The 50,880-nt window shown below is 43.6% G+C and overlaps 2 protein-coding genes across 3 annotated transcripts in view; one reads left to right on the top strand and one right to left on the bottom strand.

The window, feature by feature from the left end:
- LOC311598910 (selection and upkeep of intraepithelial T-cells protein 7-like) overlaps positions 1–8,084 on the bottom strand; it is a 10,183-nt gene extending 2,099 nt beyond the window's left edge. Inside the window, exons 1-4 of one of the 2 annotated variants that reach the window (XM_084784455.1) lie at positions 7,771–8,084; positions 5,255–5,345; positions 3,602–3,949; positions 318–596 (exon numbers count right to left, since the gene is read on the bottom strand). In XM_084784455.1, coding sequence (XP_084640581.1) covers positions 318–596; positions 3,602–3,949; positions 5,255–5,330 — 703 coding nt within the window. In that variant the 5' untranslated portion in view covers positions 5,331–5,345; positions 7,771–8,084. The remainder of the gene's footprint in view (positions 1–317; positions 597–3,601; positions 3,950–5,254; positions 5,346–7,770) is intronic. The other variant, XM_084784456.1, reaches the window with a different exon arrangement.
- Positions 8,085–21,862: 13,778 nt separating this feature from the next.
- On the top strand, positions 21,863–49,962 carry SLC5A9 (solute carrier family 5 member 9). The gene is made up of 16 exons (XM_084785238.1): positions 21,863–22,105; positions 22,281–22,358; positions 26,522–26,733; positions 29,346–29,417; positions 31,982–32,086; positions 32,357–32,521; positions 33,677–33,782; positions 34,579–34,659; positions 34,906–35,111; positions 35,298–35,433; positions 35,845–35,952; positions 38,004–38,154; positions 40,038–40,206; positions 41,628–41,843; positions 44,886–45,069; positions 47,760–49,962. The coding sequence occupies exons 3-16, from the start codon at positions 26,572–26,574 to the stop codon at positions 47,966–47,968; spliced, it is 2,070 nt and encodes a 689-aa protein (XP_084641364.1). The 5' UTR covers positions 21,863–22,105; positions 22,281–22,358; positions 26,522–26,571; the 3' UTR covers positions 47,969–49,962.
- The last annotated feature ends 918 nt before the right edge of the window (positions 49,963–50,880 follow it).

The following is a 50,880-nucleotide window of genomic DNA, read 5'->3' as shown; positions in this document are numbered from 1 at the left end:
ACCTAGATAAAAATATAGATCAAAACATCAACAGAATTTTTAAAGTTACAAAAATATATATCTTATTAAACTTACATGAAAATATCATGTCTAATGAAATAATATTCAATGCAAGTAAGGCTGTGATATGTATTTTTATTACATATTATCATTGTCAATTTGTCCTCTAATATTTTTATCATAGCACTTGACAATACTTGACTTATTGAAACACAAAGGGAACTCTATAACATATTAATTGTTTTTAACATTAATGACTTCCATAATTTTGTCTTTATGTTTTTAGATTAGTAGCAAAATCTCATGACAATACTTGCCTGCTAGGATGATACTGGTCTGCTTCTCTTCACCAGTTACAGGATTGAAAATACAGCATATGATGGTGCCCTGTGACCGGTTTGTAAGGAGAGTCATCCTCGTGTGGAAAAGTCTGGCTTCATCCTGTGAATACGATTTTGATGAGTGTGGAAGTGCTTTTCCCCTATTGTCTCTCCACTCCATTTGGGGCTTTGGGAACCATCCTCCTGAGTTACACTCCATCATGATTCCAGCTGCTTGAGGAGCCTTAACATGGATCTCTATCTCCAAACCAACTGCTGGAGAAAACGAGGAAAAGAGAATCAGGATATTGTGTCAAAGCTGAACCGGCAGTTTCAAAGACAAAAGAGTCACAGTAGTTTGTTCAAAAATCTCAGAAGATTTGTGAATCAACACCACATTGGATTGACAAGTTAGATTAACCAGGTGGTATTTTATGTCTATTCAGGGCATAAGGTATTTTTGAGGCAGCTGCATGATTTTTACACATTACTTGGACATTTTAATATTTTCTGAAGACAGCCTTTTCAACAAATCAATCTGAGAAAACTGGATGTTCACATGCAGAAGAATGAAACTGGACCAGAATATATCACTTTGCCCAAAACTAACTTCAAATGAACCAGAGAAATAAACATGAAACCTAAAACTACTAGAAAGATATAGGCAGTATGCTGTATGATGTAGGTTTAGAAAACATTTCTTTAGTACTACACCATTTGCCCAAGAAATAAGATTAACTACTGATCAGTGGAAATTTATGAAAACTTCTGCACAGCTAAAGAAAACAATAAAGCAGGTAAAGAGAAAGAAGGGGAGAGAATCTTTGTTAACTCTATCTCTGACAGATACTAACATCCAAAATAAATAAAGAACTCACAAAAGGAAGAAAAAGAAAGAAATGGCCCATTCAAAACAGTGAGCCTGGAACCTGAACAAATGTTCTCAAAATAAAAAAAAAATAATGAATGGCAAATATTAGCTCAAAAATGTTTATCATCCTTGGCAATTTAGGAAATGCAATTGAAACAGCTTTGATATTTCATCTTGTTCCGTGTAAATGGCAAAGATTAACAGAACAACTACCAACAAATGCTGAAGGGGGTGTGGGGAAAAGGTAACCCTCAGTCACTGCTGGTATGACTGGAACTGGAGCAGCCATTTTGGAAACCAGTGTGAGAATCCTTAAAAGATAAAAATGTAAGTCTACCTTATGTCCCAGGTATATCACTGCTTAGCATGTGCTAAAAAAGACTTGACTTGCTAATCGACAGATCCTTCCACAGCTGTGGTTATTGCTGCTCTCCTCGCAATGACTAGAAAAATAGAAATAACTTAAATGCCCTTCAATGTATGAGTGGGTCATGAAAATTGTAGTACAAATACATCATGGGATAATATTCAGCTGTGAAGAAAATCAGATTATGAACTCTGCAAAGGAATGAATGGATGGAACTAGAAAAGGTCATATTGAGTGAGGTACAGCAGGCCCAGAAGGATAAATGTCATATGTCCTCTTTCGTCAGAGGCTGCTAGTTCCAAATCTTCAGATGGATGTTCATATTTCGAAATAATTGCAGAAACCAGAAAAGTAAAATGAGACTAGAGCTAGGAGAGGAGGATGGAGGGGTGATAGAGCGGGGGAAAAGTGTGGTAGAACATCTCTGATTGCAGAAATGAAGAAAGGGAGAATCTAATACAGAGAGGGAAAGAGATAAGTACACAAGAAGGAGAAAGGAGGATAAAATAATAGTAAGGATGTATGAAAAAGTTGTAAGAAATCATATTATACTATTCACCTAAAATCTATAATATACAAAATTATGCATAAATAAGCATATGTGGCTTACATGAAATTTTCTCATCTGGACTGACATTGCTTCCTCCAAGAAACAATGACCTCCTAATACTGGACATGACAAGTCATATTTTGCGTGGTTGGTCAGAGTTGTCCAAGAACTTTCCAAAATATTAAGGATATTGCAATAGTCTTTGGTTGCCCACAGAGGTGGAAGGTAAGTCCTCATCACTGTAGACACCCTGTACTTCAGATACAGGACCTAGATGACTTGGAGCCAAATCTAAAATGAAAGCCTTTTCCCTGACACTAGCTTTTATGCTACCAGAACCTTCCAAAGGAGGAAAGCAAACAACTGTCCTCCCCAGCTAGAATGCCTACAACCCACATCAATGACCAGCACAACACATTATAACCTTAAGGTGCAGTAGTAGCACATATATACATTGGTAGTAATGAACAGCTCTCTAAATGAACTTAAAACCCGCTCAACAAGAGATAAATCATTCCTGGTCCTAGAAATCTAACCAGCTACCCAGGGCTAGTGATATTGGAGCTGTGGCTCTTTGAGGAGAACCAATAACTACCACTTTTAAAAACAGCACAATCCCTAACTGCATTCTAAATATCTGTCTTTATACCCACACCTAAATGTAGTCCTTGCCTCTCATCAAGGAAACCTCTATCCACAATATAAAGAGACCATTACATAAAACCACAACCAACCAAAATGCAGAGCTTTGGATCCCAGTCCAAATGGATACATCTACAAAATAAGTCTCATAGCCTAAAGCTCAAGGAACATTAGAGAAGACAGACTATAGAGACTGTAAGAGTCAGAGGATCAGGAAGTTTACTATGGAACTGTATCCCTAATAATATAAGAAGCTACATGCATTAAGCCCCACTAGTATGACTGCCTACATATGAGGTGAACAAACCCAACAATAGCCATGCCAGAGTATTCTGGGTTGGGGGTGGAAGCTCAAAAGTCCTCAACACTACACAAAGAAAGCTACTCAAAGAAATATTGAGAACTGGAGAAGCAGTCTACTTCTAGGAAAGAGCACACCAATTGGTTGCCCAATACCAAATGGTCAGCCACCAAAACATGCATAAAAATAAGATACAGACTGAAAATGTAATAGTTACATATTTAGAAATATATATTTCTGTGTATACATGTATGCATGTATGTATTTGTGTGTTAACAGCACTAAATGTGAAAGGAGATCATTAATTTGAAAGAGAATTATTAGAAGTAAAAAAAAATAAAATAATAATGTCAAAAATAACTATTATATCATTGGGGTAGATGACAGTGATTAGTTTATGTAGATGCTATTATCTTAAAATAAATATATATTAGTTATCTTAAACAATAAAATATGAGGAAAAAACTTAAAAACTACTAAGACAATTTCCATATAGTTTAGTTTATTAGACACAAGGACATTGGTTTACCATGTTCCACAGGCAACTTACCTGCCACACTGAGGTTCATGGTGGTCACATCATGGAAACCACTATCGTTAAATGAACATTGGTAAGGCCCGTCATCCAAAATGGTGATGTTATGAATTCTGAGGGCCAATTTGCCCCTCCTAATGGCACTTCTCACAAATTCTGTACGATTCGCATATTCAGGTGCAGCTTCTCCATTCAGTTCATGGCCGCCTCTGTATAGGTAAACAGGTTGGGAATGGCCACTCCTGAACCAGCGCACCTCCATATACTCCACACTGCGTGGTGGGGTCACCTGGCAGCTGAGCTCAGCCTGGCCTCCTACTCTAGCCCACACGTGTCCCCTGGGAGTAGTTACCATCTGTTTCTCTGTGGAAGAATAAAGAATATCAAAGTAAGTCTGAAGCCAAGACCACCCCATCTCTTGATTTTGTTAAAAGAAAGTACTAAATATTGCCCATTACATTTAGGTGATCCAAATGCTAGCCCCTGGTTATACTCTCTGTAGCCCATCAATATTTTATTTTTGAAAACACAATATTATTTCATTGTACTTTAAGTATACATTAGAGAACATGATAGAGCAGGAAGCACAGAAATTTGTTTTCTCTCCTTAAAAAAGAGTCATATGGAGAAAAAAAATCTGCCTGATGCTACTATTTTGGAACTTCACAGGGTAGCTGAGGCCTCACAATTAGTCAGTTTTTCGGAACGTGATGGAGTCCCTCAGAAAAACAACCTAAAGCAAGAGAGGTTTACTTTGGCTCCTGGTCTCCCAGTCATCTCACTTTTATGAGCTACAGTGAATTTCTGATTTCTAGGGGTTTTTTTCCAATATTTACTTGTTGTATCAACAGAGTGATTACTTTCTGCTCCTTAGATGCAGGATGGACCACTGGAAGTGCATCTTAGATTCCACACACAGAAAAAAAAAACTGATTAGAAAAAAGTAAACAGGTCATCTTCAAGTCCCTTCCTCCATCTGAGTTTAGTCCTGAGCTCTGCCTTCATCAAAGAAGCTCTATGTTGCAGGGGGAGGTGACTAATGCAGAAACTCATAACTGGCCAGGATGCTGGGAATGAGGGATGCTCTCCAATAAATGAGACATCTATATCATCCCATTCAAGGCTCTGGGCAACAGTGAAAGAGAGGGGCAGACAGAACAAACAGGCAGGAGATGAGGAGATGTGCATGAAAAATCCTCCTGGATATGATAGATGTTTTATTCATGCAGGCATGGGAGCTGTGGTCATAGACACAATCTTTGCACTTTACCAAGTCCAGCAATATTTCATCATGGGTGGGGAAGGGGATCACGAGCCCCACTTGTGCCAGAGGGCCTGTTGAAACTTAATGGTTTCTGGGACAGGGAACATCATTTCTTCAGTGGTGTAGCAGTGATAAGCTGTCTATGCCCTAGTAAACAACCTTCTACCCAATCTCCTGCAAGCAATACAGTTAAACTCAGAGGAACATACTGGAAAAAAAGGGTTAAAGTAGGGGTGAGCCTTGATGGGAAGAAGGGCTTAAGCAGGGAAGGATGAAGAGGTGAACAGAGAATGAAAGTGCACACAAGTTAAATTCATTACACATGTGTATAAAATGGTCATAAAATTTTTTGAAAAGATTTTGAAAGGGAAAGGTAAATGAAAATTAAGAAATAAATGTCTTACCTGAAGACATCACCATTTGCAGAAAAAGAAAGTACATAGAGTATCCAGAAATGTAAGAAAATTCAGGTTTCATCATATCTAGAAATGAGACCTGAAAGAAGTCATAGACCGTAGACCATGAGACATGAGGCTAACATTGTCTAGACAGACTGATGTTCTTCATAACTATAAAAAGGGCCAAGCTTATGACTTTTCCATTTAAAAAGTAAGGCGTGTTGATGCCTAAAAGAATGCCTCTGTCCTCACACACTACTCTTATAAGAAAGGTTGTCTCTGTATTTTTACCTCACTGTTACAAATTCTTCTGTTTCATCATGTTCTATGACTCAAATATGCTAGACAGGCTGTAGACCCTAGGAGAAACCTACTTGATTATCCTGCTAAATTGACATAATATTAAACTGACTCTTAATGACTTCTCCTTGTACCCATCGAACAGAATATCTCCCGATTATCATCTCAGAAGCTTCTATTTTCAGTAGATAGTGATTAATACAGATAACTACAACTGGCCAAGGTGCAGAAAATATTAAGGATGACTTTCACTAAATGAACTCCTCACTGCTCTGCCTCACATGGCTCAGGGATCATTGCTCAAGAGGAGCCAGAAACAGTATAATAGCCAGAGATGGTAGATGACTAAAACTCCATATTCTAGACACCCTAGGACAGTTGCATCTCTGACAGTGTGCCAAAAACCTGTACAAATCCAAACCATGCCAAAAGAAGAAAAAAAGGCATCAAACAATTGACAATCAATAGGTTCTGGGAAAGGAAGGGTTAGATCTCAGAGTATAAGCATTGGAAACTTGCCATACTCCAGGGAAAGGCTAAACATTAAAAAATATCTGGGCAGCATAAAATTTGTCTTGGAGCATTTAAAAATGAATACAACCTTGGATAAATAAAGAAGGCATAGATATGGGATTATTTATGGGGGTGAATATGATCAAAACTCATTGTACAAAACTGGTATATCTCAAAGTTCTAACAAATGCAAATAATAAATACATCTGTACATATATACATACATACATACATACATCAACTAATCAATCAATAAATAGAAAAGTTTTGTCATTACTTTAAGTTTTACTGTAAATTAGCCATTTATGTGAAAACATGATATACACTCTAACTTTAATTTTAAAGAAATGATGAATTTTTATATAAATATAACAAAATCATTGGATATGGCATATTTAGACAAATAAATTACTGAAAATGTAACTGGGTATCCTGTATTTTATGAAGTAAAGACACATCACCTTAAAGTCATAGACATGAGTTGATTCGCTGTGTTATCATGCCAAGTCAGCCTGCCAGCTAACGACAATGAAGAGTTTCAAACAATACATATACTAAAGAGAAACACAGGACTTTGTTAAAGCCCTAGCCATATGCTCTACAGGCAAGTCAAGATCAGGAGCATAAAATCCCTCTGGTCATGGAGATCAGCAAAATCCATCTACTACTAAAGGAAAGTGGGGGGGTCTACCTGGCCTTTGTGAGGTCAATGCGCAAACATCTAAAGTGAATGACATATTTTCTATTTATCTGACAAATAACACAAATTATATAATGCAGTTTCATTATATGGTTTGCACACGTGATGTGGATAGGTAATTGACTGTCTTATTATCTGAAAGAGCAGATTACAGTCAACAAGGAAGCATAATAAGAAATGTAATCTCTAAGTGACTGGTGGGATTCTGGTTATCTCCCTCTATTACCACCCAGGATTATCATAATAATTAACCTAATGTTTGAATTTATTAAAGATATTTATTCTTAAAAGCAATTGGTTCATATGTTATAATTGGACTACATAAGCTTCTAGAAATGCAAATAATCATTATAAAAGCATATCAGTGGTTTCCTAGGAACAAAGAAAAAGGACAGGAAAGAATGATTCAAAAAGCTTACCAAGACAGTTTTGAGGTCATGGCTATTTGTTATATAAACTGTAGTGACAATTTCTTGATTTTATATATATATATATATATATATGTTTAAAACCTTACAAATTATTTATCTTAAATATAATATGGGCTACATTGTATCTCAATTAAAGCTGAATACCTTTCTTTATACAGAGTACTGTTTAAATAAACAAAGTATTAGTGATGATCGTTTGGTAAATATTTATGTGGACACTTTATGATATATGTCTTAATATATAACTTAAGTTAGCAAGCAGATCTTACTAACTGGAAACACCTGTATTAGTGATCATCAATCTAAACACTGGCTCCACTATTTTCTCTCAGGATTCTTTATTTTTAAAAATGAGACTGAAGAAATAGTATAATTTCTAAAATTCAGGGCACACTGGACACTATCAACCATATTAATAATGAAATTTGAAGGATTTTACTGCCATTCAGATTACTAAGCCCCACATATAATGAAGAATTGTCTAGCTATTAGGAAATTAGATTAAAGCCCTAAGGCTAGACTTACAGAGGCAGGAAATACCCTTATCTCCCACCATTATCCATATGCAGATCACTTACTTGAGCTGCAGAACCCAGAATTTCTTTTCTGGTCCTTCAAAAATCCTCAGTGCACGCAGGTAGATGGTCAAAGCTCCTTTACCATTATTCAATGACACCTCCCCCAGCTTCAAGTTGGTACTCTCACCAGGTCCAACCAGTTTCCTCCAGGGTGACGCTTATCACTAGCGATTCTCAAATACATATCTGTTCCCTGAGAAAACTAGAAGAGTTTTTTCTTATTTCTGTAAAAATCCTGTGAGCTCACACACAGATGCATCACTCCCTGTGAGTTTAAACACACACACACACACACACACACACACACACACACACACACAGTACCACTCCTGTGCTCTGTGTGGCTTACAGTAGACCTGTTCCAACATGACTCACTTCTCCTGTGATGATATCTGAGACAAGACTTTTTTCCCACATCATTTCCCCCTAAATTTTGCTTTAGAACATTGGAAAGGTTGGAATCAATCTTGTTTGTATTAGCACTCACATGCTCTTGAAATTACCATTATAGATATAAATGGTTTATAGTTTTTCCATGCCAATACTTACCAAATACTTTTGGTACTTCTGGATATCAGTTATGTTTCCTTTCTGAGTATTTTCAATATTCAGTTTAGTGGAGGGCACAGTAATGTTTCCTTTCTGGGTATTTTCAATATTCAGTTTAGTGGAGGGCACAGAACAGGACTTGTAACAATTGACAAGGGCTCTTAAATAAAGAAGGTAATAGGATATTTTATTGAAAATAAAATTTTACACAAAATATTCTGATCAAAGTTCCCCTCCCCCAACTTCTCACAAATCCTCCCCACAGCCCTGTAACTTCTCTCTCTCTCTCTCTCTCTCTCTCTCTCTCTCTCTCTCTCTCTCTCTCTCTCTCTCTCTCTCTCTCTCTCTCTCTCTCTCTCTCTCTCTCTCTCTCTCTCTCTCTCTCTCTCTCTTTTCTCTTTCTCTCTCTCCCTCCCTCCCTCTCTCTGTCTGTCTTTAGAAAACAAACAGGCAAAAATCAAGAAGCAAATGAGCCAGATTTAATATATATAATAATATATATATAACAACAGAAATAATGTACAGAAACTACAGAAAACACATGCTCATCACAAAAACAAAAAAATCAGAGACCATAATATAAAGGAAAGTAAGAAAAAAGTGCCCAAAGTGATATGAGACAAAAAGCCTACACGAATACCATTTAGTTCATTTTGTGTTGGCCATCTACTTCTAGGTATGGTGTCTAACATTAACTGTGGTACTCCATTGTTGAAAATTAATTTTTCCACTGTGAGCAGATCTCTACTGGAGATACATTATTCGTTAAGGATGGGAGCTTGTGTCGACTTCCTATGTCCAACACTGAGGCCCCATCTGGCTTGAACCTGTGCAAGCCCTATGAAGCTGCCACTGGATCTTTGACTCATATGTGCATCAGTCCTGGTGTGTCTGGAAGATACAATTTCAGTGGTATCATCCATCCCCACTGGCTCCTACAATGTTACTGCCATCACTTCCACGTAGTTCCCTGAGCCCTGATTGGAAGGGTTTAATGAGAACATTCCATTTAGGACTCACTGTTTCAAAGTATTTCACTCTCTGCATATAGTACAGTTGTGAGGCTCTGTGTTCATTCCTAGCTACTGAGGAAAAAAAAAAAGGTTCTCTGGAGATGGCTGAGCAAGACACTAGTTTTGGGGATAGAAGAATGTTATTAGGAGTCTTTTTAATTACTGCTACTTTAGCAGATTGATAGGAGTTAGTTTTCCCCTAAGCCCATGGCACATCTAATCTAAGGCTCCTGGTAATGTGGGCAGTCTCAGGCATGGTTTTCATCTTGTGCAGTAGGCTTTAAGTCCAACCATATATGGTAGGTTACTCCCATAGTATTTGTGCCACTATTGCATTGGCATATCATAAAGTCATGTCACCACTGAAGATCGCAGGATTTGTGACTAGGTTGGTGTTTACTTTCCTCCTTTGGTAGTATGTAGAGTATCTTCTCGGATATGAGACATTCAATTATTTATATGTGCTTTAAATTTTTATAGTGTGTATTTAACGTATGTGTGGCGCCCGTGCCACCGCGGTACCGAGTCGAGGGCGAGGGCCTGCGGATTTAACTCACGCACACACACGCACACACACAGTAACATAGTGGGTCCTTCGTGTCAAGAGAGCAGCAGCCGCAGCAGCAGCCATGGCAGCAGTTTATTATTCTCTTTCCGAGTTCCAAAGAGCCTTCTTATAGGCAGCAAAACAGGAACCCTCCTCCCAGGTGAAATCCCTCAAGAGGTGATTGCACACAGGAGGACAAGTCTCTAGGAAGGGAGGGGCGCGTTCTCAGAGCAGTAAACATTTTTAGCTAACCAAGATAAACACAGATGTGGAAGCTGCTAGAAACAGGACATGAAACAGCAAGACAGGCAGGCAGCCCAGTCGGGCCTGGTTCCTACACGTATGTAGTGATATGTTTCATTGTTCCATTTTTATTCATGTATATGATGTAGTTTGATCAAATTCAACTCTTCCTGTGTCTTCCTCCACTATTTCTGTGGTCCCCTATACTTTCCAAATACTCCCCCTTATAACTTAACATGCTTTTAAAAGTGTACATTCTGTGGGGGAAATTATTTTCTAGATATATAGATAATACAGAAAAGCTCAAGAAGCTATATGACAAAATACCTTGCAAACCAATTAATAATGGGATAATAAAATAAACATGAAGTTCTCCAGAGATGAAGGACATTTTGCTATCAATGAGATGCAAATTAAACCTACACAAGATGTCACCTGTTTCCAGTTAGAGTGGCCATCACTACGAAAACAAATAATAACAAATGCTAGCCTACAAAGATGTCATTCCTCTTCACTGCCGAAGATCTAGCTGCACAGTTTCTCATGAGAAAGGCAACCACCACACTTCATAATGGCAACGCCCTATCATTGGTAATTGATGTTGAAATGGAGCAGCACAAATGTGCTCACTGTAATAACCTTTGTCTTCTAGCTAAATCTCACCTCTCCCGTGAACACACATGTCTTTCCGTAACTTTGTCACCATTGGCTGCCCAACTCAAATCACTTTGATAACTTCTTCACAAATGTGTTGTTTCCTCATTTTAATTTAATTGTTTGTTTTTTGAAAATTTCATACATAGGTGTCACATTTACATCATTTCCACCCCTTATTCTCCCTGCTTCACGTTCTCCCATGTACAACCTACTAAGTTTGTTTACTGTTGCATATATATGTGTGTGAGTGTATACACACATGCATACATAATGTTTAGGGATGACTCCTTGAGATCAGATGACTTATTATGAGGCTAGTTTCTGGTGAACTAGCTCATTCTTGCTCTCTCAGTAGCTTCTCACCCTAGGGTAGAGCCTTGTGAGGTTTTACATAGCCACTCTTGCATGTTAACTGATCTTCTCATTATGCAGGTCTTGTTTAGATTATTGAGATTTTCTTGGTATATCTTTGCTGTCATGTATAAATGCTAATCTTTTACATCAGACTTCCTAGTTCTGATTCTTACAACCTTATTGCTATCCTCCTCCTCAACGTTCCTTGAGTCTTAGGTGTAAGGGTTGCCTTGTTGATGTATCAGTTGTGGGTTGAACAGCCATGGTCTGTTGTTCTCTCTATTTGTTGTGGATTTTTGTAGTGGTCTCCATGTACTGAGCATGGGCGGGGGTCACTGATGAGGAGTAAGGGTTGGTCTAAGAGTAGATATTTATAACTCAGCTAGAGAGTATTCTGGTTTAGGAAAGTGGTTTCATGGCACTGCCTTCCTCAAGTATATAGCTAGTCTTAAAGTATCGGGCACAAATTCCTTTCCATTAAGTGGGTCTTAAGTCCAACTATATGGCTGTTATCACTCCCAAAGTACACAGTGGCACTATTGCACTGTTGGATATATCTTGCTGAGCTTATCATTGCTGTGACTCATAGATTTTGCAACTGGGTAGGAATATTGATTGCTTTTTCTCACTTGGCAACTAATACTGAATCTTCAGGAACTGTGAGAACTAGTTAGTCCTCAGTGAGGAGGTTTCCAGGTCAGTTTCAGTTCAGTTTCTTCAAGTCCTGTGTCCAAAGCCTGTGATGTCTTCAATAGTCTTCCCTTCAACCTCCCAGAGGCAACTAGTGGCAACAGCAAGGGCCTATGTTGCTTCAGATGATGACATATAAAAAGGTTTTCCATACTTGCCATTGGGGCCACATAGTCTATGGCTCTTGGAAAGAATAACATCACCACACATGGCATAACTCCATGTAATACTTATTGCAAGTAATCACAGAATAATGTTCACCTGTGGCTTTTTCAAACATCTTTAGTGTTATTTACCCACCACCAGCCCTGGCCAGTTGAAGTCCCTCCTAGTTTTTTCCATTTCCCCTTTGACAGTCCCTGAAAGTCCTACTATCCTACTCTCTAAAGCCCCCTCTCTCTAAGGTCCCTTTCTGATTTCCTGGTTTCTGTATTTACTCCAGGGTATATACTCAAATCAAAAGATTCAGAGCTAGGGTCCACAAGTAAGAGAGAACATGCACCTTTGTCTCACTGGGTCTGAGTTACTTCACCCAGGATGTATTAGTTTCATCTGTTTACCTGAAATTTTCACTCTTCTTTACAGCAGAATAGAATTCCAAATGGACCAAAGACCTCAATGTGAAACCTGAAACTGATAGAAAAAAAACACAGGCAGCACCTTATAAGATATAAGTTTAGAAAAGGACTTTCTGTATATCCAGAATATACAAAAAGCCTATCCATTCAGAATATAAACACAAAGAATCAAGAAAACATGGCCCAATTTAAAAAATAAAATAAGAGGAAGAACAGAGAATTTCCAAAAGAAATAAAAGTGGCTAAGAACACATGTTAAAAGTGTTCACCATTCTTAGCAACTGAGGAATTAAAATTACTTTGAGATTCCTTCTTGTTTCAGAGAGAATGGCTAAGATCAAGAAAACAACTGACAATTAGTGTGAAAAAATATGGGGAAAGGGGCAAATTCTCACTCACTGTTGATGGGACTACAAACTAGTACAGCCATTCTGGAAATCAGTGTGCAGAGTTCTCAGAAACCTAAGAGGAGGTGTATCTAGCTATACCACTCCTTGGCATATGCCCAGAGGACTTGACATCCCACTCCATAGATAATTGCTCATCCAGGTTCTTTGCTGCTCACTCACAAGAGTTAGAAAAGGGAAACAACCTTCAACTGATGGATGGATGATTTAAAAAAAAATGTAGTAGATATGCACGATGGAAATTTATTCAGCAGGAAAGAATAACAAAATCATAAACTTGGCCATTGTTTCCTTTTTCAACTATAAAGGATTTTTACTCTGAACATACAAATGTTTAATGAAATTTATATACTCTTCCTTTTATAAATAAATGAAAATTATATGCACACAAATTTACATGTTAATCTATTTTCTGTCACTTGAATTATTTTATCAAGTTTGAAGAAGTTTTTTTTTAATTGTTTAAGTTTTAATATATGCACTTTGCATCTCAATTTTAGCCTTGTAGCCTTTCAGTCCCATCCTCCCTCCCTCATGCCCACCTCTACCAATCTTCAGAAAGGGGAGGACTCCTCTCCTATCATCTGACCCCAGCCTATCAATTCTCATCTGGACTGCCTGCACCCTCTTCCTCTTTGGCCTTGCAAGGCCACCCCACTAGGCTGAAGTGGTCAATGAGTGAGCACCAAAGTATGCTATATACTCTCTTACAGGATAACCACACTATAATACACCAACCTAAAGATGCTAAATAACAGGGAGGGCCCTGGGTAGAATGCTTAATTCTCACCCAAAAGGGCAAACAGAATACACCCCAGAAGCAGCTGAAGAGAAGGAACAGGACAGGAGCCTACCATAGGGGTCCTCTGAAAGGCTCAACCCAGTGGGGGAATCAAAGCATATGCTGAGACTAACAGCCAAACTTTGGGGTGGAGCACAGGGAGTCTTATGGAAGAGTTGGGGGGTATAAGAACGAGGAGGGGACAGGAGCTCCACAAGGAGACCAGTGGAGCTTAAAGAAGTTTTAACAAACTGGTTTGACAGGTACCCTGCCTCTCAAGCTGGAGTCTCCCCCGGCCCTTCATAACTCTCTCTGTGGGTGTGCTCTCTGTGTATACCCCATCTATTATAATTAGCTTCTTGGAACCCACAGCAGGTCTGGCATGAAAGAACATAGTCACTGCCAAAACAGGTGGTGCCTTTGGAAAGAAAACATAACCCTTCTAAGATCGACGTAATATATATCTAGTATGTGCAAGGAATAATATAACAAGCAAGCTCTGGATCATCCTTGCTGACTGGGGATTATGGGAAGACCACAAATAGTGAGAGGCAAAAGCGAAGGAACAAGAGTGGGGAAGCTCACTGGGCAAAGGCAATGGCAGCAGGATAAAGCCCAACACAGTGCCTGAGAACAAAGCTCCCAGTGGATGGAGCATGGAAAGCACAAAGAAGTGAAGGCTGAGATGAAATGCTGCTGCAGAGCACACCACTGTGGGGCTAGTAGGCCCCACTCAGGACTTCTAGGCTGGTTTGAGCAGTACCGGGACACCACCGAATGACTTTGCCAGAGTGTGCATTTTTGGAGTGACATATATGAAGATACATATCTCTTTTGCAAAGGTCTCAGTTTTAGTAAGGACTAATTGAATCAAGGACAGATCAGCAAGACCCTGTCTGGCTTGCTCCATGCCAGACCCTAACACAGTAGAGAGCAGAGGGAGGAAGGCCTGGTCTACCCACCAGCAGCTGGCTGTCTTTTCTTGTCCATGTTTGACATTAGCTTCTCTCCTCCCGTCAAACTTGCTCAAGTGGAAACCTGGTGAAGAGAAAGCCTGGCTTTGAAGTCAGGGATGTGCACTTAGAAAGAAACGCATACACAAGAAACAGACTCTTTTTTCCCAGAGAGGGCAGGAGATCACAGAGTTTCTTTACAGCCATCCTCCACGATTCACACTAGCTCTCTAGCACCCTGCATGTCTGAGCCCCTATTGCACCAGCATATCATGCAGGCAGGTCAGTATTGTAGACCTCAGAGTCGGAGCCGGATTGGTGATTACCTTTCTTCTTTAGCAGTGTGCAGAATACCTTCTAGTATCATGAACACCAGTCAGGTGGGGAAGAAGACTCTAGTTAGGCACCAACTTGATTTCAACAAGGTATGTTAGTGTTGCCTTCAGCAATGGGCAGTGCCATCAACTTCTGGAGGGCAGTCAATGGCCTTGTCAATAGCCTGAATTGTTTGGGGGTTTGCATGACTGCTTTCACCAATGACTCAATAGGATGTAACCCATTCCTGGAATTGGTGGCAAAATATGTCTATTTGAGACATTATCTCTCCTGTTATTTGGTGATTCCATTTAGATTTCTCTCATATTTTTGAGTAGGGAAGCAGCAGACATGGATGAGTTAAGCGTTTCTGTAGTAAGATGTAGAGTCTTTTGTGTGTGTGCCCAAGAGCTGAATCTTGAAATAGATCTATTGCCAGCTTCCTAAAGAAGCACCACACTGATTTCCATGGCGTAAACTGCACAGGTTTGCACTCTCACAAGCAATCAATAAGTGTTCCTATTTTCCCACATCCTCACCAGCATGTACTGTCGTTTAATTTATTGATCTTGGTCACTATGACTGGAGTAAAATGAAGTCTCAAAGTAAATTTTATTTGTATGATCTTATGACTTAGGATATTGAGCATTTTTCTAAGTGTTTTTCAACTACTTGCTTTATATCTTTTGAGAACTCTCTAGTTTTGTACCCCATTTTTAATTGTCATTTGTTTTCTTGATTTAGTTCTTTATGTATTTCAGATAATAGCCCTCTATCACTTGTGTAATTGATAAAGATCTTTTCCCATTCTGTAGCCTGCCCTATTGTTTGAATGGTGATACTCTTTGCCGTGCAGAAGCTTTCAGTTTCATGATGTGCCATTTATTAATGGTTGGTTTTAGTGCCTGTGCTATCAGTGTGCTGTTCATTAAGCTTTTTCCTGTGTCAATGAGTAAACGACTATTCCCTATTTTTTTACTCTATAAGATTCAGGGGATGTGGCCTTGTGATTAGCTGTTTTATTCATTGGAGTTAAGTTTTGTGCAGAGTGATAAATATGTACCTGTTTGTGTTCTTTTACATGTGGCCATCCAGTTTCCCCAATTGCTTTTATGAACCCACAATTAACTCAATGCATAAACTGTATAAAGACACAACAAAGAAAGAAAAGGTTCACTGTGGTCCAACAGATAACTCTCCATCGAAGGATTTGTTTTGATGACTCAGTATATTTGTTAAGAAACATCTGCCAAAAACACTGCTAAATCATTAGGTGGGTGGAGGGCTGTCTCCAGATTGCCATGGTAGCATAAGCCAGTACAATTTTATCAAACATTTCCCAAACAATTCTGGGGTTCCCCTTTCTGTCTTCTCTCCTCTCTGGGCTGCCAAGACCTCCACCTCCTGTGGAAACCCCCGTTTTCTCTCCCACACCAGTAGCCTGAGCTTACGTTCTTCATAGAGTATGCTTTGTCTGTTTTCTTATAAGACAGGAACACTTCTTTTTTTTTTTTTTTGAATTTGCTTAACCTGTTTCAAGCCAGATGAGTAAAGCTTTCTCTAATACTGATTAATAGTGTCAATGTGCTGAACTTACCCAGGGCATTAGCCATTCAGTGCCCCATGCTAGCCATCCACTTGGTACCTAAGCATCGACAAAGCTTTACTACATTGTTCCTGCCCATCTCTAAGCCAACCCCCTGCAGAAGCCTTCCTGTGGCAGCTCTGTAGGGTGTGATTTGTTTCTACTCTTAACTTTAATCAGCAATAGATGGAGAGAGGCCTGGCTCACTCACTTAGATAGGCTGTTAAATTCCATGCCACAAATAAAAAATACCGGGCTGTATTGAACCATGGCTTCTCACTTTCAAAGCATCATAGGACCGCTGTCGTGTTAGGCCCCCTTGAAAGCATTTTTCGCCTAGTTAGCGCTCAGAGAAAAAGACAGCAGTCATTGCTAGCGCTTACTGAAATTAGGCTCATTTTGCTTATAGTGCTGGGAATTCATCTTTGCATCCTCCACCAGTGATCCTCCCTCACCAACCCCTCACCACCATAAGAAACAGAGGATGAAAACTGAGTTTAAAAGTCCAAATGCAAAGATGTTGCCTATAGAGTACTTGTTTATCATTAGAAAACCTGAAGCAGTTTCTATGCTGTACAGTTCAGAAACTATTAATTATGAAAGGTTATTTATATCTCAAATTAGTTAAAATTTGCACTCTTCTGTCACAGTAGTCAAACTCCAAGTACTCACATGTAGTTAATGGCTATCATTTCAGACAACACATTCACAGAACTTTTCTGTCATTTCAGGGGTTTATTGAATGACACCGGTCTACATGCTAAACACAATGCTGTGTTATCACAGGATAGCTCAGACTTCCAGCTATCCAGCCAGTACTAACTGATGCTGAACTCTACAGACTCATGGGCTCCCTCGTAATATACACAACACCTAAATGCTTTGCTTTGCTTCTTTTCTCTCAATACAAACCAGGTAGAAGGTGCTGAAGCCTTACTCATGTCGCCACCTTGTGGGCAATTGTTGGTATTTCACGTTCAAAGTCAATACTGAGAAATCAAGTTTCAATAATGTACACAGAAGGGATATGCTATGAACTTATACAAAGCACCTTCTAAAATTCAAGGGACTTTCCAAGTTGTTCCATCGTCCTACAAATGACACACAAAAAAATAAACACAAGCTCTTAGTTTCCTTATTTCTTATCTCATGGGGAATCATGAGTGGCAGGTGTTCACCCAGGCATTTGGCACTTAGCCACCTGTTCCAAATCACAACCACAGAGCTGAGGCATGCAATTGGTTGCTCTAATATTCACAAAACTCCCATAATATACACTGTTTCTTTCTCTAGATCACAAAAAATATCTTGGAAGAAAACAAGTAATTTTCCAAAAGCTTCACAAACAATATCATAAAATATATATATATATAATCAAACCTCAGATACACTAATTCCAAGTGCCAGGCTTTTTTCTGGTTCTAACTTGAACATATTTGGAAAGTACAAGTGCTCATGATTGGAGAGTTTTGTGAAATCAACAGGTTTCTTTGACTACATAAGCATATCCCAAGGGACTTAGAGCAAACTTTTTTTTTCATTTTTAAGCGCTTTAAAATGTTATGCATGAGAATGAGATTTACATCATTTCTTCCTTCCAATTCCTCTTCCAATTACAATTCCTTCTGCATTTCCATACTCCCGTTCAAATTCATGGCCTATTCTTTAATTATTGTTTTACACACACACACACACACACACACACACACACACACACACACACACACCACACACACACACACACACACACACACTGGGGGGGGGGAGAGAGAGAGAGAGAGAGAGAGAGAGAGAGAGAGAGAGAGAGAGAGAGAGAGAGAGAGAGAGAATTGAGGTCATTTAGTATGCTGTGTATGCATATGTATGTAGCCATGACCACGTGGGATTAAGTAACTTATCAGGGGGCTCATCCCTCGAGAAGGCTGACTTTCTCTTTCTCAGCACCCAACACTTGATTGTCACTCTTCATCTAAGAGTAGAATCTCCTATGATTTTCCACATTCTTGTTGGAATGTCAAGGGAGGTATCATTGCTCAGGCTTTGTTTAGGCAGCCATATTATTGACATTTCGTTTATGCAGTTTCCTTGTCATATATGGAAGACACTATCTCACAGCTGACACGTGATCCTCTTGTTCTTAAAATCTAACCCACTCTTCTCCTCTAATGTTCCCTGAGCCTTAGGTATATGTGGTGTGTTGGGTACCCCATTTTGATGACTTGTGAGCTTCTAGTGGTTTGTGTTTGCTGCATCTTAGATGAGGCACAATAGCCTCACTTATGTATGTGTATAGGGATAACCATTTTGAATGCAGTTTAGGAAAAGAGCAGAAAAATAGGTTTTCAAGGGTTCATGACCTTACCAGTCATGGATGTTGGTTAGGTTTACAGAATCAGGCATAAATACCTTCTAATTGGGCAGCCCTTCAGCCCAACGATATGACTATTGATAACCCTTTAAACGTTTTTGCCTGCTTGGTCATTATTGTGGTTCACAGGCCTTACCACTAGGCAGGATTATTGACTACTTTTCTCCCTTGATAGTTTGCATAGAAACTTCAGAATCTAGGAGAGTTATTCCTTAAGGAGGAGTTCCAACTCTGTTTCTCCAAGTCTTGTGTCCAAAGTGTACAGTGCCTTCAGCAATGGGGTCTTACCTCCAAGTTCTGGCAGGTGATGAGGAGGAAAGGCAATGGCCTATGATGGTTTGGAGTCTCTTGAATTCTACTTCCTGGTGGGATCAGGTGAGACAGGAAAGGTCCCATTTTAGCACCTTGTTCATTATTTATCAACTATCGCATTTAATGTTTCCAACAGATTAGGAAGCATGTGTTATCATCCCATTTTACAAACTCAAAGTCTTGGACATTGTCTCAGCTAGAGTATCTATTGCTGTGAAGAGACACCATGGCCAAGACAACTCTTATGAAGGAAAACATGTCATTGGGGCTGGCTTACAGTTTCAGAGGTTTAGTCCATTATTGTCATAGAGGAAAGCATGGCAGCAGCTTGAAGGCAAACATGGTGCTGGAGAAGGAGTTGAGTCTTCAACATCTTGATCCTCAGGCAGCACTGAGACTGCCTCACTGAGCATGGCTTGAGCATCTGAGACCTCAAAGCCCAATCTCTAGTGACACATTGTCTCCAACAAAGCCACACCTACTCCAGAAAGATCACACCTCCTAATAGTGCCAATCTCTTTGGACCTATGGGGCCATTTTTATTCAAACCACCACAGGAAATAGGCACTAGATAACTCCTCCAAGTACTACCTAGGACTCAGTTTTCTGCTTCTCTGAGCTGCAATAACATGCCATAAAAATTGTTTTATGTAATATGAATAAATTGTGTAATATGAATAAATTAATAAAATATTAATTTTTAGAAAACACAGGCTATCACACTCCTTCCTGAAATTCTGCTGGGACCTCAGGAAAGAGCCATGAGTTCCAAGGGAAAAACACTTTCTCTACCACTTTTATGCTCTTAGTCAGCTTGTGAGATAGCAATATCTTCTTCTAAAGGACAAAAAGGGGAAAGAAATGCAAAGTGCTTTGTGCCCTGGTCCTGCTAGTGAGTGAAGGAACGTAAATGAATCTGTGCTTGTTCTACTTTAGAGGCAGCATCTTCATTATTACCCCTCAGATTCCCGGAACAAGCTGCCAAAAGATGGGGGAAGGGAGTTCTGGTGGGAGAGCCTTTCACACCTGTGCCTGAGCTGCGGTCCAATGCCAACACCACTCCAAATATCCTAACTGGCTCTAGTTCCTCTTTCAGCTATCACTTCCTCTTGTGATATACAGGGAAGACATGGAAGAATTTCATTTTAGTTTCTGCAGGCTTATTAAAATGCAGCTCCATGGTTGGAGGTAGGAGAGTGGGCCCCACCCTTGCTGGCCCAATGGAAGCCCAGGCTGACCAACTCAGCTACCACCCAGGACCAGAGCCATGGCTTTGAGTTAGTCCGCCACAACATCTACTCCATCTATGAGCTCCTGGTGTGCCTCAGGATCTCCATGTTCACTTCAACAGCAGGATATCTGAGAGGAGTCTCAGGTAAAGTCCTGTACTGGTGGTGGAACAGAAGCCTTAAAACAGACCAATGACTCCTCATTGCAATGAACATTTGTACGTGAAGCTGACTGGGCAAAAGGGTATGCTGTGTGCCACACTGCAGCTTCCAGTGCCACTACAATGAACAAATATGTGGTGAAAAGGTGGGAAAGATAGAAGAGCAGTGATACATGCTTGGTGGACAGAGGTGGAACTGTAGACACAACAGCTGTGATGGGTGTGAGAGAGGGCTGCAGCTGATGGAGGAACAGGTTGTTACCCAGTAGGGTCAGCAGGATGGTGTGAAACAGCAGCCTGGGACTTGCACACACTTGACCCTTGAAGAAGTTGTCCAGCCATACCATCTCCCTGACTCTGAAAAGCAAAAGGGTGTTTGAGACGAAGAATGGTCCACTCACTGGTTTGCACCTCCTTGAAAGACCTCCATGGTCTGTAGTACTTCTTCTGGAGGCCACGCTAGTGCATGGCCCATGCTTCAGCAGATGGCCATGTTGATGTATGTGGAGGTCCTTAGTACAAGCTGGCGGCACTCAGAGGAAGGATAGCAGGCTATCAACAAGAGACTTGATACCCTATGAGCATATACATGGGGAAAAGATCTCCCCCCCCCCGTCACAGTCATAGGGGAAGGGAGTAGGGGATAAGTGGGAGGGAGGGAAGAATGGGAGGATACAAGGGATGGGCTAACAACTGAGATGTAATATGAATGGATTAATTTTTTAAATTGTGCTAAAGATGCTGAAGTGTAGTTCTCCACAGTTGAAGGCTTCTGGCAGGGGTGCAGATGGAGGAGATCTCAATTTTCTTTAGTGGGCTGGCCCCTGGGATTTTGACCGTGCTCCAGCGAGTATATGACCAATATAAAATGGACTTTTTCTTCCTCTTCTTTTTTTTTCTTTCTTTCTTTTTTTTTTCTTCTTTTGTGGGAAGGTCACAAGTGTGAGGGAACAGACATGGGAAGATTGAGAAGTTTGTGTGACTGGGTGCATGATGTGAAATTCTCAAGTAATCAGTAAAAATATTATGTTGGGAACAAACACATAGTTAACAGAAAGAAACTATACAACATGTGATAGCTTGATGTAATCATTTAACATTTAACATTTTACATTGTAAAATGATTAGCTCCATCAAGCTCACATTTGAAGCATGAAGTGAGAATGTTCTACCTGTGCTTCCTTATTATGTGTCAAGCAAAGATGTCACGGTACACATTAGAGGCCAAGATGTGTTCTTGTGGAAACTGAAATGCTGCCTTCCTGCCTTGAGAAACCAGTTTGCCCGGGTGTGAGGAAACCCTGTGACCATAACACTGACAGAGCCTCATACTGAGCTGTGTCTCTCTTTCCACCTCCCCTGGGGGCCTGGGCAACTCTGAACCCAGGCAGAGTGTGCTCGCTTTACTCCAGGACCACACCTTGCTACAAGAGGCCAAGAAGCCAAGGCCCAGGGACTGGAGTAAGATTTGGGGCCAGGCCTGCCACCTGCCAGTCTTATGTGACTAAGAGAAGCTGTTAAAGACCATGCTGTGCCACTGAGGAGAGGCTCAGACACTGAGCCCAGGAGATTTGACCAGCTTAGGTTGTGCAGGTATGTTTTTGGTGACTAGAATATGTCTTCCTCTTTTCCTTCCTACCCTTTTCTCCATGCCCGGTATTCTCCATGCCCATATTTCACAGACTTACATGGCTATGAAATTTTCCTTTCCTCTTAGAACTAAGCATCTATCCTATCTTGTGCACATAGGGTTTCATTTCTTCCTCAGGTGCCATCTGGACAGAGGAGACTTCCAGAAACTTGGCCTTTAGCAGCTGGAGAGAGGGACCCATGAAGAAGACAGCAGGTAGCCACTCTGTCCTCACAGACCGTGTGATTCCCTTGCCGGGATCCAGTCTCAACTCCTCCCTCTCTGCCATGAGAGCACCTTGCTCTATGGTGGAGTGCTGCTGGTGTGGTGCTCCCACGGGAAGTGTAGTGCCTCTGCAGTTGCTAATGGCACAGCCTGACATGGGCCTGGCCCAGATGTACTGGAGAGTGAATGAGCTTTGGGTTTGAATTAAACCATATGGGCCTGTGAAAACAGCATCTTTGGGCCTGCGGGTCTGAGAAGTGAAAAGGGCAGGGAGGAGGAGTGAGTGAAGACTGCAGTGAAAAATCACAGACATGTACCCAAGACCCAGGCGGGGTGTGGGGACGACCTCCTGTACCCAGTTTGTTTCCCTTGGCACCCTGCTCAGAGCTCACATTGGAACGGACAACTCAGAGCTGATCTCTGTCCTACCACAAGGAGAAATAGTCATTCTCTCTGCTCTCTTTGGAGTCATGGGGCTAGGAGAAAAGCACAGTGGTGCTGAGCACTTTTAGAGTCATCCAAGCCCACGTCCAAAACCCAAACAAGCCGCAGAAGTTAACGAATATTTTTTTCCACCTAAAAGTAGGACTAATAAAGCCAACTGAGACGTCCGTATGCTACTATTTGTGACTTCAGTGATCCAGTAATCTAAGCAGTAATCTTAAACCTTAGTCTCCTGCCCTTCATTGTTGTGGATGAGGAAGCTGTCAGCAGGGATCCTGGCAAAGAGTAGTTTTACAGGAAGGACTTGTACGGAGCCTGGGTGCCGGCCAGCAGGAGGTACACAGGGCCTGCCCAGAATCACTGAGATAAGGAACCCAGCAAGGAGACAGGAAACTTGTAGGCAGCTGCAGAAAGGGCCTTCCCTTTTATGAAAGGACTGGTTGTATACACATGGAGAAGGGAAGGGCTGGGTACTACTCTGTATGCTCAAGCATCTGAGGCCATGTTCTCAAGGCTTCTCCATCAGCATTTCCTTCACTTGGTCAAGAGCTCCCAACTGACCTTTTCTGGGGGCAATGCCAGTCCTTTGGAATGAATCAAAATGGAGGGCCACCCTCGTGGCCCTGGGAACTAAGAAGGACTCCTGAGTGGTAGGGAGTCAAAGGAAGAGAACCATATCCTGGTTCGGTAGAGAACAGGTAGATAGGACCTCTCAGTCTCCACCTTGCTCCATGGCATCTTCTGTCTTCACTATAGCACCAGGTGTTTCGTTCTTGCCCCTCACCAACCCTGGCCTGAAGAGGTATTTCTAAAAGGCCAGTCTCATTACATCCCCCTCAATGGCTTTGATCTAGTCAGAGAGACATGAATAAAAATAAGACAGTTTAAACCTCTAGGATCTCGTGTTTAAGGCAGCTGGGTCCCAAATCAGCGTTTTCACTTGGAGAAATAAGCAGGAGTGTTCTGGACCTCAGGATGTTCCCAGACAGGGGTCCAGAGGATGCCTCCGAGAAAAGGTGATGATGGAGAACACTGCACTCACAAAAATCCCAGAGATGAGAGCGAGCATGCTTCATTCCAAACCCCCACTTCCCCACCCCCATCATACAGCCCAGAACCAAGAAAGCAGAGGAAGGATTCTGATCCTGACTCTGAGGAGTGTGGGGCAGAGGAGAGGCCCCCGTAAGATGCCCAAAGGACAATGCCTTGTGACTGCTCGGAGGGCTACCTTCCACCTGTACCCTGCAGAATGACCAAAGGGAAAATAACATGTTCCAGACATATCAGGAACAGCTAGGAGTATGGGAGGTATGAGCTGTCTGAAAGGATGGAAACGACAGCTGGCGATCGAGAAAGATGAGGCTGAGAAGTTAGGGGGATCCACTGGGCAGGATTCCAGGAAAAATTCCAAACTCTTCAATAAGGACCCAGTAGAAAGCCTAAAGGGTACCCAGATAAGATGCTAGATATGGGTCTGATCTCCCATGTACTGTGAGCTGTAGGTGGAATAGGCTAGACTTAGGGTGATCCTAAGAGCAATTTTTCTTAAGTCTGTTGTTCATTGGGACATTCCTCTCACATTCCTATGTTAAAATTCAGGCCATTTTCTGGTTACAATTACATGGGAATTCTGACATTCTAAGTCTGAACAGAGAGCCTCAATTGAGGTGTTATTAAGAAATTGAAATGCCAAGAGCCTCGGAGTGTTCAATACTTCATTTAGTCCTTATCCAACAGCCAGACTTCTCTTCCCTGTGCAACCTGCCTTCTCTAGAGCTGGCTTCTTGGAAATGCTGGTGCCAAGACTGGGAGCTGCAATCAGAGATGCTCTTGGCCCAGAAGTTCTGACTTGAGAAGGGCTCTCTTGAAAAGGCTTTTCTGGAGAACTTAGAACAGGCAGAAGGTCGGCTATTTCCTGGGGATGTCCCTGGGAGTGTTCAGGGTCCCTCAATGTGATCCCAAGACACATCAGGTCCTTGACTGTCAGGATGCAGCATTCACTGCAGTCTCTGTCAGCTTTGATATGGGCCAAACCTGCTGGTTTAGGATTAGATTGACTAGCTCAGCCTTGGACACTTCTGAGAAGGCAGCTGGGGACATGACACGCTGTAGGGTGCCTTGGCAGTAGAGCCCTTAAGGCCCAGATGGCCTTTCTGAGTGGAGAGGGCAGAACATTCTGAGCTCAGCTCTCTTGGCCGCGCTATACCCTCATCCTTCTCTGAAAGAATGAGCCGCAGGCAGCATTATGACATTCTCAGTAGCCTGCGTTCATACCTAACCTCTGTCCTTCCCTAACAACAACCGTGCTACTGCAAGCTTCATTTCCCACTGCCCCCCCCCAATCAAGTGCACGCCATGGGCTGTCCTTCACACTTACTGAAGTTGCTAGCACTGACTGAACTCTTTACCCCCTTTATTTACATGATAAGCACTTACATACGTGGAAATACATGCCAAAGACACTCTTGCCTCTCTGCCCTTCTGGCCTCTAACCCAAATGGGTGCTGTACATTTTCCAGCTGCCTCCCCTGGCAGATCCATGTCCAACTCCTTGTGGTTCCGGATGACCTATAGATGTTATTCTGGGCTAGAGGACCAATTCAAAAAAGTACACAGCTCTGTTTATTTACATTCTTTATCCCCTAATTACAGGCGAAGAGAATCTGTTCCATACACCCTGCCCTATGTTTCTCACAGCACACTGAGGTTGGAATGGTTGGTCAGTGTGGCCCCTTTATCCACCCCAACCCCAATTGCTCTGCATATGCATAGTAATACATCACTCACACACTAAAAGGTCCAAGTGTAGCTATTGCAGGATGATATTAACAGACATACCTTGTGCCTAGTATTTGGGCCTGTTGGCTAAATGGTGGCTGATACTGGCTTCTCTTATCTTAGCACTGACCTCCAAATAGCCCAGAGTTTGCAGAGGATCTTGGAAGTATATTCTAGTCTCCTTAGTGCAGGGAGGTAAGCAGAGTGCATGAGGAGGTACCTAAATTCAGTGACAACTGCCCAAAGTCATCAGAAGTATGGTAAAAGGGCCCGGTGGGGAGAAGAATCACAGCTGTCTAAATCTTAGAACACAGTCTTCCTCAGTGAACTCTGCCTATTCCTAGGTAGCCGCTGACCTCACCCACTTCACCCATCACCGCCTGAGACAAGAAGTGCAGATTAAGTATCAGAAGATGTAAATTCAATCTGCCTTGACACAAATGGCCTTGGTCTTTGCAAGAATATGTCAGCTTTTCCTGGGTCCCAGTTTCCTCCAGTGTAAAAGAGGGGACCTTGGTGAGGGTTGGAGATGAGGGTACATGAGGCAGCACTTGCCTTACAGGAATGATCACAGAGTCCTCCCTCTCTTCCCTCCACTCCCTCTTATTGGGTAAAGGATTGGGTAAAGGAAAGTTGCACTAAACTGATGACTGAGAAATTTGAACTTCAGCCTCAGTTCCACATTCACTTCCTTCAGTTTCTCTTCCACAAAACAGCTGCTTGGGTACTTTGATTTCTAAAGAGTGTGTCTATGCAAATACACAAGCGAGCATGCGGGTGTATACAACGGCAGCAGGCAAATCCAGGGAGGGAGCAAATCATGCCGGGGAAGGAACTGTAGTAAGGAGAAAAGTGGGCAGGACCTCACATGCCAGCAGGACTCCTCACTTTCTCAAAGGCTAATGATACTTGGGTTTGTTTAATCATTAAAGGAAAGGAATGAAGCCAGGAGGACATCAAAGTCCAGCCTCCTGAGAACCAGATGAGCAAGGAGCTGGCAGCAATGGAGCCTGGAGGTTCAGTGGCTAGAAATGGGGCTGAGACAGCAACACACTCGGCACTGGGCTCTGGAGTCAGCCTGCACGCCTATGACATCGTAGTGGTGGTCATCTACTTTGTCTTCGTCCTTGCGGTGGGGATCTGGGTGAGTGAGAACCCAGTAATGCTGAAGCCTGGCAGAAAGGCAGAGGCACCTCTCATTTTCAGCTTGGTAAAGAGTGACGAAAGAGGAAGGACAGCAGGTTACCTAGAACAGACTTGATACCCTATGAACATATACAGGGGGAGGTAATCCCCCTCAGGAACAGTCATAGGGGAGGGGAATAAGGGGAAAATGGGAGGGAGGGAAGAATGGGAGGATACAAGGGATGGGATAACCATTGAGATGTAACAAGAAGAAATTAATAAAGTAAAAAAAAAAAATACCCCTAAAAAAAAGAGTGAAGAAAGAAAGAAAGAAAGAAAGAAAGAAAGAAAGAAAGAAAAAAGGATACCAAACCATAGGTAGCTGACATGATGTGCATTAAGAATCATCCACTCCCATCCAGTATATGGGAGACTGGGGCCCAGAGAGGGCCTGCCTAAGTGATACCCAGTGAGCCAGAGGCAGGACAGGCTAGCAACTCTGACCCCCAGCCCCTTTAACCCTCCTTTCCTCTGCCCCAAGACTCCTACCTCAGAGAAGCCTTGACCCTCAGCCTGCCTTCATTTCTATTAGTGACTTGAACAAGAAGCTTGCACTCACGCTCTCTCAGGGGATAGCACCTTCCAGATTCCAATGCTCCTGCTGTTCACAGAAACCACAAAACTGAGGGCAAGTGCAAGGCCTTGCTTGAGGTCAGAGAACCCTGATCCCAGTTATTACTCCAGCTGTCAGAGCCATGTAGCCCCTGGGGGTGTGGAAACCTCTCAGCAATTGAGACTGTTTGCAGGTTGATACTACTGCCAATTAAAATCGCCCAGTGAGACAGGGCACACATGAGCACCTGGCACAGGGCCTGCCATGCAGGGAGCAGGCATTAAACAGCTGCTGATATTACCACAGGCTTCTGCTGGGAGGCCAGTACCTTCAGACTGCTGGGAGGCAGATTAGCACCTTAGTCTCCGCTGGACAGGAGCTCCCATGGGCCTCAGTCTTCTTATGCATGAGGGGAGGTGCTAGCCCTCAGTCCTCAGGCGTGGTGTGGGAGAAGAAGTGGGCAGACAGGAGCTCAGCAGGTCCTGTGAGGTACCCATCTGAGAACCCTACCTCCTGTGTAGGTTGGACAAGTCCTTTCCTGCCATGTAGCTCAATTTCTCGTCTGTAAGATGAATTTGCTACCACCAAGAGGATCAGGGATGACACAGGAATGTTCTAGGCAAAGGTTAGCACATTACAGGCCCTGTACGTGTGTGTATCACTCCATAGTGACAACTTAATTCACTTTTCTTTTTTCCTTTCTCTACTTTAAGGATCTCTCTTTTCTCAGATCTAGTCAGACTTGCTGCCTCCCACTCCAAAGTAACTTCTACTCCTGTGTCAGCTTTCTGTTGTGACAAAAACTTTGTAAATCAACTGAAAAAAGTGAGGATGTGTTTAAGCTCCAGGTTTTCAGGGCCTCAGACTATGGTCAGCTGACTCAGTTACAATGAACGTATGGGGAGGCACAGGAGCATGTAATGGAGGAGGCTCATGAATGCTGGGAAACAGACAGAGAGAATGGAAAATGCTGACGATAAGACATAGCCTTCAAACCCATGCCCGCCATGACCCGTTTCCTCTAATCAGGGCCCAGTTTTCCATAGTTCTGATTGCTTCCCAATAGCTGAATTAAACTTGAACCAATGTGTTAGTATATGGATTAGGTCAGAATCCTCATAATGCAAACACTTCTTAAAACCCCCATGTCTGATAGTACACCAGGGTCTAAGTACTTGACACATGAGCCTTTGGAGCATTTCAAACACAAATTGCAACATACCCTTACCCACTCTCAACCCACACTGCAGACTCTCATCACGCCCTGCCAAACCAACCCTAAGCACCCTGAGCCCGATTTTCTTACACCCTCTTCTTCACATCAGTGCCATAGACATGGAGAGTGCACACCTATCATCTCAGTCCTATTGATGTCTTGGCCAAGAAGTTTGGGCTCATGTCCCCAAAGAAAGTTCTTATACTCACAACCTACGGCAAGCTGTTGACTAACCACCTACTGGTTCCTACCAGGACCCTCAGGGGGCTCCATGGCGTGTTCTGACTCCAGGCCATATCAAGTAATGTCCTAAGTAGAGTTCTTCTTTTTGCCCAGTGGTCAGAGACCTTGTTCGTAATGGCTAGAACAGTACTCATCCCAATGTGGGAGTCTAGCTGGGAAGAAAAGAGGCTAGCTCAAGGGAAAGCTGGGACAGATTCTAACCCATCTTTTGGAAGAAGCTCCTAAGAGGGGGAAGAATGAGGAGAACAATTACCATCCAGAACATTTTCATGGCATGCTGCTATTCCTAAAGACCTTGGATAGCCTCTGCCTCCTTTGCTCTTCTCATCAGTCCTGAGAAATAGATGGGGAGCAAAACTGACAAAGAAGACTTGACTCTCCCACAGACCTACAGTTTAAAAATTCTGACAGCATCAATATGCAGGCAGCTCTTCTCAAGCTCTGTTCTTGGCCTCACTATCCCCACAGTGCCTGAACCAAGAGGGCAGTCAATCAGGTTGGAAGATGGATACTGTAAAAAGGCTTGGAAAGTACTGACATCTTTGCATATTTTTTCCAGTCATCTATCCGTGCAAGCCGAGGGACCATTGGTGGCTACTTCCTAGCTGGGAGATCCATGACCTGGTGGCCAGTGAGTTGACCTTCCTCCTTCTCCTCCCAGGATACACTCTCAGCTTTGGCCATCCACAAATTCCTCTCAGCTTTTCTTGCCAGAACTACATTAGTGACCTCCTACTATTTTTTCCATCTCTGGATTCTTCTCTTGCCCCAATCCACCCAGAAGCCTGAGCGATCTCCTCTGGATGTTTCCTATGTGTATAGGGTGTTTGTTTCTTTGTTTCTTTTAACCAAATAGGAATCATAAAGAGGAAGAAAGCTTAGTATTGATGGCACTCAGTACCAGAAGTTTGTAAGCCAGGATTCCAAACAGAAGCTTATAGCTCTCTATACTATCAAACTGAAGTCTCATGGGCCCAGCTTTTAGAACCAGGGAGTTCTTGTTCAGGATAGAGGTTGTTGCTCTGAGCTTGAAGCCCCAACACCCAAGGAGTACATAAAGTTACAGATCCTGAGCTTTGGGTGTTGGTGCCCTCGACTTGTTAACCCTTGGTGTCTTTCTCAAGCTATTACAGGGGTCCAAATTTACAGTCCTGAACTCTCAGCTGCTATCCAGCACTTCACAGTTTCTTGGTTCCTCAGTGATCCCATTATAGTTTTGCAGTTTCTGACTTCAATGTTTTGTATGTGTAACTCTTCAGCCTAGTGTTCTGTGTCAGAGCTTTGAGTAGCAGGGTCCTTATCTCTCAGAGGGCCTCTGGAACTTGAAATCACCTTTTTACCACTAAAGACAGTATGTTCTGTCATCTAATATCTGTTCTTCATGCAACAAACCAGCCATGTTCCCTGAGTAGGAGAAGAGACCATTTCAGCCAAATGTTTCATCATTCAGATGTATTGGGGAGTTTGGGGAAATACACAGAAGAGGTTCCCAAACTAACTGGGAAAAAAATGACAACTAACCAACTTATATGGCCAGAGAAAAAGTAAGCACACTTTTACTCAAAATATAATTCCAACACTTAACATCCTTGTTTACATACAGCTGCCAATGCCACTAGTCACACTCATTATATAAAAACCAATCACAAGCCTCACACTGCACCAATCACAGACTTTTTTTGTGTCCCTGGGGAGGTGCTGCTCCTCCTGTGTTATCTGAGTAGCTTTAAGACAAGTAGAGTTATCTACCATTCACTGAGGCTAGTCTAGCCCAAAGTGTGGTCTTTCCAACCTGGTTCATGTTTCCTGAAGTGGTCGTGACCATTGCACAGCCTCCTAAAACAGCCACTTGTGGCTTCCACAGCACCATAGTGTTAGCTTCCTCGATGGATCCATAAGGCATTTCAGGCAACAGTCTGGCCAGCCACCCAATAGGAGCTGCTGGATTGACAGCTACCCAGTTGAGGCATCCAGGCTTAAGAGAAAGATGTTTCAGCTGCCATTCAAAGGACAGAGCAGCTCATACTCTTTATAGTATTTCTCATTCACAGGAAAATAATTGAAAAGACCTCAGAAATAAATCATCTTAACAACACTTGCTGTTTTCAACTTGGTATTCAAATACCCAGGGAAAGTTGAAATTCCCTGCTCTGTTTCCAGGTGTGGACCTTATGCTGGGCACTGGATCTATCAAGACATATATGGGCTTCCATGCTATAGAGATGCTCATAGCTGAGTGGGCTTAAAGACTTATGAACAATATAGTCAAACCTGGAGTAGAGGAAGCACTGGGGTCACTCATAGCTTGATGAAGCTGCTGAGTCTTAGACAATGGGTGCATAGGAAGTAGAAATTATTTTCTAGAAAGAGTGATGTCTACACTTAGTACTGAAGAATACTGAAGTAAAAAATAATGAGTGAGCTCCCAACAATCTCCAGAAATAGACCCTACATTTCTACTGATCTTTGAAAACTAAATTTCTCTTCCCAAAGTGAGAGAAAGGGAGCTCAGGCCTACCTAAAAACCCAGTCACACCAAACTGTCACACAAATCTTCACATTTCTTTCATGTACTCGTACATTCTCATGTTCTCCTAGTCACATGCCCACACATTAAGGCAGTCATGCACACACATTCATACAAGCTAACAGCCACATACACTTTCACAGTGCACACATGCACTGTCCCTACTCACTCTCAATTTATTTGCTCACATAATCTTACATATAAAGACTCCCACAAACTCTCAGCTATTCATTTACTCACTCAGCCTCACATTCACTCACACTTGTAATGCCAGCTAATTTTGCACATCCATTTTGGTGATGTTCACGATGTCTAGCCACCACTGTTCACTCTCTGTTCTCTAAAGAGCAGAGAAAACCATGACAGCCTTCAGGATTCTTTGAAAGGTTTGGTTATCTGGAACAGGAAGATCTAAGGACTGGGAACCTTCATCTGTAGGCTTCCAGGTTCCTAGACCCTAACATCCTACAGGGATCATGAGAAATGACTGATGCGTCCAGATACTCCCTTAGGAGGAAAAAGAAAAACCCTTGGAATGGATCCACTTACTTAGGCAGTGTCTCAAAAATCACACCTGCTAGCTGCTTTCTCACTGTTAATGGTCCTAAGCCCAGATTGCTTCAAATTAACTCTGACCCTTGACTCTTAACCTCACTTGTGTCTTGCAGATCGGAGCATCTCTGATGTCCAGCAATGTGGGCAGTGGCCTGTTCATTGGCCTGGCTGGGACAGGGGCTGCTGGAGGCCTTGCTGTGGGTGGCTTTGAGTGGAATGTAAGCAAGCTGACCTGACTGTTCCAGGACATTGAGGGTCAGAACCTCAACTGTGCCTCGTCTTAGAGATGAAACATATCTTAGAGGAACTTGGGAGGATGTGTGGTAAACAAAGGAAAAAATAACTCAGCTGAAGTTATACAAATAAGTTTGGATGAGGACCCAGGTCCTTCATTTTCTTGCTCAGGGCTCTCCCACATAACATGCTACCTCCTGTGGGAATCTGCCCACCTTTTCTACAATTGAAATACCTTGTCTATGTTCTTCCAGGCAACCTTCTTGCTTCTGGCACTGGGCTGGATCTTTGTGCCTGTGTACATCGCAGCTGGTGTGGTCACTATGCCACAGTACCTGAAGAAACGATTTGGGGGACAGAGGATCCAGGTGTACATGTCAGTCCTGTCTCTTATTCTCTACATCTTCACCAAGATATCGGTGGGTATGGCTCCAAGGTGGCTTCCTTACCATGGGCATTACGCTGAGCTGCACAATGGCTGGGAGGGATGACAGGAATGAAGGTGAAAGGGAAGGATGAGGGGATGGAATAAAATGTAAGCATGGTGGATGGAATGAAGGATAGAAGGGAGGAAAGATGGATCCATACGACTTCAGAGAATGCATCCGTCCAGATGTGGAGCAATCTTAAAGGAGGGATAAATGTTTTAAGGGAATCCTTATCTTTCACTCCAAAAACTATCAAACTAGAGTCTGTACTTTTATCTTTCTATCAATTGCTGATTCTTCATTCAGCAACTATTAATAGCCTAGAATGTTGGAGCCAGAAAGATATTTACTGTCACTTTATTGAACTAAATTCAGAAAACAAATCTAGACGTGTCAAATGAATTATCCAAATCTACAAAGAGAAAGGACTAGGTCTGGAATCAGAACTGGATTGTGACTACCATAACCCAAGAGGATTAGGTCCCCACTCACTGTAATATCATAGACTCTGTAATCAGTTTATGAACAATCGTATAATGGGCTAAACAAACAGGCTGAAGGGAACAGAATCAATCAGGTTCTAGATCTAGCAATGAAATTTTTTTGAGGAAAAACACTATTAACTTAGAGAAACCCTATACATCCCAAGCCCCACAATAACTCAAGCATGTGTGTCATCCAGAACCTATGGTTGCCTGTCTAGCCAGCCCAGTAGGCCTTTTCTATGTCATGGATCAGCCAGCAACCTGCACTGTTCCTATTCTCCTCTTCCAAATATTGTCTTCTCCATCGTAAGCTTCTAGCTTTACTTCTTCCATCTTCTATTTTCATCACTTACCCTTCCCTTCATAATAGACAGATAAATCTTCCATGACTAGCTGATTTTGTTTAATCAAAGCACTATAGAGTATTGTTTCACTCTAAGTTCTACCATGCCTCCATATCTGCAAGGTCAAGCCCACATTCCCTAGTGTGGCACTTTAATGCCAAGACCAAACTCATAAGCACGGCACTTCAGTGTTGTCATCATTGTTTGGTGACAGCTGAGGACAGGCAGAAGACACCTGATAAGGTTGGTGACACACCCACAGCAACCATTCTGGAATCATTAAGTGGCATGGACTTTGGGGTTCTGGCTTTCTACAGACTGATATCTTCTCTGGAGCCATTTTCATCCAGATGGCCTTGGGCTGGAACCTCTATCTCTCCACGGTGATCTTGCTGGCAGTGACAGCGGTCTACACCATCGCAGGTAAGAAGTGAGGGCAAATTGATATATAGAAACAATGAGGTGAGGAAGGATGCTTTCACTGGCAAAGATAAAGATAGAGACGGGCAGAAGACTGGTGATCTTGAGAGAGACAGTGAGAGAGAGAGAGAGAGAGAGAGAGAGAGAGAGAGAGAGAGAGAGAGAGACAGAGACAGAGACAGAGACAGAGACAGAGACAGAGACAGAGACAAGCTAGCAAAAACAGAAATGTAACATGAGAGAACACACAGAGCAAGGTGGAAAGACAATAGGAGAAAAAGCAGATAGGAAGGGCAGAAATGAGAAATATACCCCTACAGAGTCAGGGAATGCAAGAGACTTGGGATCATGCTAAGGCCAGATACACAAGGATGAGATGGAAGATCAGTGAACTACTGTCTGGGCCATAGTCACCATCACAAAAGCTATGAACTCACTCTGCTGTTTCCTTCAAGGCATAGAAGTGGGTACCCTGGGACAGCAGCCCAGGACATAAGAGCTTATGTCTAAGTCACCTTTGAATGAAGGAGGCATCTCAGTGGGCTTTGGGAGGCAGAGCAGTTGTTAGTGTAGTGACCAGACAGAAATAGTTACATCAAAACACATTGATCTGAAACCAGCTCTATCGTCCTTGGGTGGGATAGAGAAAAATGAGATGGGGAAGAGTCTGTCACCAGGGTTCCCTGATAAGAGGCCTCTGTGTCTTCTTTGGTCTCCAGTGTAGCCAAACATAGGGAAGGCACCTATAAAGAAAGTCCCCACTGATGCTGACTGATGTATCCTTTCTTTGGGTACCTAGGGGGGCTGACAGCTGTGATCTACACAGATGCTCTACAGACCGTGATCATGGTGGGAGGAGCCCTGGTCCTCATGTTTCTGGGTAAGAAAGAGATCTAAAAACTCGCTATCGTAACACCCTAGAACTTTCCATAGCACAAAGCCACACATCTTTTCTAAACCAGCACTCTTTAAAATCAGGAATCTCCCTACTCCAAACCAAGGATCTTGAATCCAAGTCCCAGCACCATATCACATTCCCAATCTTCCTATCAGTTCAAACCCAGAGGTTCACATGAGGCTAAGAGTAGGGCTTCTGGGCCATTTCTCAACCATGTCTCTCCCACAGGCTTTCGGGAGGTCGGCTGGTACCCAGGCCTGCAGCAGCTCTATAAACAGGCCATCCCCAATGGCACGATTCCCAACACCACTTGTCACCTCCCAAGGGCCGATGCCTTCCACATGCTTCGAGATCCTGTGAATGGGGACATCCCCTGGCCAGGTCTCATTTTTGGGCTCACAATCCTGGCCACCTGGTGTTGGTGCACAGACCAGGTAACATCCCCAGCCTGGCTTGCCCCAGCAGGGGCTTCCTGAAAAACAATAACCAAACAGGACCTGTTGGTTGGACATTATCCTGGGACTGAGTGGAGGCAAGCAGTGGGCAGTGTTGGGGCTCCCCCTGCGCTGAGCTAAGCCCCTCTCTGACTCAGTGACATTTCCTCACTGCTACTATTTCAGGTGATTGTGCAGAGGTCTCTCTCCGCCAAGAGTCTTTCACATGCCAAGGGAGGCTCAGTGCTGGGGGGCTACCTAAAAGTCCTCCCAATGTTCTTCATTGTCATGCCTGGCATGATCAGCCGGGCCTTGTACCCAGGTAAGAGCTAATGCTGCTCTTTATGTATTGGAGTTTTGTAAGGCATTTGCAGAGATGGAGACGGCGCTCCTGGGATAAGTGAGCCAGAACAGGGGCTGGCAGGATTTCTCCATTAAGAGAATATAGAGAGCATTTTAGACTTTGTGCTAGAGTAGTAGAAATCTACATTTGAAAACCGTTTTAAACTTTCCCCCCTGTAGACGTAAAAGAAACAATTAAGATATTCTTACTTCCTCCCAAGAATACTTGTTTTTATCGAGGGACTCAAACAAGGTTTGCAATACATAGCTCAGATGCCACAAATCTATAGGCAATCAGATCACTTGTCACTTAACCTTCTAGACTAGGTCAGCGTCTCTAGTGAACATATTCCCACAGCATCATACAGCTCCCCTCCCCCTTTTTTTTCAGATGAGGTTGCATGTGTGGACCCTGACATCTGTCAAAGAGTGTGTGGGGCCAGAGTGGGATGTTCCAACATTGCCTACCCAAAGCTGGTTATGGCTCTCATGCCCGTGGGTGAGTCTCAGCACCCAAGCCCTTTCCACTACCCAGTACCTCTGCCAAGACTCACTACTTGGGGTGGACTGAACTACAAATAGATGGAAAGAGAGATAAGAAAAACCCATCTCTGCCACCACTCCAGAATATGCGTGTGCACACACACACACACACACACACACACACACACACACACACACACACATACACACACACACTTCCTCAGACTTTCCTAAGGTACTTGATGTGTGTTCCAGGTATTGGAGATGCAGAGCTAAAAGGCAGTTTTCTGATTCCAGGCTTTATGTGGTCTTCAGGGACTATATCTGGGCTCCCCAAAAGTAAAGAACATGGTGACCAGAAGACCCCGAGTCATTGACCAAGCCTGGAGAGTGTCAGAAAGAATTACCCCAAAGGAAGAAATTACCTCTGAGTCACAATAAGTGCCTTGTCAGAGATCAAGAACATGAGAAACACCATTCCAGGGAGATAGTGCACATGCAAATGACCAGGGTGGAGTGCTCGTGCAAAGCACCATCAGTAGAAAGAATGAATGAATGCAGCTTTCCATGGAATGTCATGGCCAAACATCATGCCGGAGGACAGTTTTTCTCTGAGAGAAAGGAGGGCACTAGGGACTGGGGGTCTTTGGTCCATTCAAGCATCAACAGTTAGATTTGTGCTTTCAAAAAACCACTGTGCTGGGAGAATTCAGCACAGATGGCTTGACCGAACCAGTGGTTTTAGAGATGAAGAGAAAGAATTTGAAGATATTTGTGAAGTGAGATTGGCAGGATTTGATGGCTCAATACGCATTAAGGGCTAGAAAGACAGTGGCCCAAAGAGGGTTCCAATTCTTGATTTTTGCAAGGTGGGTTTGTAATGATATTGAGTCAAGGAACTGAAAGGTAGTAGCTGAGAGGTTATTGCTTTCCTTTGATAGTTACAGCCAGCCAGAGAAATAGCAGAGATGTGGAGATCCACCTAGAGCCAAGCAGTTAAGAAGAAGAAAGGAGGAAAGGCAAGAGAAGGGTCTAGAATAATGTTGATTTCTGCTGGGAGAAACTAGAAAGGCATTATTGGCCAAATGGAAGCAAATGACTGAGGAGGACACCTTGCTTTGGAACCCTTGAGCACAAAGTGCCCTCAAGGCTTCCAGGGGGACACTAGGACTTAGTTAAGCATGCACTTTGGAGGGAAAGAGGCCCTGGGTGGGTTAGAGAACAGTGGGTCATCTCTCCACTGTTGAAAGATCACTTCCAGCAGCTTGACCATCAGAGATAGACACTTTAAATATTAGTGCAGGCTTCAGTGCTTCTAGTGTCCAAGTTAAGACAAAAAAATGGATCCAAGAAGAGAATGCCATTAGTCCAAAGATCATTCATTTAGCCAGTTACCTACAAGGTCAGAAAACAACCCAAGTTTCTGTCTCCAAGGCTGGAACTTCAAGTAATGACCATATTGTGATACAAAACACTGTTTTAAAAAAAAAGTATAGAAAACATGTCATAAAATGTTTAAATGCTAGGGGCTGGAGAGATGGCTCAGCAGTTAAGAGCACTGGCTGCTTTTCCAAAGGTACTGAGTTCAATTCCCAGTAAGCACATGGTAGCTCACAACCATCTATAATGAGATCTGGGGCCCTCTTCTGTCATGCAGGCAGAATGATAAATATAAACAAACAAATAAATAAATAAAATTAATAAATGTTTAAATGCTAAGAGCCACCCTCTTGCTCCCATCCCCAGGGATCCACTACCATCCACAGCTGGAAACCAAGATACACACCAAGACTGTAAAAAGCCTTGATTCATGCATACTTTGTGATGCACAGGGCCAAGCAAGGCTCAGGGATGGTCCATGCAAGGCCACAAAGCAGAGGCAGGCCTGGCCTCAAGCACTGTGCGTCTCCTGATTATGTATCTTCCCTGAATGGAACCCTCACCAGCACCCACTGCATCCCTTTCCCCACCCCAAGACTCTTGGCTTTGTGTGACACTGCAGCCATCTCCTTGTTCTGGCAGAGCCCTCAAACGGACAGCTTTCCAGTCAGCCCTGTCTCTCCCCAGGTCTGCGAGGCTTGATGATTGCTGTGATCATGGCTGCCCTCATGAGCTCACTCACCTCCATCTTCAACAGTAGTAGCACCCTGTTTGCCATAGATGTGTGGCAGCGCTTCCGCAGGCAGGCATCGGAGCAAGAGCTGATGGTGGTAGGCAGGTATGCAGATCCATGCTTTGGAGCACCCCTTTTCTGAGGAACTCTCTTCCTCCTCCTCCTCCATCCCTGCTTCCTGGGAAGACTGGCTAGCGTAGACCCCAGGTTAGCGGTCAGAACAGTGGATTCTGTGTGACTTTGCACTAAGCCCCACTCCAGAACAACACTACTTCTTTCCCTTTGGAATTCCATGGGTGTGTGGGGGGTGTCTATTCTTACCTGTTTAAGTACCTTTTGTACAGTGATCTACACGGTCACTGTGAGATGATAATGTGTGCAAGCCAGTGGTTCTCAGCCTTTCTAATGCTGTCACCCTTTAATACAGTTCCTCACGTTGTGGTGACCTCTACCCATAAAATTATTTTTGTTGCTGCTTCATCACTGCAATTTTGCTACTATTATGAGTCATAATATAAATGTCTGCTATACATGATATCTAATATGTGACCTTTGTGAAAGGATCATTCAGTCCCCAAAAGGGTCACAACCCATAGGTTCAGAACCACTTGCTGATGTAAACCCTGACTGATTAAGGATAAGTGGGGTAACATCTCAACACCCCGAAGTCTGTCAAGCCAGTTCTGGCTGTTATCCCAGAACTGCGAGAATGCTATTAATCTAACTCACCAGATACACCTAGAACATACATCATTTGCCACACTGTTATACTAGGGACACACGGACGCATGATGTAGCTCAGCTTACAACGAAGAGGGAACTTCAAGAGACAGTGAAGTGCAGTCTTGAGAGAGATGTGCATAAAGAAATTGTATTTGAACAACCCACAAGCCTTGGACACCAAGCTATGAAGCTTGAATTCCACCTTGAATGTAGCAGGTTTTGTTTTTAACACAGAATTTAGTGGTGGTTTTGTTTGTTTGTTTGTTTGTTTATTCTCAATAGACTAAGGATACGTAAGGGGCTGTTTCTGAAAATTCCCCCTTCACAATCCAAATCTCTATGGCCCTGGCTTTGAGACTAAAGCACACATTCCTTCCTCTCTGGTGGTTAGAGATGTGGTATTAGACACCCCACTCATCACAGTCATGGTCTATTTCTCCCAGGTGTTCTGTTTCTACCCTACAGCCTGCTCGTTTGCACACAGCTGGGCAGTGCCCGAGTGTCTAAGAGTAGGACAGGAGAGGGAGTGAGCAGCAAGGAGGACAGATGGACAGTTACTGCTCTAACAGGGCCTGATAAAGGGAAAGTGGACTGAAAGGAGAGGAGAGAAAAGGTGTTTCAATTTCTTCCGCTCCCGGGCATACCAACAGACCTAGAGTTCTCAATTAGTGTGACTTGGGCTCCATCTCCTGGTCATGTACAGTATTGCAAGCAGCCCATGCAAGAAAAGACCATCGTCTGGTTTTTTTTTTGTTTTTTGTTTGGTTGGTTGGTTAGTTGGTTTTTGTTTGTTTGTTTGTTTGTTTGATTTATTTTTAACATCAGACAACCAGAGAAAGGGTCAGCTGAGAGGGGTCAAGAGAAGAAGCAAAGACTCAGGGCCAATGTTGGCCTGGAGCCATTCTAGAGAAGCAAACCTCTTTAGACAGGGCTGGGTGCAAAGATGGAGAAAGGCATCCTCAGCAGAGACCTTTCAGTGCATGGTTTGGGGTAGAAGGTGTGGGTTATTCCTCATTGGTGGGTGTACAGAAAAACCTTGAAGCCATCCAATATATGAATGCAAAGTTTCGTTAATTCTGAAGTTCCCATTTCTAGGACTTTAAGTGTCTAGATGTCTGCATCTTGGTATTTGAGATTTTTTAACCCACAGACCTTCTCTGGCACAGGGATCACTCACTTTCTCTCCCTTCCTGATTCCTATGCAAACTCCAGCTTGCCCACGCTCACACATGCAGTACTCAGAGTGCCCTGTGCTCTTCCTACAGGTTGTTTATAGTCTTCCTGGTAGTCATCAGCATCCTCTGGATCCCCATCATCCAGAGCTCCAACAGCGGACAGCTCTTTGACTACATCCAATCTATCACCAGCTACCTAGCCCCACCCATCACAGCCCTCTTCCTGCTGGCCATCTTCTGCAAGAGGGTCACTGAGCCTGTGAGTGCGACACCCCAGCGCCATCCTCTCATGTCACAGAGTATAGGGTGAGGGTCTGTAGCTCATCTTGTCCCAAGATGAGAAAGCCACTGCCTGCCTTCTCCATGTTTTTAACTCTTATTATCAAGAGATTCTCTTGTTTGCCCAGAAAAATGCTTAGCAATTCAAATATGGCACCTCCAAGAATGTACTATTTTACAGGGTTCACATGGGTTTGCCATCTTGAGCACACAGGGAAGAAAGGTGATTGAACAAGCAATTATAGCAAAGGACAATGGTCTCTGGGAAAGTGAAGAGCCAGTGAAGAGACTCCTAGCAGCGGGGCATGGAAGACTTCCTGGATGAAGTGGCCTTTGGGATGATTTCCAAAGGGTCAGTGGTAGAGGGAGAAAGTGCTGGACAAGAGAGGATTGTGAAAGCGCATGACAGCCTGAGGCTCCATCTGTGAGCCTGTATCCTTCTACACATAAACAAAGCAAAAGCAAGGACACCAATGTTAAGCCAGTGTAAACTCCTGGGGTGATGCACACACAGATGTCCTGTAACTACACTGAATTCTGACAAGTGCGGGAGGGAGGTAGAGATGCCAGGATGGGAACCCTGGCTACATCTTGGGATAGAAAGAAGACACTGGCCCAAATCAGTTGGAAGTTCCTTGACAAGCTAAAGGATGTCAAGTTCATGACTCCACACAACCAGTGAGAGAACTCAAGGTCATGACAAAGGTCATCATAGGAACTCTTCCCTTTATGCCTCCACAAACAACACACTGCCACTTGTGAGATCTATTCTTGCTGACAAGACCTATTCTTGCTGACAACCACAAAACACAGCAAAGCCCATTGAATTCTGGGCTCTCTTGTTCATTCCAGAGTGTTTAATTCAAGATCAATATCTCATTGTTAAAATCTCAGTCATCTGATCAGTTCATACTGGGAACAGGTGTGGTTTAGCGATACAAGAGACTATACATAGTGTAAGATTGGAGACTTTCTTTTATAAAAATAAAGGGTGGAGCTCTGCTCATATTTCTAATTTTCATAACAGAATTCTGCAAACAGGCTTCTGGTGTTCCTGGCTTAGTAGAAAAATGTGTGTCATTGTATTTGAATATTGAGCATCTGTGACTCAGAACTTGCCAATCTTCCTTCTCATTGCACGTAGGAAAACCTGAGCCAGTGTGCTCACATTGATAGGCTCAAGTCAGCCCTGAAGCTCATATTCAGCTCAGTATAGTGCTCTGCCTGTCTTATAAGTCAAGACATGGAGTAAAGATGGGAAACTAGGTAAGATTGGCTGGAATTTCCACTGTAATAAATAAGTAAGAGAGAGATGTTAGGGCCTAGTGTCTCTGCTTCCTAAGATCTCCCACCTTAACCCAGTCTGCCCCCTCCTTGACTGTGTCTCTACTCTCTCCATAGGGTGCCTTCTGGGGCCTCATGTTTGGCCTAGCAGTGGGAATGCTGCGTATGATTCTGGAGTTCTCATACTCGGCCCCAGCCTGTGGGGAGGAGGACAGGAGGCCAGCTGTGCTGAAGGACTTCCACTACCTGTACTTTGCCCTCCTCCTCTGTGGACTTACTGCTCTCATCATTGTCGTAATCAGCTTCTTCACAGAGCCCATCCCTGAGGAAAAGGCAAGTGGTGTGTTGGGGCTGTGGCTTCTGGAAACAAGGCCTCCACTCCTCATGCCCGGAATGCCCGCCCGCACTGGGTCGTATCCTGCCGCAAAGATATAGTTTAGAGGGGTATGAGTTTCCAGGCAAAAAAATAACTCATTGTCTACCGTCTACCCACTATGTGTCAGACATGGTGCTGGGGCTACAAAGCTAAATGGTCCCTACCAACAACTGTCTCCAGGAGAGCAGAGGCCAACACAAACTGTTAACTACACACAGAGAAAGTATAGGGCTAGGCTTGATGAGAGGAGCTAAGCACAAGTATCCAGGGACAGGTACGTTGGCAATGTCCCTCTGAGTTGCATTTAGAGAAGATATATATGTGTATACACACACACACACACACACACACACACACACACACACACACACACACATTAAGAGAAAAGGAACCAGAAAGCTCCCTAGCACCTGAATACTGATGATGCCCAGTCTCTTGAAGCCTTTCTTTTTTTTCTCCAGCCTGTTTGGTTTATTAAAGCCACTGACTGGACAGGCTAAACATCAAGAATATGTCACATCACCATCTGGAGCCTGGATGCCTAGGATCAAGGGACAATCGGGTTGTGTTCCTCTGAAGGTCCCTCTGCAACTTGGACATGGCTATCTTCTCCCTAAGTCTTCACAGGCTTCCCTTTGTGTCTGTCCGGGCCCCTGATCTCATCAGGACCTACCCATGCCACCTCATTTTGCCTTAATTACTTTCTAACAAGCTTATCTCCATATGAGCTGTAATCTGATATATGGGAGTTAAGACTTCAACATAGAGAGTCTGACAGGACTCAGTGTGGCCACTGACAAAGCCTGTGGTAGAAGCTGGATCCTAAAATATTGTGAGTGACATTCACCGATAATACTCTCACCTGTGATACATTTTACATGTGAGACTGTGAAATGATCATATGACTCCCTGCAAAAAAAAAAAAAAAAAAAAAAAAGAGGGTCTCTCACATATGAGCAAATGAGGCTGGCTCCTCATGGGACTAGAAATGACCTCCTGTTGCTGGGGTCTGTGCTTTGCCCTTGTCTGAATTCTCACTCTTCCTATCAATGCCATTCCCATGTTAGAATCCATCCTTGGGTCATCTCTGACACCACTGATGTTGGCTACAGAAGTTGCGAAAAGGGGACAACCTTTATAAAGAACAGCCCCATTCTCAGCATCTGTTCCTGTCTATAGTCTCTCAACACACTGCTGTCCCCAGAACGCTACTCAGTTTGCTCTTATTGAAGTTACTCACATTTCTTGTTGCTAAAATGAATGGTTAATTCTTTGTTACTATTTTAAGTGAGTTCCGAGGCGAGCAAGACGCCACTGGCCACATCTTGAACCTGGAAGACCTCTTCTTTAATCATGTCTAGTATATTTTGCTCTTGAATTTTGTTGTACCATTCTAATCTTCTTGTCTCTTCGTGGGCCTTTTCCTTCCTTAGAATCACCTCGGTGACATGTTGGCCTAAAGCATCTGTTCTCAACCTGTGGGTCACAGCGCCCTTGGGGGGGGTCACATGTCAGATATCCTGCATATCAGATATTTACATTATGATTCATAACAGCAGTAAAATTGCAGTTATGAAGTAACAATGAAATAATTTTATGGTTGGAGTCACCATAACATGCGGCACTTTTAAAGGGTGAAAGCATTAAGAAGGTTGAGAACCACTGCCCTAGGGTGTCCCTGGGCTACAAAGTCAACAACTGTTTCGGACCCTGAATTCTATCTCCATCCAATCTCTTAAGATTCAAACTGAAAATTCAACTGCTTCCTGGTGACATGAAGGCACATTGCCTGTATGATATTAGTGACACACAGTGTAAGCATAAAGCTCATAAGCTTTACAGGGGCTTGTAGAAACAGATAAGCCTCTCAGGTTCTCCTGATTCCAGACAGAGGCACACTTCAGAACCAGACAGGAGACACCTGGCTCTGCATGTAACAGAGCTGCTGGGACAGCTGAAGGGTTTGGCTAAAGGAGACCTTCAGAGGCACCATGGTTAGGTCTAATACCACTGATGTCTAAAACACTAAAGAAGCTGTTTTTTACATGCTCTGACCCATGGAAGAGGGATATTAGAAAAGTTAACAGGACCACTGAAGAGACCTGAGGCTCGTTTCTCCTCTTTGAAGGTCTCAGAGGTATTACAGATCCTCAAGCTCACCATCACATTTATGCGTGTGTATTTTCTCTCTCTCCCTCACTCACAAAAAAACCAAACCCGTTCTTGTCTTGCATCCTTTCTCCTTTGGAGGAGGCTCCATTACCCGTGTCATCAGCTGAGCCGTGATCCAAGAACCATGGTAGTCTCTCCTTGTCTTCACTTGACCATTCCATAAGTCACCACATTCTGTGAGTTGTACTCTGCTAACACCTTGTAAGGCTGCTGCCTCCTGGCGAGGGGAGTCAGGTGAGTGGTTGAGTGCTTGCCTAACATGCACAAAGCCTAGGTCTCGCCCCAAACACTGAAAGGGGAATTAATGCATAGGTTAATGCATAGACCTTTCCCTCCTACCTGTTTTCTTGGGCACCGAGTATTTCTTTCAATATTTCTTGCTTCACTTTTCAATGGTTTCCAGGCTGGACCACTTCAATTCACTCTGAAGGAGCACTGAAAATCCTAGCTAATAGTTCCTTCTCTTTGTCTAAAGTCTGCAGTGGCTCTTTCCGGCGTTTAAGCTTTGTTCCTGTCAGTTATCAACTCCCCAACAGACATTCAAAGCCTTTTACTGGTGATCAGACACCTGCTTCCTGTGTAGCCTTGTTTCTCCCTGGCTGAGCTCCAAGCAGCTGGGGAATTCCTGACTCAGATCTCAATTTCAGCACCCAGCCTAGGCCTGCCAGAGAGTGCTATTTGAGAGAGGCTCGTGTTTGAAGAAAAGGAAAATCAAGGTGGCCTTCCTAGCCTGTTTTCTATTGCTCTGATGGTCTCCCATGGCTGAGACCTCCTTCTGCACAGCAGGACTGTCTTCTGACTCTGGATGTTGTTTCTTCTTGCTCTAGCTTGCTCGCCTGACCTGGTGGACGAGGAACTGCGCCTTATTTGATGTGCAGAAGAAAGCTACCATGAGTGTGAATGAGGCTGAGGGAGACAGCACTCCAGGGCTGGCAGGGAGGTCAGCAATGGAGGGCCCTGCAGGAGATGAGGAAGAAGCAAACACCACCCAGGGGTCAGAACAACCTGGAGGTAGGTTGAGGGCAAGTTGGGGTGACATTAGGGGCATAAAGGAGCAATGAGGATAGACATAATGCTGAAGATCCCCCCCCCCCTCCGAGGACTAATTTTGGAGTCACTGGGGATGTAGGACTCTGAGAGAACCCAATCAAAATTATCCTTTCACTTTCTCAAGTGACTACTAAACCAGTTAAGACAGATACAAGGTGAAAGCCTGCCTTGGTGACTCATGGCATGGCTAGGTTTAAATTCTATCCACTAGGAGGCGTACTTCCCAATACTGAACCCAGCATTAGACAAAGGCGCTCACTCATTCTCCAACAGCACAGCCGGAACCTATTGGCAGGAAACCTAACAGCCTTGCACCTATTCAGTTCCCTACACGTGGGAGGGTGCATCAGGCATGACCGAGAAACAGCCACCCTTGTCCCTGACTCCACTTATCTATTTATTCCCCCTCTTGTCTAGCTTGTACTTTTCTGTAGTCACACAGAAGGCTGGCTGCCTCCCATGGGAAGAGTGTAGGGCATGCCCAAACTTGTGTTGTTGTCACAGGGATGCCTCAGAACAATGGTCACTTCTCTGTCAGGTTCTTAAGAGCTGCTGCTATTTTCCCAGAGGTTGTTAACTGTGTTAGGATAGTACATTAATTAAATCAAAGCCATAGTGTGCCAGTTGCAGATATAATGAGGTTATAACCTTCCTGTAGTGAGATGAAATAATAACATTATGACACTCCAATGATAGGATGACAACATTATAAAGATGTTTTTTTCTGTTATAATAGTCCCAAGGAAAATTTTAAAATTCCAAAAGTCACATCATTTGCAAGTTAAAGTCCAAAATCAATTATCTTTCCCTTATGAAGTAGAAGTTTAATAAAATGTAAGTGTTGTGTTTATTTCCAGACTTAGTTAGAGAGAGCCTCAGTGCCTGGATGGGGCTAGGATTCTCTTGGCAGCAGTTTTACATAGCTTTGGACAAAATTCCATCAGGAGTAAAAAAGCCTGAGTATTGTCCATGCCTCTGTGGTGCCCACCTTTCTGTAACTGTAATAAGTTAAACAAAGACATTGGTAGCAAAGCATCACACACATTTGCCAGTGCTCTGCCACCCACTTCTTCTGTATTCACTGGGTCTGAAGACCCTACACCACTCCACAAGCTTTAAAGGACTTTCATTTTTTGAGGCCCTTCACCTTCATTCAAAGTCCTCATGCTATACAAAGGGCCACTTGCAGGTAGCTGAAGATGTCATGAGCTCCAGAGCCACTCGTGTCTAAGGCTCCATACTTCTTGCCCAGGCTGTGGCAGTCAAAGGTCAGTGGAGAAGTCTGTAAAGAAGAGAAACTCTCTCATAAGCACCACAGTCGAATACAGAGATGCTCACTTAAGATGCACCAGAGGTCAAAGTCACTGTCCCTGGCCTTAGGAGTCATCCCACTTAGTTTCAGTGTATTTTGCTTGGCAAAAAAAACACTGTAGCTTTATTTTTCTTTTACCAGTTTTATAGCCAGGTACCTGATTTGGGGTGAGTCTCAAAACTGTTTCCCCAATCACTGAAAGGACCAATTCTGGCCCTGACAAAGTTTATGAGCTGAAAAGACCATCCTTCAAGCAGTCGTGTAGAAGAAGCTGCTGTGAAGGAAAAGAAAAGAGTATCTCTCAGAGGGGAAAAGTAGAGACTTCCCACGGCTGGACTGCACAGATAGATAGACATAGCCAGTTACAGAGACAGACAAGGCCCTTGCTGATGGTCCCTGTGTCCAGAGCAATGCACTTCCTGTTGCTACAAAGGAATGCCTGCTTTCTGTGAACAGCTGCACCCAAGCGTGGAAAATGAGCCTCTGAGTCAGCCATGATGTCCAGTAAAAACACAGCCCCTATCCTCCAAGCCCAGCCCCATTACAAAACACCATTGTTGAGGAATGAGAGATACAAGGAGGCAGCTGCTTAGGCCGTGGATCCTTCTTGATGAAACAAAGAAACCTCAAGACAGGGGAGAAGCAGCCCCTTTCAGCTTAATTTCTGTAAGTTTTGTGGCCCCAAGCTCTGCAGCTCTCTACATTGCTAGCCTGGCCTACATTCTTCAGGCAGGTGAGCATTTGGACATCACTCGCACAGCCTCTCCCAGACCCAGCACTGGTAGCCTCTGCTATCATCAACTACCATTCCCATCAGATGTTTAAACAACTCTTAGAATAATGCAGGGCATGTCACTAAGGCATGTAAGGGAAAAAGTGCCTGCCACTAAGGGGAGCTGGATGGTGGATGCATGGCCTTAGGCAAGGCTGAGGGTAGAGCTGGACCTGTTGCTAGGTCCCTGGAGTCCAGCTCAATGTCAGGCCCCATATCTAGGGAAACAAGTCTGTATGGTTTAGATGTTCCCCCTTTCTGGGGAAAATAGGCCTTTTTTTTTCTGTCCCCATTCTGTACTGGTGCTCTGAATGAGAACACATGTTGCTAGCTCAAACACACCATCTCTTGTAGTGAGATGCTTCTGAGCTATGACCATTGGGTGCTATAGCCAGGTGCTGGCTCACCCCAGAGACCGAATTTAGCTCCCAGCCTGTGCCTTTCAAAGTGCCCTCCCCGTGTGCCCCAACTCGTTCCTTCCGTGTCTTACCACAACCATTCTCTCATCTCTTTTCCACCCTTACCTCTCTCCATCCTCTCTTCTTCCCCTTATGGCCTGTCACCCAGCTTTACACAGGTCCTGGGGGAAATGGCTCTGGAACTGGTTCTGCGGACTCTCAGGGTCTCCACAGCAAGCTCTGAGCCCAGGCGAGAAGGCTGTGCTGGAGCAGAAGCTGACCAGCATCGAGGAGGAGCCACTCTGGAGACGTGTCTGCAACATCAACGCCATCATCCTGTTAGCCATCAATATCTTTCTCTGGGGCTATTTCGCGTGACTCCCCAGACTAGGATGTAGTTGAAATAAGTAAGGACCACTGAATCCTGGTCAGTCCCAGAGGCCAGAGGCAGGCTCTCTTTCGACCTTGCTGTACTAACTGGAGACCACAGAGGCTGAGAGTGAAAGCACCCTTGAAGAGTATCCAGTCCTATATGCTTGGCAAGTGGAGACGTGAAGGACTAAAGGGATCACTACGATTGCCCAGAGTCACACAGCAGGACTCACACTGGGTCTCCAATTCCATCTCTTTCTGTTAAACCTTCTTGTCATCCTACCTCAAAAACGTAATTTCCTTATCTAGGTACACTGTTTTCATGTCTCTTACCCTCTTTCTCTTTCTGTTTCCTGTCTCCTTCTTTCCCTTCGCAGATCCCAGTACTGTGTTTATAGCATGAGTTCATTGAGTAGGGCCTTATCAAGCCATTGTTACACATTATGTCTGCCAATCCCATGAGCAAAGAGCACAGGGGACATGACAGGTATCGGGGCAGAGCGTTGCAAGACCAGGATTCTCCTTAGCCCAGCTCTAAGTCCCCACACCCCGTTCCTGCAGTCTTCACATCCTAGGGACTTGGAACCCAGCTGGAGAGACGTGCTGAAACCAATAGGAATCAAACACTGCCATGGAGCAGAAAGGATAACCTCAGTATGGGCACTCCACAGCCTTTATCCCTCTGCCTTCATCTGCCAAGACTTTCCCTGAAATATATATGAGACTGTGACCCTGAGGCAGCTTCCCAGCAAGCTTTCCAAATGCCTCAAACTGGGTCAAGGTTCCATTCAGCACCCCCCCCCCGGAAATATGTGGCCCTTATCACAACGTCCTCTAGTGCTGTCACCTTTTTAGATGGTGCGTGCCTAGGAGCAGGGATCAACAGTTACATCCAACCTGGCTTTGTACCTATAAATAAAAGAAGCCAGTAAATGCTTTTTGGAGTCATATGCTTTCCCAGACCCTGTGAACTTTGCTCTGTGGATCGGGTGGCAAAGGGCTGTAGAATTGGCTGCTGGGAAGGAGACTCCATGGAGTATCAGAGCTGCTGAGTCTCAGGCATCTAAGCTGAATTGTACAGCTACAGCTGAGAACGGCCCTTCTCCCTCTCCTCTGGTCCTCTGCAGTGTTGCTTTGGATCACCATGCCAGTTGTTTCTCACTCTAACTCAAGACAAATAAATCTCCACTTCATTGGCCTGAAGACACAGGCACATCTCTGAACTTCTCCCGTTACTGCTGACTTTGTTTCCAGTGACTTTCTGACTTCACTGATCTTTTGTCCCAGAGGAAAGCTTTCTCTGTCTCTCTGACTGAGAATTATGTCTTCCTTCTGACTTCTTCCCAAACCATTTGCATGAGTCATTTGTGAGTAGCAGATTATAATGAAAGACTGGGAGGAAATTAATTTCAACAGGAACATAGTCTAAAACCGAATTAAGTCTGACCTTCCTTCTGGTTTTTTGTTTGTTTGTTTGGAAAGAGGTCATATGGAGCTCAGGCTAGCCTCAAACTTGCTACATAGAGTAGCAAGATCAGGATTACTCTGATCTTTCGAGTGTGTGCATATGTGTATACATTCATATTAATGTGTGCACATGTAAGCACATGCATGTGGAGGCCACAGGTAGATGTTTGCTTTTGAGCCATGGTCTCTTAATGAGCCTCGCGTCATTTGCCATGTGCTAACTACACTTCAGTGCTCTGTGCTCGGCTTCTCATTCCCAACTTGAGGCTGTAACTGAAGTCATCAGTTACAGGTATGATGGATAGGGTGACCTGAAATTGCAGAGTGACATTCCTGTAGCACTAACACAATATACTACTGAAGTAATTGATAAGAACTGGGCATGGCAGAAGACTGAGAGCTGGATCTGGCCTTTGGAGGATGGAGTGGCATTTTCTAGAAGTTGTACAAAGTAGAAGGATAGCATGTGCAAAAACGTCAAGGTGCAAGAGTATATAATAGGCCCCCCCCTAATAAAGGAACCTCACTCATTAGTTTGTGAATACCAGCTCTATTTAATTTTCCCTCGGAGCCAGCCTTACTTTCAGCATCCTGCCTGTATGCTGGGAGATTTGTTGGCAAGGGACAAGAAAGAATCAGCATCTGGCAAGAGGAGCAGAGGCTGACAGAGCCCTGGGGGTTCATGTTCAAGGGTTTACCACCACTTCCTGTCCAGAGCCTTTATAATGCTCCTGTGGCCATTTTCTGGTTGTGGAGAGATTCTGAGCTTCCCACACAGAAGTGTCTAGGAATGCGGAGCATTAGCAAAGACACCTGGAGCAGCTCTGAACCCGTGGTGAACAGGACGTTGGTATACAGCACAGCTGATGCACTGCCCTCAAATGAGACATGTTAGCCAGTGCCTTGTTCTACCGTCACCTTGCAAAGGTCCTAGATGAGCACTGCACTGGTGTACATACTGACATAGCTGCAAACGCTCCCCTCCCTGTCTCATCTGTCTGCTTCCCTGCTGCAGCTATCTCAGATATCTTCCAAAAACTCTAGGACCTAATCTAGGCCATACTGGAAAACCAGCTCAAGCATCTTTTATGGAAGAAATCAGTATTTTCCAGGCTTTTGTGAAATGATGGCAAAGCCTGGAGATGTCTGACTATGACCCGTGTATGTACACACACACGCACACACACACACACACACATACACACACAGAGAGAGAGAGAAGAGAGAGAGAGAGAGAGAGAGAGAGAGAGAGAGAGAGAGAGAGAGAGAGAGAGAGAGAGAGAGAGATGCTCTGGTCCACTTCTGGCCACATGGGTGCAAGGGAGAAGGTGCCAGACAGAAGAAAGAGAAGAGTAGAGGCGGCCTCTGGTTGTGAGGTTTTATAATGCACATTTCTCTCATTTCATCACCAAACATTGAGATAACCTACAGTGGGTCATGCCCTACTCTAC

Source organism: Acomys minous (assembly GCF_964271855.1).
Source record: "Acomys minous genome assembly, chromosome: 6".
Lineage (NCBI taxonomy): Eukaryota > Metazoa > Chordata > Mammalia > Rodentia > Muridae > Acomys > Acomys minous.
The sequence above is the reverse complement of the archived record's forward strand: the minus strand, read 5'-3'. Positions and strand labels throughout refer to the sequence as shown.

Excerpts from the sequence above, each read along its gene's own strand:
- SLC5A9 (XM_084785238.1), top strand. The coding sequence starts at position 26,572 with ATGAGCAAGGAGCTGGCAGCAATGGAGCCTGGAGGTTCAGTGGCTAGA. Across the intron at positions 41,844-44,885 it reads AGCCCATCCCTGAGGAAAAG|CTTGCTCGCCTGACCTGGTG; the intron begins GCAAGTGGTGTG and ends TTCTTGCTCTAG. Across the intron at positions 45,070-47,759 it reads GGGGTCAGAACAACCTGGAG|CTTTACACAGGTCCTGGGGG; the intron begins GTAGGTTGAGGG and ends CCTGTCACCCAG.